This window comes from Dendrobium catenatum, unplaced genomic scaffold (assembly GCF_001605985.2).
Source record: "Dendrobium catenatum unplaced genomic scaffold, ASM160598v2 fragScaff_scaffold_574, whole genome shotgun sequence".
NCBI lineage: Eukaryota > Viridiplantae > Streptophyta > Magnoliopsida > Asparagales > Orchidaceae > Dendrobium > Dendrobium catenatum.
The window spans coordinates 736,250-808,338 of record NW_021319036.1 but is presented as its reverse complement, the minus strand read 5'-3'; the positions used below and the strand labels follow the sequence as shown (position 1 = coordinate 808,338).

General features: G+C 34.2%; 5 protein-coding genes across 8 annotated transcripts in view; 2 read left to right on the top strand and 3 right to left on the bottom strand.

Moving 5' to 3' along the window:
• Nucleotides 1–8,762: 8,762 nt before the first annotated feature.
• On the bottom strand, nt 8,763–15,010 carry LOC110097841 (non-specific phospholipase C6). The gene is made up of 4 exons (XM_020824448.2): nt 14,612–15,010; nt 11,555–12,156; nt 11,242–11,418; nt 8,763–9,111 (listed from the first exon to the last, which is right to left on the bottom strand). The coding sequence occupies exons 1-4, from the start codon at nt 14,929–14,931 to the stop codon at nt 8,882–8,884; spliced, it is 1,329 nt and encodes a 442-aa protein (XP_020680107.2). The 5' UTR covers nt 14,932–15,010; the 3' UTR covers nt 8,763–8,881.
• A 10,982-nt stretch (nt 15,011–25,992) lies between these two features.
• LOC110097840 (PHD finger-like domain-containing protein 5B) lies at nt 25,993–42,770 on the top strand. Its single transcript, XM_020824447.2, has 2 exons — nt 25,993–26,150; nt 42,212–42,770. Exon 2 carries the CDS (start codon nt 42,225–42,227, stop codon nt 42,555–42,557), a length of 333 nt encoding a protein of 110 aa, XP_020680106.1. The 5' UTR covers nt 25,993–26,150; nt 42,212–42,224; the 3' UTR covers nt 42,558–42,770.
• A 1,302-nt stretch (nt 42,771–44,072) lies between these two features.
• On the bottom strand, nt 44,073–55,058 carry LOC110097839. Its single transcript, XM_020824446.2, has 5 exons — nt 54,744–55,058; nt 53,736–54,044; nt 53,598–53,647; nt 53,449–53,501; nt 44,073–45,040 (listed from the first exon to the last, which is right to left on the bottom strand). The coding sequence occupies exons 2-5, from the start codon at nt 53,984–53,986 to the stop codon at nt 44,690–44,692; spliced, it is 705 nt and encodes a 234-aa protein (XP_020680105.1). The 5' UTR covers nt 53,987–54,044; nt 54,744–55,058; the 3' UTR covers nt 44,073–44,689.
• Nucleotides 55,059–59,839: 4,781 nt separating this feature from the next.
• On the bottom strand, nt 59,840–70,823 carry LOC110097850 (anthranilate synthase alpha subunit 1, chloroplastic-like). Its single transcript, XM_020824465.2, has 11 exons — nt 70,634–70,823; nt 70,352–70,545; nt 69,585–69,774; nt 68,769–68,920; nt 63,952–64,067; nt 63,445–63,739; nt 63,318–63,374; nt 62,807–62,959; nt 62,471–62,551; nt 61,886–61,972; nt 59,840–60,169 (listed from the first exon to the last, which is right to left on the bottom strand). The coding sequence occupies exons 1-11, from the start codon at nt 70,821–70,823 to the stop codon at nt 59,840–59,842; spliced, it is 1,845 nt and encodes a 614-aa protein (XP_020680124.1).
• A 793-nt stretch (nt 70,824–71,616) lies between these two features.
• Nucleotides 71,617–72,089, top strand: part of LOC110097865 (probable 3-hydroxyisobutyrate dehydrogenase-like 1, mitochondrial) — a 2,329-nt gene continuing 1,856 nt past the window's right edge. For all 4 annotated transcript variants that reach the window (XR_003700706.1, XM_020824489.2, XM_020824488.2 and 1 more), the window contains exon 1: nt 71,617–72,089. This exon is cut by the window's right edge and continues 622 nt beyond it. Coding sequence is in view for 3 of the 4 variants with exons in the window: in XM_020824489.2 (XP_020680148.1) it covers nt 71,659–72,089 (431 nt within the window). In the remaining variant the exon portion in view is untranslated.

The window sequence follows — 72,089 nt, the reverse complement described above, 5'->3', positions numbered from 1 at the left end:
AGTAGATGGTGCTTATTTCTTAAATTTGGAACACTAACTCTAATAATTATGTTAGTGAGCTCTTTTATATATATATATATATATATGACAAATCTTCTCAAAAATTATTCCTTCAAATTTATGTATCGAAACATTAGGGCATTGTTTGGGATGGCATTCTTACTGCTTCTTAAAGCAGCTTTTTAATACATATAATAAAAAGCTATTTTAAGAAGCAACAAAAAGCTATCCCCAACGAAGCCTGAATTGCTAACACTCAAATGCTGGTTGTATCATTGCCTCTAACATGTTATATTTAGGCATTTAATATAAGAGATAAAATCAAAGATGATCATTGCGAGTTATGACCATCGACTACTTATGTATAGTAGGGTTGACTGCTTTGACTCTTAGGCTTGGTTTGAGACGGCTTTTTAACTGTTTCTTAAAGTTATTTTTTCTAATACAAAAATTAATTTTTTTTTTTACTAAAAAGTTGCTTTAAGAAATAGTAAAAAAAACTTCCCAAACAAAGCCTTATTAAATTCATTTAATTAATTTGACTATCAAAGTATACGATATCTATCATCGATCATAAATATTTTTTTTTTTGAATAAAAAATAAAATAATCTTACAAAATTCTATAAACAGCCATTCAGTACATTTGGCTCTTTTTTCAGTTGGAAAAATTCTAAGATCATTCTCTTAGATTTCGTTTGGGATGGCTTTCTTACTGTTTCTTAAAGTAGCTTTTTAGCATATTTTTTTTTTTATAAAAAATTGATTTAAAAAGCAGTAATAAAGCTATCACAAACAAAATTTTAATTTGAATAAATATCAGCTTAGATTATAGAATATAAATTTATGGATGAAATATCTTTAAGATTTGAAGAAATTAATTATATCACCATAAATTAAATGCTAATAATCTTTCTTAATTAGAATGCATGGTAACAAACAAAAAAAGGGCTTTGTAAATGACTTAAGCTTCATTTGGGACGGTTTTTTATTACTTTTAAAACAATTTTTTTAGTAATTTTTTTTTTAAATTAAAATTTTTTTAAAGAATTTATTATACTACAAATTATTTTAAAAATAATAAAAAATGGTACCAAATAAAATCTTATGAACCAAAAAGCAAGAAAGTCATCTGTACAAAAAGCACATTTAAATCCAGCCACAGTTGAAACCTGCATTTAATGCAAGAAAGTACATCGCATGCATGAAAGCACATATGGCTTACGTTATTATAAAGTAAAGACAAAATAAAATTTCATTATTGTTACTATTATTTTTATTATTCAATATTAAATATATTATTCTAAATTCGATATAGATAAAATATAATGTAAATTTAAAATGTACATAATATGATCTTTATTTAGAGATGTCAATAAATGATCCAATGGGACAAATTGATTTGAAAAATCTATGAATTGGCCCATTTAATAAATGAGAAAAGCTAGGTCCAAAGTTTTAAATAGTTTAATTGACGGGTCATATTCGAGTTGACCCACAAATATGATTTTAACCTGGTTATAACCTGTCTAACTTTGTTTCACTTAAATTAATATTTTGCTTGTTAAAATGCTCTTCATATTTTTATCAATTATATTACGTATGATCAGTAAGTTCTGATTTTTTTAATCAAAATGAGTTACTGGGTTGAGTTTGAGTCATTCAGATTGTCATTGGGACTAATGTGAATCAATCTTTTTTGACCCGTTTATTATAGAGTTCGACTAAATTAATATCGGGTCAGTTTCAGGTCAAATCCAAACCTAATGTGTAACCCATTAGCTGGCATCAATAATTTTCATTGTCTCATTATTCTCCTTCCTAATTAAAAAAATTAATTAATTATATGTTTAGAAATAATCTACTTTTATTTGCATTTTTTATAATTTTAGGAGCAAATAAATCATTTGATTTATATACAATTATAATAATTTTATCTTGAGGTTGGGATGACATATATATTCACTCACCTAAGATGTTTATAAAGAACAAAGACCTTTACAAAAAATTAAAGTAAAAAAAATCTCATCATCATTTGTGATAATGTAAGTGTCAAAAAATATGAAAAATAAAAATATATTTTTTATTGATCATTTAAAAGTACATAATATATAATAACATGATTAAGAAGTTATATAATTATATTTAAATAAGAAAATATGTGAAGCTTCATTATTCCAAATGCAAGTTATGTATTATTTTTAAATTGTTATATAACATATTAACATATAGATATTTTGAATTTAATTAAAAAAAAATCTACCATTTTAAACAAATAAATCTATTTTTTTTAAATCATATTACAAGATTATTTAATATGTTTTTCAAAATATGAAAAACAGTGAGATAATAAACTCAAAATTAGTGAGAGAGATGAGATATGGATGGGAGTGACACTTGGCAAAAAAAGAAGGAGAGAAAGTTATAGGGCACTTTAATATGTTCAAGAAATTGATATGTTAAAATATTTCCTATTATTATTTAGTTAAAATTTTAGCAAAAAGAATAGTGGTAATATTAGTGGATAATATCCATTGATAATGTCAATGATAGTAAATTATTTTCTTATAGTAATTTGCATTGCTACTTTAAGATGTGTTCTCATGATTACAAGAGAGGCAATACCCTTCATTTAGACCTTTTTTAGTTGTAAAGATCGGATGCCAAGCAAAATGCGTTCTTTCAAAATAACTTATTTAAAGCTTAATTAGGTTAGATGTGGGGGATCGAGATTTCGTGTAACAACTCAAAAGTTTAAAATAAACTTATTTGAAGAACATGAAAAGTCTATGTTGGGTGCTGCGGTGTTGTGATTACGGACTTCGCGGCTCTGGGGTGTAGCATTAGGGTGCCAGAATTCAACACGGCGGCTTCGATGCTCTATGTTCTACAATAATTATGGAATAAGCATGCGGTGCTGAAGAACCAGGTTGGAGGGTCGTGGCACTAGATAATGAAAAATGTTTTATATATATATTTTTTCTACCACTTAGCTCTATCATCCCCTCCCCATTATTTCATTTCTTGCCAGAGGAGCATATGAAGGGAAGGGAGAGAGAAGAAGAGAAAAGCACTGGGGCGCCATAATTCAATAAAGTTCTCTGTTCTACAGTAACTATGGAATGAGCATGCAGCGCTGTGACACCGGACTAGAGCATCCGACGTTAGGCACTAAAAAAAAGTTTTTAATATATATATATATTATATATATATATATATATATATTCCACTCAGCTCTCCCGTCCCTACTATTTCGTATCTTGTCGAAGAAGTCGTTGAGGACAGGAAGGGAGAGAGAAAACTCTCCAAGGCTTTTTGGCCTGTTGCTTTTGTTATAAAAAAAGTGTTATGATATTTGTAACTATATTCTTACTCCTATTTTTTATGTTTTTGATTTTCACAACTTTAACTTTCCAAAAATTGATAAAAATTGTATTTTTTTTCTAATTTATCGAGCATTCATCTATAACTTTTTGTATATGATACATATGATCTTCACAAGTATTTTGACTATGATATTATTAAATTTCATAGAATAAATTGAAAGTTATGAATTCTTAAAGTTAATGCGTAGTACTTAAATTTAATAATTTTTTCTATATTTTATGGATTAATGATATTGACTTATATTATTTCTATAATTAATATAAGATAAATATGGCATTTATATGTAAGTAAAAAAGCTTGTTGTTTACACTATACTTAATATGTGTTAGCTCTTAAAATATAATACCATACACAGGAAAGTTTGTCGATGAGTTTTTCTTAAAATAAAAAAGTCTATGGTGTGATATTGATTGTAGTCTATAACTGATTGACTAAATTATGTTGATGGGTGGAGAGTGATAACTTTTCATTGATTTATTAAAAGCTACCTATTTAAAATAAATGATTAATATAAATAATTAAAAGATATAATTAATCGATGATGACAGATTAATAAGATGGATGGATGATAGATGGAATGATGAAAACACCACATTAAAGATGGATGTCCTACCTTGTTATTCATGATTTCATTCATGATTGCATTCACATGATAACATATGATTTGATTGATAAATAGAACTCACATAACCTAAATTGATATGGCATAGCATATGACAGGGACATTGATATACATTTATAGGTTTATGGATTCAATATAATGATAAGTATATTGACTTAGCATACAGACAAAACACTTAGAACGATAATCTTTTTATTATTTTTCTTATAGTTTGACAGATCTCTTTTGACTTTACTAGTCATATTAGTTTTTTAACTAATTATTTCGAATTCTGTAGGTTGCTCATTCCTTATACTGATAGGCTATTGATTGTTGATATAAATTAGAATAGGCATATTGATTCCTTTATCTCACATTGAATGTAGTGATAAGTTTTTGTTATTTGCTAGGCTATGTGCTCATTATGTGATTTTATATGATTTATGGACACCAAATTGAAAAATTATATTGGACATGCTTTGTTAGAGTCAGTGCAAAAGCTTTTGATTTGTCAGATGATGTGATCGGTATGATTTTATTTTATATATTTATTTTTTTAAGTTAAGCTTTTCTATATAATTTTAGAATTGATTTTGACATAATTTTTTATTTATTTTTTTAATATTGATTAGTCAAATTGATTTGGTGGTTTTTATTTCAGCATATTCTTTCTCTTGGACTAATATAGAAATATCGAGGATAAAATTTTTCGAAGGTAGAGAGATTATCATGGTTGCGAAAACTGAATCAGACAAGGAATCAAAAAAAGGAGATATTCATCCTAATGGCATAATAAATAATAATATTATTAAAAATTAATAAAAGTATTATAATAATGATGACAATCTAATCTTAAAATTTTCATAATTCTAAGAATTTTGAGACTAAAAAATAAATAAAATTTATACATATATGATTTATTACATAATTTTAAAATTAAATATAAATAATTATTATATTTATATTATAAATTTAAATATAAATAATTACTATAAAACTTTCCCAACAAATTCTCATAGAAGCATCCATTATGCACACATTGTAAAAACTAAAAGTTGTTTAGTCTCAAACCACTTAAGAGCTTTATTCTGTACAAAGTTTCCCAACAAATTCTCACGGAAGCATCCATCATGCACACATTGTAAAAACTAAAAGTTGTTTAGTCTCACACCACTTAAGAGCTTTATGCATGTTGTGTTGTTTATATACTTTTTCTTGCATCCATAGGTTAACAGCCCACCTGACGTGATGGAATCATATGTGCATGATTAACTAGTGTTTAATACATAATACTAAAAAAAATTAAGAATTATATTATTAAATAAAATATATCATATTTAAATTAATTTAATATTTAATAAAATATTTTATATTATATTAAATTATTTAAATATATTATGAATAGTACCAATTGGTTCTTAAGAATCAAAACTGGTTCAACGGTTCGCACCAGTTTGATGCTAGACTGGTTTTTTAGAAGAACCAAACCAGCCATATGATCGGTTCACAGTCGAACCGGCCAGTTCGATCTGATTTTCAAAGTAATGGAGATTATAACAACCTAAAAGTTAAACATAGGCTTATTTGAAAAATATGAAAATTTCGGGTTAGACGGTACTGTAAAGTTGTGCTTGCGGGTGCAACGGCTCTAAGAGGTGTAGCATTGGGGCTCCAGAGTTCAGCTGGCAGCTCTGATGCTCTCTTAACTACAACAACTATCTTATGAGCATGAGGTGGCAGGTTGGAACACCATGATGTTAGGCACTAAAAAAATTAAGAGAGCATCCCCTCCCCTCCCCACTAATCAGTTTCTTGTTGGAGAAGGTGCAAAGGAAGAGAAGTATAAAAGGGAGTAAGAAGAAGAGAGAAAAAGCTCTCAATGGATTTTTCATCTGTCACTTCTATTATAAAAAATATTATATCTTTGTTAGTGGCTTTATTCTTACTCATTTTTTATGATTTTGATTTCTACATTTTAAATCTTCTCGAAATTGATAAAATAATATATTTTCTCCTTATTTATATGAATTTTATAGATTGCTCGTTGTTTATAATGATAGACTATTGATTATCAAAACTAGAGCACAAATATTTATTCCTTTGTATTGCATTAAATGCATGGTAAATTTTAATTACTTATTGGGCTTTATATTCGTTACAAAGTTTCATATGATTTCAGGTAAAAATAAGTAGTTTGCAGCCTAAAACTAGGTAGTGACTATAATTTAGTTCTACTTTCTATTCTTTTATGTTATATATATATTCTTTTGTAGACTAGAATGACTATTGTATATATATTATTTTGGACTTTAGACTTTGAAATAAAAATATAAATATTGATCATGAAAATGTAATTATGTTTGTCATTGTTTATATTTTTTTTTTTAGCATAATTAGTTAGCTCTGATTTTCAATGATATGATAGTTAAAGAAAAAAACTAAAATTCTTTCACTTTAAATCTTGGGCATGACATTTCGTATGAGTCTGAACCTCTATAGTTAATTATATTCTATGTGTAGTATCTGTAACACCCCTAATTAAGGATATTATAACACTCTAAATTAGTGTCCCTAGTTAAATTTAATTTTATCTTTGGATTGTAGTTGGAGAATGATGATCAAACTAATAAAAATTATATAATTATATCATCTCGGTAGATCTTTGGCCCTAGTTTTCCATTTGTCAATGAGTTACCTCCAATGAAGTATCTTGAGTATTAAATGAGTAAAGTGGGGTTGGGTGTAAAGTATGGCCACATGACTAGGGCTTTCAATCTTGACCAAAAGGCAACACATAGATGTTTTGACTTCTGCCCGAGCCCCGCGCTGCTGCCCCATGCCCACTGCCCCGCGCGCACGCTGCCCAGTGCGCGCTACCCTGCGCCCGCAGCCCCGTGTCCGTCCCCTCGCCCGCCGTTGTTCCGACGCTGGCAGAAGCCAAATACGGGTCAGGTCCGGGTCAAACTTTCGACCCGTTTACATATCCGGGTCGGGTTAGGGTTGACCCGTTTGAACCTCGGGTCAGTTCGACCCGACCCAACACCCGATTTTGACACCCTTATTTTCACCTCCATATAAAAGCAAATGTATCTACTACACCTTTAAGAAGACATTCTTAAAGTGCAACATCCAAAGACATATTGACATGCTCCCACACAATAATTATCATTCAATATCATATTCATTATTGACCCACAAATGAAAGTACCTTATACAATTCAAACATCCCACAAAGTACTAAATCTACTTTCCCAATAAAAAGTACCAAATTGACAAAAAAGAAATCAAAGAGTTATTTTTTTTTAGTTATAATTTTTTTTTAATAATTTAATATGCTAACCACTAATTGCTCTATCACCATGCAAAATAAGGTACAATCCCCTATGACCTTTTGTTGTCACATGTGGTTATAGTTTGTATAGTTTTATGTTAAATAATAGGAAGAAAAAATATTAATTTATATATAGTACTATGCATGTGTGGCCTTTAATGTCTTGCTAAAAAAAAGAATGAAAAAATATTTTGGCACTACATGAGCCTTTTGCTTTTCTAAAGCTAATCTCATTGAATGGCTCTAAAAAAAAAATTAATGGAAAAAATATTTTAAAAAATAAAATAGGTTTTACATACATTTTATAGAATTTTATGTATTTACATAACTAATACTTAAATTTTATGCAAATATATAAATTTTATGATGTGTATTTCACTTTTTATATTTATTTATATAGGTTAATATTATTGTTATTTTTTATGTGATTTAGAGATTAAGCAAAATGTAAAAAATTTAGTGTTAAATATCTAAATATATATAAAAATAAGGGTATGAATGTAAATCTTTTGAAAATAAATAAATAAGTCAATTAAATTTGAAAAAATAAAGTAACTACTAATCATATCCTAAAAAGAATTTGTTAGAAAGTATTAAAAAAATCTTTTTTTATTAGATTTAAATGAGGATTTGACACTTAATATGACACAATAGAAGAAAAAAAATTTATTCTGATCCTTAGAGGGGTGATGGAGATTTGGTAACACTAAGGCTTCGTTTGGAATATTTTACTTACAACATTACTTTTCAAATCAAAAATCATAATTTTTATTTAGCAATTACTTTTTTATTGCTTTACACAAACTTTTATTCTGAGAAACTGATTTCTACAATAGCTTTCAAAAAATTAATTTTATCCACAACAGCTTTACAATTACTTTTAAAATTTTTGGACAAAGGATAAATTTTTTTGTTGCATGCAATGATCCCATCTTGTAGCATAACACAATTCGATAATATGATGCTAATTTGATTAATTGTGTTTATTATTAGCTGTGTGGTCTGAATGCTTGTTCTTATATTTGTAGCATTTGGAGTGTAAGTGAGCTGAATCGGGTCGAGCTTGAACGAGCTCAGGAGTCGAGCAACAAATTCAAGCTAGAGCCAATACTTGAGTTGATATATTAAATGAGCTAGCTCAAGCTTAGTCTGGCTCAACTCTCAAACTCATTAAACTGTTCGGTTAATTTAAAATATAATTAAAAATTAATTTAAATTAGAATTATATAATATATTTTAACCTTTATAAATTAATTATATATTAAAAATAAAAATTCTAAAAAATTAAAAATTTTAATTTAAACCTAACAAATCAAGTCGAACTTGAGTTTTCCAATCGAGCCATATTCGAGTCTATAATTTTTTAAACGAGCTTAGTAAAGGAGTGCAAGCTTAGTAAGAAGTAAGAACTAAACAAGTTTAGCTTGATTAGACAGATACTCGAGTCGACTCGACTCCACTCGACTCATTTGCTAAAACATAAGGGATTTATGGTGTTTTCTTTGTGTTGGTAGAGAAGGAAGCAGAAACGCAGATCTATAATAGAATTTTCACCACTGTACCTTCAATGGATAGCCTCTTTACTTGCTTTCAAGTAGTTTTTTATTGCAGATTTCACATAAGCATCTGCTTCTTTTACTGTCATCTTCTTGTCTGTTTCTCTGTGCAGATTAAAAATGGAGTCACCATTGAGGACCGAAGCTAAGTCGACTAACTCGGCCTGAAACTCTGATAGAAAGCTATCTTCTTTGATTTCAGTACTGCTTCTTGTAGGAAATGGACTGGGAAGGATTTCTGTGGAGAGAATGAACTGAGTTAAACAATTGGGACTGTACAACAAAGAAGATAGTGAAAAAAACTTTTCTTTCCTGTTTCTGATAAGATTTTCTTCAATTTTTGCCTGTTTTTCTTGGAAACCATTGTAGATAATCAACAGTTTCAAATATTTTTTTTTTCTGGTAGCAGTAAAAGCTGGAAAACTCTTAAAGAAATTGAGAAGAGTGTGAGGTGGCCATTTATAAATGACAGAACAGTCTGTCTGAATTGCGAAATTATTATGTGCGGTCACCTGGACGTTATTCGGAGGCCAATCAAGACATGCCACGTTACCTGTTCCCTGTGTATTGTCACTGTGCACCGCTATGTATAGGGTGACATGGCGTGTCCTGATTGACCTCCGGACAGTCCGGTGACTGCACGTAATAATTTCTCATTTGAATTATAAAATGGTTTTCTTTATTCTATATAAACGACAAAGATAGCTCCATATAAACAGTAAATTGATTGCTGAAAACTAAAAAAAACAAGTGTTTCTGTACTACATAACAACAACGAAATTAGTATATTTGTATATAGTTTTATAAATAATTGTCTTGTACTGGTGATCTATTTTGTTAATGAAGAGCTCCTAATCAATTTTTTGCCAGTGAAATCTAGCTGTTATGGGCATATTCGTTTGCAATATTTCCCCAAATGCTGAGGCCAGATATTGCTGTAAGAATTATTCAAAGAAAACTGTGTGCTCCCATATATTAATACAATTTTGCTCTCATAAAATGGCGGTTCTCCGATGATCCCGTTAGGAGAGTAGATGTATTAGATTTAACCTATGTCAAGAAAGGTAGAGGTAGACCTAAAAAGACTTGGTTATAAAATATTATAAATAACCTTTCTTTATTATATCTAAATGAGAATTTGACTCTTAACCGAACACGATCGAGAAAAAGTATTCATGTAGCCGACTCCAAGTAACGGGATAAAGACTTGATGTTGTTGTTGTTGTTGTTGTGAATACACGAACTAAAAGTTTAGAAGTATTTAGTTCTTAAGTTCTTGTCTTTCTCTTTTATCATAGCTTTGTTCCTATAATTCTTGCAAAAGGAATTAAGTTCTTATAATTTTAGATACCTAATAAATGGACAAGGTGAAGGTTGGAGAAGTTATTAGGTGCTAATAGGTTCTTATTTAAGTTATAGGTGGACATGTAATATCACTCTTGTTATATTTTCCATCTTTAATTTGCTAGGTACCTAATAATTTCTCCAAAAGTAGAGGATAGCATGAATCACATGAATGGTACCGGTATTTTAAAGTTATTTCCATGAACTTTTTTGATGGATGTGTTTAGCAAATTGATTTGAAATAAAAAATATGTTTGATATCTTTAGTAAAATTTATTTTTATTTGATTAAATATCATTAAGTTATTTTATGCAACAATCTGATGTGGGCAGCTATGGTGGTGGTAGCGATAAGTTGTGGTGGTGACAGTGATCAACAATGATGGTGATGATAACTAGTGGTGATGGTGACAAGGACAGCGGCAAGCGGTGAGAGTCTAGTTGGAGTGGTTGTCATTTTAAAAACATGAAAACATACCAAAGTTATTTTGAAAGTCTTACTAAATTAACATGTTATGCACATAATACCTCTATTTTAGGCTTTGTTTGGGACAACTTTCTTACTATTTTTTAAAATAATATTCTAGTACAAAAACCAACATGTTCTAAAAAATTTTGTACTAAAAAAATTGTTTTACAAAGCAGTAAGAAAGTTGTCTCAAAAAAAAAATCTTAGTCAGAAATTTCGCATCTTATACATATAGCACTTGTACATAAAGGAATGGAAGAAAAATTGTATAAGCATATCCTCATTGGTTTTGCTTCGGGATGAGCTTCCAAACCTTATATTTGCTTTGAGAATAATGTTCCATATGATATCCAAGAATTACACTAATCTTAACATAAATCTAAGAATTTTGAATGAAAATATCTTTACACAATCTTTTTTCTTAAGGAATTATTAAAAAAAAAGTGAAATTTTCTTTTATATGTTGCATATCTCGGTGCAATTTGTGCAATGTGATTTTTTTTTTGCAAAGTTTATATATGGTTAGCTGAACAGTAATCAATAGAATATAGGAAACCTGGGCAATCGGTTCTTGGCGAGCTGAGCTCCTCAAAAATGTGCTCGAATGTCCCTGCCCAAGCATCTCTCTTCGTCAGGAATTCCGATTTCAAGCCGAATATCTTCTTCAATGTCGCCGGTATCGATGAGTGTTCGTATTCAGAATTCGCGGTCGGCCCATTTGGTCTGCTGACCACTGCAATTCAAATCAGCCATGATTAATCCGCAAGAAATGCGTACATTATATCTTAAACACTCAGCCCAAATCAATCCGATCAATAATCAATTCAAAACAAGCTAAAAAACAATACAAATGATCGAAATCAAATTACCTGTTCCTTTCTTGATCCACGGCGAAACCATTATGGTCGGAACCCTAACTCCCAACCGATCAAAATCAAAGAGAAACGGCGCCGGCCCTCTCATTCCATCCGGATTCGGCACCCCCACATACGGCGTCTCCACATGATCATAAAACCCCCCGTGCTCATCGTAGCTGACGATCAACAAACTCTCGTTCCACTGCGGACTCCCCCTCAACATCTCATACACTTCCTTCACCAACCTCTGCCCGTTCCCCACATCATGAGCCGGATGATCATCGTTCGCCTCCGCGCCCACCAAGTCGAAATACCGCGGCTCTATCACGCTCAGCTTAGCCAATTTCCCCGCCTTCGCGTGCGCTCCGAACGCGGAGAACCAGTGGAACTTGCTCGCGTATTCGAGCTTTCTCATTCTTGCGTAGAACAGCGTGGTCGGGAGAGTGGAGAAGTACACAGCGAAGTCATGGAGGTTTTCGTGGAGGGAATCGAAGATCGTCTTCTGGGGGTAGCCGGTGAGGAGCTCCAGCGGGTCGTGGGTGGTGGCGCCGTGGGATGTGGCGGAGTAGAGGAACAGGCGGTTGGGTTGGGTCGGGCCGGGTATGGACGAGAACCCGTTACGAATAAAACACAGAAAATTGTTAAAATCATAGAAAATAACTATAAATTATGTTACGGTACATTTAAAAATCGTTGGATTTGCTTTAAGATTAGTGATTCTCAAATCTTCGATGCAAAAAATAAATAAAAGACTAATATTAAAAAAAAAATTCATACAAATTAGTGTAACAATGAAAGCTGGTGATTTAGTTTAAAATTAGTGTAACAATATAAAAATTTTTCATAATCACTAATCTCAAAGTCCTTCATATGATTTAATCCCCTTGACCTCAATATGATTTGAATATTTTATAATGAATAAAATATATCCATAGTTTTGAAAAAAAAAAACTTTAATAAAATAAAAGATTTTTACACTTAACACTCAGTTTAGGTTTTTTACAGATATTTTATAATATTTTGAAAAATAATCTAACATTTGAAATACCAAAGGAGATAATTTAATGACTATAATTATCATTAGGTCACTTAAAGTGTAATCCTATTGGATTTGTTTTGAGATTAGTATTGATACGACAAAAAAATTATCTTGATCTGGCACAAATCTTAATGTCATATTTGAATTGAATTTTTTTTATGTTTAATACGAGACCCTCCAAACTCCAGTTTTAACAAACTTAATAGTCAAACCGAACGTCTTGATGGGATGAATCCAACAACTTCAAAATCGATCAAATTTGAGCTCAAATGAGCTCAAATCAAGGACTTTAGAGCATATTTGGAAGCTCACATTGATTGGGTGATCAAGTAATATTCAAATATGACATGCTTGTAGTCGAATCAAGTGATTATTATGGGTTATCCAAGGATAAGTCTGAATTTGCTCATAATATTCTTCATATTTATGGAGCATGTCACTCTCACTTCCCACATGAAGGGGGCTTGAACTTTTGGATGCTTAGACCTAGAGCTAGAGACTTAAGAGAGCTCTAAACTTGAAACATCCTAGAGCTTCATCTCGGCACCACTGTTAATGAATCCTCGTCATCAGACCACCGCTACATGACCTTTGCCCGAACATCCACGTTAGACCTCTGTCTGACAACCATCACTGGGCCTTCGTCCAACCTCCATCGCTCCGTGACTACAGTCCCTTCAACCACCATCGCACTCCGACAACGATCCCTACGACCACAGTCGCTCTATAATTACGGTCCCTCTAACCATAGTCGCTCATCGACTACAATCCATCCTACCACAGTCTTCGACTAACTAAAATTCCTCCAACCACCGTCACATCCCAACTACGATTGCTTCTACCTCTGTCGCTCACCTACTACCATTCTTTCGACCAACGTTGTCAATCGACTACAGTCTCTCCGACCTTTATCTCCCCATAATGATCCTCTCTACCTCAGTCGCCCTACTATAGCCCCTATGATCTCTATCACCCACTATGGTCCTACTGATCAAACAAATAAGCAAACATTCTTTTGAGAATAACTCTCATATCACTGGATTCTTCCAACTCCCACCTAGTAATGTGCTTTATATGATACACATTTTATACATTGAGCTAAGGCTTTCTTCCAATGAAATATATCATTTGTAAACAACTGCAAACACTAGTAAAATCATTTTAACTGAGCCAGAGCCCAAATTTTTTCCGTTGTCAAGCTTTTCCACATAAAAAATTATTGTCTTTCATAACTCTTGCACCATTATATCTTATATGTGCGTGTGTTGAATCTTCTTAGAAAGCTATAATGCTAAATTCTATATCTCTCTACAGCCATGAATGTTCCGGCACCCAAAAAGTATTATATATGAAAAGATTGTATTGCACTAATCTCAAAATAAATCTTAATAATTTTCAAACTCATCATAATTCAATCTTTATTTTAGAGTTGTCAAAATAATTTAATGGGTCGCGTTAGGACTCAATCTACAATTGACCCGTTCTGAATAAAGTCAATTCAAATCCAACCAAAAACAACCCAGTAATCTATCTCGATTATTATTATTATTATTATTTTGTAACTTATCAATTATCGAGTTTAATCAATCAATCAAAAATCAAATAACATACCAACAAGCAAACAAAACTTAAAAATAAATAAATAATTAAAAATCCAATCGTGTTTGCAGGTAAACCTATTAATTAAACGGGACAAAATTCTAAATTTTAATCCGACTCATACCCATATGTTAAACCAATCATCATGAACCTGAGTTTTTCAAATTGGATCTACTTCTACTGTATCTATAGTTACAGAGAAATTATTAGGTGCGGAGTACGAACGGAGAGACTATCCGTAAAAGTATTGGGTACTAGGTACTCGCACTCGATACTTCTAGGTACCGTTGGATACCGCTAGGTACCCAGTACTTGTGCGGACAATGCGCACTCCGCACCTAATAATTTTTTGTGGTTAAAGCGGTACCTAAAAGTACAATAAACCTAATAACCTGTATCAACTCAAATAGCAAATCAAACAACCCCCTTACCAACGGTCGAAGACGGCGAAATCGTCGACGAGAGTGGAGAAGACGGGGAGGGTTTGGGGATCAAAGCACTGCATGACGGTGAGAGGGAGGGAGGAGGAGACCGTTGACGCTTGTTGAGCGAAGCCTGACATGGAAGGAATGGCGGAGGAGCCGAATATCTGTTGGACGACGGCCTGGAAGGAGTGGCCGGGGTCGGATTCCACGAATCCGGCGTCGTCGGAGACGCAGATGGAGGAGGAGGAGGCGGAGAGGGGATTGCATTCGGCGCCGGTGAGGCCGTTGATGGAAGGGTTGAGGGATTGCTTGAGGTAGCCGAGCATGTGGTCGAAGGAGCGGTTTTCGAGGACGAGGATGACGACGGTTTTGATGGGGGATTGGGATTCGGTTCTGTGGAGAAGGAGAGGGAGGAGGAGGAGGAGGAGGAGAGGGGTGGAGAAATGGGGGGAAGAAGATGAGCTTTTCATTGAGAGATTCCGAGATACAGAGTACTGCAGATTGTTAGTCTATTGGCTGAACTTTTTTCATGGAGAAAGGAGCAATGCTTTTGGCATATTTAAAAATGAAAAAAAAAATAATGTGAATTTTTTATTTTTCATATGTTTAAAATGAGTGTACTTTATAAAAATTATATTATATTCATTTTAAGGTGTATTTAATAATTTCAAAGTTTATTTTGATAAAAAATATATATTGACTCTATTTTTTTCTTGAAAAATTAGAAATTTTACATAGATAATATTTACAATTATCTTTTTTCTATATTTAATACTTCAAATTTATTATTAACTCAAAAATACTTAATTCACTCAATAATATAAAAAATAAAATATTCATGACCCTCAATTAACTTCATGTCACACTTTATATATATATATAAGCTTTGAAGTTGACATGTTATTGTGAATAAGATTTGAGATATAGTATGTGATATAACTAAGATCTCACATAAAGATAAAGGAAGATCCATCGGTAATAGAGGTTGTTATATAAGGTTTGATTGAGACAAAGATGGAGGAGTATCTTTTTTAGAAAAATGAAGCTTTAAGGTTTATTAGTTTATGAGGTGACATATATTTACTTGTAAACTAATCTAATAGGATTGTGTTACTTTTTCCGTATTCTTTAAAACAAATTTGATATGTAACAAGAGGAAAATGAGGGAATAAATTGAAGCATATGCCCCCTTTAAAAATTATATTTGATTCCAAGTATTTAAAATAAAGAAAAGCTAGTCCTAATGTATATAAAATTTGGAGATTTTTTGGTGTATGATTGAAATTACTAAAAAATTGAATTTAGTGACTATGATTAGTGTTCAATGGAGATGAGAGAGGCAACCACGATGCTGAAGTTGAGTGTCAATTATGATGTTGAGGAGGCGATCACAGTGTTAGAGAGTTGTGTCAAAGTGTAGGGTCAATGGTGTGCAAAAGCATGGAAAAGTTGATGTGATGCAGGAGCAATTCAATGTACTATAATACAATGAGGGATCATGAATGTGGATACAGTGTGGAAGAAGGGTACTTGACTCAATGCAATAATAAGAGGTCAAGACAATTAGGTAAGGTGAGATGCAATGAATAGAGTTAAGCATTGAGGTTTACCATAAGGTCCACCCTAATGTTGCATGTGAAGCCTTCAAAAAAAAAAAAAGTTAAACTCTTAAACATCAATGTGTCTTTTGGTCTAATAATTGAAATTTCATCAAGAAACTTCGCAGTTAAATGTGCTCATCCTAGAGAAATTCTTTGATATTTTATATTTTATAACAAATATATTTTAATTCTAATTATTATTTTTTCATTAATTTTAAAATATTGAATAATGCTTAGAAATGACAGCTGGAATAAAATATACAAAGCTGAGCTGTCATGCTTGGAGTATAGGAAGTCACGGGTTTGTTTGACTTGTCATGTGGCTCATGATGGAGAAAATAAGAAGAAGACAAATTGACTTTCAGTAAAAAAAATTTTTTTTTGAGGTTTTGTTTGGGTCCGTTTCTTCATGCGACCATCGGATCATCTGAAGGCGAATAAGAATGTGCCAATTCACCCGGCGCACAGCGGAAAAGATAACATGGAGTATCATGATTCGTCTCTGGACGGCTTCCGGTGACAGCACAGAATAATTTCACGCTCGAAAAGACTGTAATGATAATTTTGTATCACTATTTTTAATACTTCTCAAAGATTTTTTTCTGAAAATTTGCTTTCAACAACAGTTTTAAAAAAATTACTTTCTTTGTAACAGCTTTAGAAAGCAGTAAAAAATTGTCCAAAGAAAGCCTTAGAATAATTGGCTAGTCATTCTTTCTCTCTCATCTATTAAGATTAAGATTAGAGATATAGTAGGTGATCTAGCTCAAATATCACAGAAGGAGAAAGGAAGATCCATCACTAATGGAGGTTGTTATATAAGGTTTGATTGAGACACTAATGGAGGAATGCCTTATTAAGAAAAATGAAGCTTTGAGGTTTTTGTATTCCAAGGAGACATATACTTACCAATAAACTAATTTGATATGATGGTGTTACTTTTCTATATTCTTTAAATCAAATTCAATATGAAACAAGAGGAAATAGAGGGAATAGATTGAAGGCACCCTTTTAAAATTATATTTGGTTGCAAGTATTTAAAAAAAAAAAAAAGTTAGTCATAATGCATATAAAATTAGGAGATTTTTTTGGTGTATGGTTAAAATTATCAAAAATGAATTTACTGACTATGATTAGTGATCAATAGAGGTAAGAGAGGTAATTGCGATGTTGAAGGCGAGTGACATTTGTGATGTAGGATTAGGTGGTCACAGTGTTAGAATAGTGTCCAAGTGTAGGGTCGATGAAGTGCAAGAGAAGGATAAGGTTTATGTGATGCGGGAGCAATTCAATGTAATGCAATACGGTCAGGGATCATGAGTGTGGTTGACGCAATGTGGAAGAAGGGTTTACACAATGCAATAATAAGAGGTAAACACAATTAGGCAAGGTGTGATGCAATGAATAGTGTTAATCATTGAGGTCTACCGTAAGGTCAGAACATTACGGGAGTGGATGTCGCATGACATAGTGTATTCCAATTTGTCAAATAAACTAATTTTGAATGCACATAAAATATGTAAAACCCTTTAAGTAAAAGAAAGCTAAACTCTTAAACATTTAGACACCTTTTGGTCTAATGATAAAAATTTTATTAAGAAACTTCACTGTTAAGTGTGCTCATATTGAAGAAATCCTGGGGTGGGTGACCTCCTGGGAAGTTACACCGAAAGGACAAAATAGTAGTTCATTAGGTCAAAGCGAACAATATATCAATATTTAAGAGTTTGGATTGCTACAAATGTATATATATATATGAAAAAAAGCTTTGAGGTTGAGATGTTATTATGAATAAGATTCGAGATATAGCAGGTGATATAACTAAGATCTCACATAAAGATAAAGGAAGATCCATCAGTAATAGAGGTTGTTATATAATGTTTGATTGAGACAATGATGGAGGAGTGTCTTTTTTAGAAAATGAAGCTTTAAGGTTTATTAGTTTATGAGGTGACATATATTTACTAGTAAACTAATCTAACATGATTGTGTTACTTTTTTTCTATTCTTTAAAACAAATTTGATATGTAACAAGAGGAAAAAGAGGGAATAAATTGAAGGATGTGCCCCCTTTAAAAATTATATTCAATTCCAAGTATTTAAAATAAAGAAAAGCTAGTCCTAATGCATATAAAATTTGGAGATTTTTTTGTGTATGATTGAAATTACTAAAAAAATGAATTTATTGACTATGATTAGTGATCAATGGAGGTGAGAGAGGCAACTGAGATGCTGAAGGTGAGTGTCAATTATGATGTTGAGGAGGCGATCATAGTGTTAGAGAGTTGTATCAAAGCGTAGGGTCAATGGTGTGCAAAAGCATGGAAAAGTTGATGTGAGGCGTGAGCAATTCAATGTACTGTGATACAATGAGGGATCATGAATGTGGACGCAGTGTGGAAGAAGGGTACTTGACTCAATGCAATAATAAGAGGTCAAGACAATTAGGTAAGGTGCGATGCAATGAATAGAGTTAAGCATTGAGGTTTACCGTAAGGTCCACCCTAATGTCGCATGTGAAGCCCTTAAAAAAAAAGTTAAACTCTTAAACATCGAGGTGTCTTTTGGTCTAATGATCGAAATTTCATCAAGAAACTTCGCAGTTAAGCGTGCTCATCGTAGAGAAATTCTTGGATGGGTTACCTCTTGGAAAGTTACACCAAAAGGACAAAACTGTGATGCAATTAGGCCAAAGCCGATAATATCTTGATAGTTAAAAGTTTAGGCTATTACAAATGATATTAGAGCAATATACTTACCATAAGATGGGAACTAAGTGTCATACAAGACAAAGTGTTTTGTCATGATCTTGAACCCTATAGATAAAGTGCTATATGGAATGAGTCACAACTTGAACCTATAGGGGCCACCTCTAGAATCCTATATGTCGGTTTAATGATTTTGTAATAAAGATAATAATAGAAACATCAATTACTTAAGTGAGGGAGATTGTGAAAGCCCTTTAGTAAAAATTTGAACTCTTAAATATTGAGGCGTCTTTTGGTGTAATGGTTAAAAGTTTATTATAAAACTCCGCAGTTAAGTGTGCTCATCCCAGAGAAATCTTGGGATGGTTGACCTCCTAAGAAGTTACACAATCATGAGTCCCTTAGTACAAACCGGATAATATCTCGATAATTAAGAGTTTGGGCTGTTATAAAATAATATTAACATGTATTATAAATTCCTTAAAAATTTACATTATATTTGTTTAAATCCAAGCCTATCACATAGGAACTTTAAATCCTTCCAAATTTTTTTATTTTATATCCAAAATACTTCAGAACAAACAACCCTTATTTGATTATCTTGAAAGAAAACTCAACCAAATATGTAATTTTTAGATATAAGAAGGATTTATATGGTAAAAAAATATGAAAAAGAATTTGATATATAATGCTTACAAATAACAAAATTGATGTGTACTTAGATAGTTCTTCTTTATGAATTATGATCCTGTTTCATCTTAATCAAATTTACACAAAACCCCAAAATTTTAGGATCAATTTGTAATTTTGTAAGGGACACTTGATTATTTGTAAATATAAAAAAATGTATAAAAATATGTAAGTGTTAAGTTGTTATGTTGCTAGTAAACTTTAATTGAGCACTCATATTTTTAAAGACATGTTATTCTCTCATTAATTAGTGGATTCAAAGCAAAGTGCAATAACACAAGTTGTTATTCATATGATATATATTAGATTGGGGGAATTGTTGTAAGTTATTGGTATTAGAGCAGGATCATTGATTAAGCTTTAAATTTATGCTTCATTTGGGGTTCTTTTATGCATTTCTATTTTATTGAATTTACATGAATGATTTCACATTTATACTCTTAATTAAGCTACGAGATTTTATTATATAAAAATATGATAAAATTTGAGGAAAGAGAAAGAAAGAAGCTAAAGGAATTGCAAGCTTAGAGAGAGAAGCTCTATAATTTTATTGCTAGAGTTAATGCATAAGAGAATTACTTTTTCTTTCCCACCAAAGGTTGACAAAATGGTCATTTGATCAAGTGTTTATAGGGTTTTAAAAATTACAAGCAAGGCAATACAAGAATAAATATGTATCTTGATATATAAAGCATATAGCCCAAAATGTGTAGCACAATCATATACATGCAATGAGTCCATGAAGATCATCGACATATGGCGACTCTGATAACCAGACTGAAATATGAGTTGTTGATTAATCTAGCAAGTTTACCGATTTACATCACCTTACTTAGAACAACCAAACTATTAACTTATTGAAGTTTTTAGCTTGTTTGAAGAAACAAAATAGTTAAAGCTGTTGTAGAAATCATCAACTTACTATGCCACCTTTCTCATGATTTCCATTACAATCCTATCATCATGACACCCAATTTCGCAACACTTGTGGCCAGTCTCGTCATGACCTTTCTCTAAGAGATGCCATAGCGACTTCCTCACCCTTTTCTAGCGCACTAGTTCCAATTATTTTCGACGGAATGCTGTCATAAATTTCTCACCTTTCATTAGGACACCATCGTAACCCTTTTTTGATGATATTCCATCAATGCTTCCTTGCCTTTCAACACCGCGTCCATTGCGCCCCTTCTTGTGCATGGATCCCATCCCGACTGTGTGTGTGTGTGTGTGTGTGTGTGTGTGTGTGTGTGTGTGTGTGTGTGTGTGTGTGTGTGTGTGTGTGTGTGTGTGTGTGTGTGTGTGTGTGTGTGTGTGTGTGTGTGTATTTAAATCCCATATTTTTTGGGGGGATTTACATACATACCACTTTATTACATGCATATATATTACATATTTAACACCCTAAACTTAAATATTACATTCTATCACTCAAACACTAATTTAAAAACAAATATACCACTCCATCAACATCGAAGCCTCACTCTGTCTCTACATACAGCAATCCCTTACTGTGTAAACTGCTCGCCTGCTCTTCCCGTGAAACACAACCTCCTCTCATGCTCTTCATAAGAACTCCTATGTTTGCTTGCTCTTTCTACCACCCGCTGAGATCTCAAATGATGAACTCCCACTAAGATCGTCTACTCTTGCAAGATCTGTCATTCATGCGATTTAGGTATGTTTCGTTTCATTTACTTCTTGTCAAACGCTAAGCCTTGTCATTTTCTATAAAAGATGCAGTTTGTTTTATATCTTCCATTGCAAAATATTTAGCAATATGTGTTATTGACATTTTAGAAATTGTGACAGACCGCCTATTTTTCTTCTATTTGTGTTTTTACTCTATTAGGCATGCTACAAAGCTATCACCTTTCTCTCACGCTTGCCCTCTGTTGATGAGCGTTGATCAGTTTAATGTTGATAAGCGTGGATGTTATTTTCATTTAGATATCTTGATTGTTCTATGCTTTTATCTCGTGCAGATCTCTGGAGTTTATATACAAATTGTTGATTCTAAATCAACATGATTTGAGTGTATTACTTAGCTCAGAAGCATTTTGCAGATAACTTGTTTCAGACATTTATCATATTTTTCAAAATATGTGTTGAATAAAAGGAGTTTTGGTTTACTGTTTATAAGAATTTACTTTATAGCTTAAACTGCAGCTATGCATGGTTATTGAAAGTTTGTAAAATGCTAATTATGCTCGAATTGTTCAATTTAATGCTAAACCAAAATCATTTTATGAGTATCCCTAATTTTCTCTACTTTGTTGACAGATTGTGTGTCATTTAAAATGAGTTCAACTAATTCTTCTGCTGCAAAATGCAGGCGCACATATTCTCATGTTTATTGTCATTGTCATCTGAAATGTGTGTTGTATAATTGCTACCATGGACCTAATTGTAGAAGACAATTTTATAGGTGCATTCATAATCAAACAGATGATGACTTTAGTTACTTTAAATGGACAGATAAAGTATAAGAGGCATTTTATGGCACACATAATGAATTCAAAGGTTTTGAGGCAAAAATTTGTAAGAAGCTTGACTTGAGCATCTTCTTGATGAAAGTCTTTATTGTTGTTGTTCTTGTTGATGCACCATTCGTATTTCTTTTACCTTGTAATGTGTTGTGTCGAAATGGGTTGAATGTTGAAGTAGTTGCAGAGATCAACGTGTGTTATGTTTGTAGTTTGTTTGCTTGGTCGTCAATGTTAATTGTGTAAAAATGTATTTGCTTGAAGTTCCAATTTTGCAATCTTGTACTAACATGTTGATCAAGTCTATTGTAGTTTGTTTGCTTCTCTAAATATATGGAATGAAAAAAAATTCTAGAACATGTTGTTCATGACTAGCCATATTTTTTTGTTTAATTATTTGTATTATGAAATTGATGGGATTTTACAGAGTGAATGATCTGATACAACATGGAAAAATGCACATGCATTTACATTAAAAAAAAAAGTAGAAGGATATATGAGAAGATAATCACATTCAGCAAAGTTGTTATTTAGAGAATGAAATTGCTTCAATATAGCAATCCAAGTTCCAAAATTGAAATCCAAGATCCTTGAGAATGAAAATGGTTTAATACATTGAACTTATATTGAACTTCAAATTTGGCAATCCAAGTTACAACTTATGTGTAGTTGCAGCTCTTATAAAGCTATACTAAAAAATCTTACAAAGTTATACAAAAAATTGAAACAACTATATTCAAAAAATGGTCATTAGAGAATGATCTAAATGTTATAAGCCATCCATATATGAATACTTGAACTCCTGCACCTCAAGGTCATCTGCAATACATCTACTTGGCAACTTCACTCATCTGTGTTGTCCTACTTTTGTGTTTGTTGTCTCCTCGACTTCTCGTTATTCTTATTTTGCAAAGGGTTCTTGCAAGTACTCTAATGTAGGGGTGTTAATTTTTGACACGACCCGAAACACGACCCGAATCCGACCCGAAAAAATTTGGGTTCGGGTCAACCCGAACCCGAAACGAATCGGGTTCAGGTTGAACAAATCAACCCGTTTTAAAAATCGGGTCGGGGTCGGGTTCGGGTTGACCCAGCAATCCGAAATTGACCCGAAAGTGACCCGAAAATCGAATATTGACCCAATTTTTTATCCGAAAATTAGCAATTTTAGGTCAACTTCGGGTCATTCGTGTCGGGTCAGGTTGACTCGGACCCGAATTGGGTCGGGTTCGGGTCCGGAAACCTGACCCATTTTTAAAAACGGGTCGGGTTCGGGTTGACCCGAACAGTGCCGGGTCAGTTCCGGGTTCAACCCGAACCCGACCCACTGACCCAAATTGACACCCCTACTTTAATGATGCCCCCATTGACCACACCTACCACATCTATGTGATCTCTTATCTTGGTCCAAGAAATTTAACAATCTTCTTTTCCTTGATACTTTATATTAGTATAGGCATTAGCTGACACCCAAACCAGTCCTTGCACTTTTTTCCCATCTTTAAAATATTTTTTTTATTATTCTTCCACAAATGTCGAATACAAACTCTATGCTTAGCTTCAAGATATACTTCTCTAATTGCCTCACCCAAGCCCTTTTCCATATCTGATATGAAATAAAGAGGTTCTAAAGTAGTATCAATTGTCTCTCCTAAGTTTTGAAGGAATCATGACCATGTATGTTTGGATTCAGTCTCAAAAACAACGTATGCTAATGTGAATAAGCCATTATTTTCATCAAGTGAGTTGGCCAATAAAAGCACACCTAAATATAGGGGTGTCAATTCGGGTAAACGGGTCATGTTCGGGTCGAACCCAGAACTAACCCGACACTATTCGGGTCAACCCGAATCCGACCCTTTTTTAAAAACGGGTCAGGTTTTCGGACCCGAACCTGACCCGACACGAATGACTCGGGGTTGACCCAAAATTGCTAGTTTTTGGGTCAAAAATCGATCAATCTTCAATTTTTGGGTCAAAATGGGTCTAAACGGGTCATAAACGAGTCAATCTCGGGTTTTCGGGTCAAATATGAGTTTTCGTGTCACTTTCAGGTCAATTTTGGGTTGTTGGGTCAACCCGAACCCGACCCGATTTTTAAAACGGGTTGATTTGTTGAACACGAACACGACCTGTTTTGGGTTCGGGTTGACCCGAACCCGGATTTTTCTGAGTTAGGTTCTGGTCGTGTCAAAAATTGACACCCCTGTCTAAATACTTGGATTTAAGATGACATACATCCAAACTTACAAGTGGTCTGCACCCAACAAGAAATCCATTAGCACACACCTTGAAACTTACATAAAAACTCTGGAAAGAATTATAAATACTGTTAAATGTATATGTGATGCGTTATCCCGAGTTTTTATCAAGTAGTTTTGTTTTCAATGTTGAAATCCATTTATAGTTGTCATCAACTAAGCGAAATATGGCATAACGGGCTTGTTCTCTTGCCCTCCAAAGCTTCATATAAGGTAATAATAAATCAAATTCTTTCTCTAGACCACTATTTATTTATTTTGGTGGAATATCTGGATATCTTTTGACCATCTCCTGAACCTCATTGGCAATCCATGCATATATGACTAGCTGATTCCCAGCATGATTTATCCCAAGGCATGTGTGTACTTCATCCGCTCTCCTAACTTGAAGTGATTGAGTGTCTTCATATAGGGATGCTGAAATTCTCCATTGACAATCTTAATAGGAACATGTTGCAATAACATGTTTCTTATCATAGAGTATTCTTAAAACTTGTTGTATCATTAAAAAATGCACCAATAGTGATATTTGCAACACTTGAAGTCTGAACTCTTGAAGAACCGTCATTCTAAGTAATAGAACATTCTATAATTTGTTCAATACTCTCAACCCCCATAAGATGTGAATGTGATTGATCTTCATCTACCTCATGTACTGAGATAACTATCTTGGCACATAAATTTGCATTTGATTACCAACTGGCTCACATCAACATCAGAATTGATTACTTTGTACTCCTTGGGTGTTGTTCTGTATATGTGATAATGCATGTTATATTGATATCCTTTAAATCAATGACATATTCTAAAAATCTCTGCTCTAACCTTGAAAATATTAATATGTCCTTTCTCAAGTTTGATAGTCCATTGTTTGTCGCCAGTATACCTCTTTCTAGATTGGGCTTTTATGTCAACCCAAAATCCTCCAAATTTAAATGCAATAAATATATGCTCTTTTTATCTCCATATAAATCATCTACTACTTTGTCATCATAATCCTGCATTATTGAATTATGCAACGTGCTTGTCATTTTTGCTTAACATCAAGCTGTAATAAGAAGACTGATCAAACACCAAATCGTTAGAAGAATAAAAAACATAAATATTGACACTTAAATGCCCAAAATTATATATATATATAACATAATGCACCCATTTACACATAATTAATTACAAAACACTAATTAAATATATGATTTTGCATTCTGAAGACAAAGAAAATACATGCAGAATGACGAGAGAAAGAATAGTAGAGCAAAATCAGACACTGCAAGAAATACAAAAATACATACCTATTGCGCGAGAGAAAGTATAGCATGTACGGGGAGAGCGGCTGAAGAGAAGCAAGCATGAAAAAATTTAAGGTAGAATGCACGAGAAAAAGCACACACGAAAAGAATAGCTCACGTGGGAAGGTAAAGACGGAGTGAGGCTTCCATGTTGACAAAGTGACATTTTTGTTGTTAAATTAATGTTTGAGTGATATGAATGTAATATTTAAGTTTTGAATGTTAAATATGTAATATAGATATAATAAAGTGGCATGTTTGTAAATTCTTTTTTTTCTAAGATAAATAAATAATAAATAAATATTAGATTTCTCTAGAGGGTTAAAGAATATTTATAAAAAAAATATTGGAATAACATTACCCTTTTACCATACACTATACAGCCGCGATTGCTGATTCTCGAGAGAGCGAAAAGAGAGGCGGCGAGAACGAGAAGGGCAGCGCACAAGGGGAAAGCGAGAAGAAACGGGAGCGGCAGCGTAGGAGCTACATCTCTTGTGCGGACATTAGGAGGTGAGTTAGACGAAATGGATCCTTCTCAGTTCTCTATTAGGTTTACAGGGATTTCAGATTCATCGTGATGTTCAAAACCTTTATTATTATTTTTTTAAATTAATGCGGTTCAAAACTTCGTTCTTTCTCTTTGGATCGGTTACTTGCATGATTTTCTTGGCTTCCTTATTTTCGTAATCCTTTTCTTGTAAGATAGTTGCTGTAAGAGGGAAGAGAGGGCCAATGCTTAAATTAGTTGTTGTAGGAAGGAGAAAGGGAGAGAGGGTGGGACTTAATGTGGGCTTGTGTAGCTTCCGCAGGGAAAGTAGCAAAATTGCAAATTTTTGTAGTTGACTCTCTTGTACTAGTTAGTAGATCCTTGGTATAATTTCAATGACTGAAAAGAGCCTGTAGGATCTTAGAGAAGGAGAGAAGCTCTACTTCTTGAAGAGAGGGATAAATAGATGGAAGAAAGTGAACAGAAAAATGGCATGAAACTATTACAACCTACTACAATTATTTATAGACACAATATGCTATATCAAAGGCAACACAAACTAAAGAAACTAAAAGAAAGTACAAAGAAACAACCTAAAATCTGGACCAATATCCAACAATCACCCCCCTTAGTCTAGATTTTACAAAACATCTGAATCATTCCAACCGTCTCCCAAGTCTGCAACTATTGCTAAGCTGGCGTCTTAATTGAGTCCAACTCCTTGTAGTTTCGACAAATTAGGACAATATTTCTTAAAGTGCCCTTCCTTGTGACGAAGAAAGCCCTTCTTGTTGGACTTTTTTTCTCTGGAATTCTGATATTCCTCCTGCGATCAGAATGTTGCGATATTACCTTCTTTATGTTCAGATTTTCTCTGAACGTCCTTTGACATTAAGACGTATTTTACCTCTGTCAATGTCAATATTTGCTTCTCATACAACATAGTGCCAATTATGTTCTCGTATGTCTTCGGCAGAGAGCTGAGGAGTATGATACCTCGATCTTCATTGTCTATTGTTACGTCGACATTTTTTAAAATCATCCAAATGCTTTCTAAGTTCCTTGGTTTCTTCCATTTGGAGCGTGTATAATTGCTTCTTCAAAAGTAGTCGATTAGTAAGCGATATTTTCATATAAATTGATTCAAGCTTCCTCCATACCTCTAATGTCGAGCCTTCTTCAGCAACCTCCCTCAACACTTCGTCATCAAGAGAGAGAAGGATGATATTGTGCGCCTTCAGTTTGTTTCCCTAGCCCTGGTGGTGAGGGCAACAAATATAGGGATTCCTATACCCCTCGCCCTCACGGGAGATAATCACCGAATCGACGACCCACTAAACCACGAAACGACGAAGAAGAAGAAGGGGAAGAACAAACTCTTACAATAAAACTATAAAGAAGAAATTACAAAACACAAAATTTCAAGGACTTATAAACCTTGACTCATAAACCTAGGACATCCTAAAGTTGCTGCACTTGGAAGAAAGATACAGGTGGAGTGACACTTGCGGAGAGACGAAGAGATTAGAAGCAAAGAAGAAGGGTGGAAAGAGCCCGTAGGATTTTCGGAGGGGATGAGAAAGAAGACGGACAAAGCTCGCAAGCTTATCCAAGCAAACCCGCATGTTATAGCTTTTCCAAAAATAACATATCATTCAACTTTTTAAAACAATACAATACCCCCCATATATATAGGTATGAAAGGGAAATACAAAGAGACTCCTAATAAATTCCCATAGGAATTCTAAAAGACTTAGCATTAATTCCAAATGCTTTTTATAAAAAAAAAACAGCCCAAGCCAAGGAACCGAAGATCCCCCCCCTTTGTCTACATCAAATTCTCCTCTTCTTGAAGAACTCATCTCCCGATGAGTTCGCTTTGGGTTTTCTTGAGGAGGTGCAGTGCATACTGATCATCCAGCTCTTTGAGTTTCTCACCAAACTTCTTCAAAATTTCTTCCTGTTCCTTCTCGAATTGTTGTTGCAGAAATCTCTTCCACTTCTCGAATTGCTGTTGCAGAAATCTCTTCCACTTCTCGAATTTTTGATCACATAGGAACATGTGATACTGAAGCTTGTACAGACGATCTTGAAGCGGATCCGTTGAATCACATTCTGTAGGAATCCATCTATCCAACGGGAGTGGGACATCAGGATTATTTGAATTGATTTCCTCGTTGTATGAAACCATATTTTTGTTGTTTTCCATTTTTTTAAATTGACTCAAAAAAGGCTAAAAAAACTTAACCTAAACTTAGACTCAACAAGCTAAAAACTTAAGACTCACGACAAAACTCACAATTTGACAAACAAAATCAAAACTTGACAAACTAAAACAAAACTTGATAACTCGATTTGACAACCAAACCCTAGGACTTCCTAACTTGCTCTGATACTAAATTGGTGGGGGCAAGAAATATAAGGATGCCTATACCCTTCGCCCGCATGGGAGATAATCACCGAATCGACGACCCACTAAACCACGAAACAACGAAGAAGAAGAAGGGGAAGAACAAACTCTTACAATAAAACTAAAAAGAAGAAATTACAAAACACAAAATTTCAAGGACTTACAAACCTTGACTCATAAATCTAGGACACTCTAAAGTTGCTGCACTTGGAAGAAAGATACAGGTGGAGTGGCACTTGCGGAGAGACAAAGAGATTAGAAGCCAAGAAGAATGGTGGAAAGAGCTCGTAGGATTTCCGGAGGGGATGAGAAAGAAGACATACAAAGCTCGCAAGCTTATCCAAGCAAACCCGCAGGTTATAGCTTTTCCAAAAATAATATATCATTCAGCTTTTTAAAACTATACAATACCCCTCATATATATAGGTATGAAAGGGGAATACAAAGAGACTCCTAATAAATTCCCATAAGAATTAAAAGACTTAACATTAAACCCAATTGCTTTTTATAAAAAACAAACAGCCCAAGCCAAGGAACCGAAGAGGCAATCACGAGAGCCAAGGAGACCGCCCGGAACCAAGGCGCCGCCACAGCCACGGGAAAGAGCCCAGGCGCGGAAAACCAACGGTCGGCCATAAATACAAGAGGCAAGGCACGGAAAATAGCAGCCCAAGGGAGGAAGCCAAGGAGCTACCGCATGGGAAAAGACATTTCTTGGAATTCCAAAAGACGGTTTGGAATTCCAAGAGACCTACATAATTAAAAACATAAAAAGCATAAGAAATACATTTAATATATGATAAATATGAACTAAAATCATAGCTAATAATGAGCTAACCCTTAGTTCAATAAATGAACTAAAGACCAGCTCATAAATGAGCTAAAATTTCAGCTCAAAATGATTGAGCTTGTAAACTCGAGAGAGGCCAAAATTGATTTATTTTGGACCTGAGTTGACCCCCCATTTGTCTACATCACCTGGCCCTGTCATTGATTGCAGCAAGATCTCTTCAAAAATTGTATTGGCAAGGCCTTGATGAACCAATAGAGCTTTTATCTTAATCCGCCAAAGGCTGAAATTATTCTCTCCCTAACGTATATATTTCAAATATTTGCATTGACATAATCAAGACACCAAAACTTGATTTGTGCCCCAATGCCACCAATCTGCTCCTATTCACAAGATTTCATCGAAAATAATCAAAATATTCTGCTTATTGCTTTGTGTCTGACTAGAGCAACCCGAGCATATACGCAGAACTGCGCCCTTCTCTTTGTGTGATATGCTTCAATTTCTTGATCAAGAATGTACTTCTTCGTGATTTCGGCAACAACAGATCTTCGGCACCAAACATCCCACACAAGCTCTGACTCCGAGCTTCCTTGCGCGAGCACCCGCACATCGGACTAGGCCTGCTCGTCCTACAAAGCTTTCATGCCTTCCAACCCTAATATGCAAGCCGATCTTGCCTTGGCTTCCACTCCTTTCCGCGACTAGGGTACACCCGCCTCCGTTGAGTCCGACGAACCCCGCCAAGATCGCGTGTTCCACTTGGCTTTCTTCCTGCTCACCTTCGCGTCAAGCTCTGCAAGCCCTGCGCCCGACTTCCTCCCTGCGCAGTCACACCTTGCTCGCTTAGCCCACGCTCGACATGCAACCCTCACACTCGCGGACGACCTTCTCGGCTGTCGCTTGCGAAACCTGCGCACTATTGTGCGCCTTCACCTGTGCGACCACCCAGCACATGCCATGCCAGCAGGCCTTCGCCCGACTAGCCTGCGTCTCGCCACGCGAGTCTATTGAGCGTCTGCCTTCCGTGCGGTTCACCTCCGTGTACAAGCTACGCCCACGGTGTAAAACGATTCGGTCTCCTTCCTACACAAATCCTGCCGAGCTTCCCTCCTTTTTCTTGAATGCAAGAATTTCCTCCACCTCCCTAGCTCTGATACCAAATTGTAGGATCTTAGAGAGGGAGAGCTCTGCTTCATGAAGAGAGGGAGAAATAGATGGAAGAAAGTGAACAAAAATTCTCTTGAAAATGGCATGAAACTATTACAACCTACTACAATTATTTATAGACATAATAGTCTATATCAAAGGCAACACAAACTAAAGAAACTAAAAGAAAGTACAAATAAACAACCTAAAATCTGGACCAATATCCAACAAAGCCGTTGAATTACTGCAATGGCTTTAGAAGCACCGGATTTTCTTCTCTCGATTGTTTAATGCTTGCTTCCATGATGCCTGGACGATCGTCTATGTGAGTGTCTTTACTTAAGCTTCAAAGTTCCTGGTGGGATATGGATAGGCTTCCTTATTAAGCTTTCCAGAAGGCAGGTTTCAACGCTTCTTTTGAGTGCTATGGTTTTTGTTGGTATCATGCGGGTGCTAAAGTTTTGTGTATATAGTAAATTATTAGGCATATTATAAGATTGAAACATTTGTTATTTCATTTCATTTGTCTGGTTGCCAAATATCTTATGCTTAGGTTTTCATCATGCTATTGGATTATCCCATAATGAAGTCACTGAATTTAAATGGATGGTTACTTCAAGATTCCTCATGCTTTGCCCTCCCTTCAATTTATTCCCTTGCTTCAGATAAGAAAATTTAGGTTTTGCAAGTTTTGGACATCTTTATTAAGCCCTCCGTGTGTTAATAGAATTGTTAAAACCGAATTAAGTATGGTCTCTCTCTCTCTCTCTGTGTTTCTCCCATCCTTTCTTCCCCTTCATCTTCTTGCACTCCCTTGTCTACCAATGAACAACCAATCCCAATCTATTCAACCCCTTTTTCCATCTTTTCGCTTTTGCCCTTCCTCTAACCTAACTAGCTGGACCCGCCCTCTCCCTTTTTCTTATTTTTTCATGCCCTCTCCTCAATCCCCAAACTTGTAGAGGTCAAAAGAGAACAGATTTTGAAGGAGGAAAAACAGACTTTGGAAAAACTAATGTTTACTAAGTTTACTTAATTTAGAGTTTTTTATATCGACAAATGGATCCTATAATTGATGTTTGAGCCTCTTTGGAAAGGTATAGAAATATACTTAAAGTAAATTATTGTACTTCCTAAATAAGAATTATAAAAATTTCTGATGACAAAATTATTAAGGTGCATAAATATCACAAACTTTTGGTGCTTACACTGTTTATATGTGGGTGATACAGTTCTAGCTATGGTGTCTTACAGAGTAAATGGCCCTATTGATAAACAAATGACCTATATTGGCTCTACCCTACCACTACATCGGAGGCCACCATCACTGTCGCCTTCCTTTTTTTTATTCTTGAAGTTACCTCCTGTAACCCCTTCTCTCCACCTTGTTTAAAGGAATTTGTGCAATCAACCTGTAATCTGTGGTAGCCATTAATATTCTCTTAGATATTATGAATTTCATCTATATTTTATAAGATCATACATGTTTTACTTATATTTGACAGCCTTTGCTATAATTTTATAAGATTTTTTTTTCCTCAGAAATTTGGGACATTTACATAATTTTATTGTAAAATCAGATTTAGTACAAACTCATTCTCGGACCCAGTAACACATAGATCACTAAGCAATAATACAAATAAACAACAAACAAACAAACAAACATGGAAAGCAAGCAACCTACTGGTCATGTGAATTGTAGGTCTTGCCATCCTTTAAATATGCGTAGATTGCGTGCCAGGATCACCAAAATTAATGGGCATTTTTTATCAGACCCTCTCTACAAATAGCTCTAGTGGTAGGTGGAATCGCCTTACTTTTGTACTTGAAAATTCTTGCACTCTTTCTCCTTGCAAATATAAAAACTGCAACGGCTAAAAAAAATTTTAACTGATGTGCAATATGCTTATAAATTTGCATAACCTTCTCAAAAGGGCCAGCCATTTGTACGTTTGCAATCACTAATTTCCCACCTACAACTATGTTAGGAATTATTTGATATAAACATAGTGCATGCAAGCATACCATTCCTTATAAAATACACTTTCGGATTTGAACCTATCACATTGTGCATGCAATCCTACCATTCCTTATAAAATACACTCTTGGATTTGAACTTATGACCTTGGATTTTGGAGATCTTCATTCTACCATGCTGAACTAGGAGAGCTTTCTTATATCTACATTTCACCTATCATGTGAAGGGATGTAAGCCCCATGAGTTTAATATTATATAAATAAAAATATGTTTAAAAAATCGAATATAAGAAAGAAGCTTAATATGCATTTTAAAATCAAAAGCCCATAGCCATATGATTCATATTCTAACTCTAAAGTATAATGGACACAAACATATAAAATTAAATAAAAAAGAGATGTCACAATAAATTAAGATGAGTGACGAGGTGGCACAATGTTTTGACAAAGACGAACAATTCAATGAGGGAAATCAAGCATGGAGATGGAGTCTTTGACGAAGCGAGTGAAGGTTCAACGATCAATGTGATGTGAGAGACATGAAAGTCGATTGATCCGGGGCTTCGACGTTTTTGCATGCTTGTATGAGAGGAGTTGCTTGATGGGATTTAACTATTAAGAGATTTAAAAGGAAAACTATATTTTCATTTATTTGTTTTATTTAAGCGCTAGAAAGTTTTAGTAGAATATATTTAAGTTTAGTGATTTAATGATTTAATTTATATAATGGGATTATCACCTCGTTAATGGGGAGCAAAAGGCTAGTTTGAGGTGATGCCTTGGCCTGTGTGGCATCCATCCCTCACACCCAGCATGCATGGCAAATTTTTCATCTCTCTCTTCGAGGTGGGTTCCAAACTAACTTTTAAAACATTATTGTTTGTAAGTTTGTTAAAAGTGTGCTACTAAAGGGATTGGGTGCAATGCGAGGGATGTTTTCTTGTGTCCTCATGGGTGGTGAGCTGCAATAGTTCTTGCTTCGCTGGTCCAATGCTAAAGCACTCACATGTTCCGGCTTTTCTCGCTTCAATCCTATTCAACTTAAAATGGTGTTATTAATTCATTAAGTAATATGTTGTCCAATTGTACTCTCCCTCGACCACATTCTAACCTTCGTCCGAAACCAAATTACAATAATCGCTCTCTTGACCTCCTCTTGACAATCACGACCATCGTAGTTTCCCCATTGCTCATGGATGTGAGCCATTTGATTCCAACCTCCGGCTGCCCTAATGCAGTACTTCGATGCTCTTCCTAGGACCCATGTTCGTGGAACACATAAATTACTCAATTCTACCTGAACGATTGACCTAGCCCTAATGAGTGAGTATAGTTTTTTTAAGTCTTGAGAATCTTTTAATTTTTTGAATAACATTTATATTTACGAAGAAGATTTAAAATTTCAAAAAATATAATATTCATTGAATGTCTTTTGTGATTTGTTTTAGGAACAACTTGTAATATTCATTGAATGTCATTTGTGGTTTTTGATGTTTTAAAAAAAAATTAAAATTTGTGATTTTAAATACTAAGAATAGTTTATAGAGTAAGATGATATATGAGTTACTTTATGAGATGATTACATATAAAGTAATTTATTTAGTCCCATACACAGAAATTTAATGGTCGATCTCAATGCATGGAGGAAAGATCGAATTTGGGAGTGTACAAAATTAAAATTTAAATACTATTTGCCATATATGGATTTATTGTGGATAGGAGACAAATAGATGGGTATCTCGACCCAAAGAACAACTTAATATATATATATATATATATATGAAACATAATGAGATAGTAATGGGGATTATTGAATCAGATATTCATGCATTGTGGTAAGAGATCAATAAATCAAGTTCTGAAATGAAAAGCGTTAATAAATCTAAATAAAGTCTTATGGATTATTTGTTCTGTCAAGATCCTAAAAAATTTGTTGCAAGAAGAAACATATGAGATAATTGAGCATAAAAGAAAATTTAGATAAAAGAATAAGTGATAGAATTGTCCAATACATGGCTATATGTTTCTATCAAGAAATATATTTTTTAATAAGAGTTTGATCATATCGGAGAGGCTATAAACCAGGTCTTAGGCCATCGTGTTATCATGAGTTGAGAGTCACTCTATTTAAAAGATGCATGCAGGCAGCTAAAAATCTGAAATGTGGAGGATTACAAAAAGAAAAAAAAAATGCAAGAGAAGGGATGCACTCTTATGTCAAATGAATGGGCAGATTGTATAGAGTGATCTAAAATAAATTGTTTATTAATTCATTCATCATTAGATACAATATTCTTTGAGACCATAAATGCATCTAAATATTCAAACGCTGCATTGAAGTTCTTGATGCATAAATAGAAAACAATATAGGAGAAAGAATGTGCTCATAAGCAGTTATAGATAACTACTCTATGATTTTGTAGGTTGACGATTTTTAGCATTTAATGTATAAGCATTTAATTTATTTTTTTATATCATGGAGTGCGAACATATTTGAAGTTCTTATAAATCAAATGCTTATTAAAAAAAAAAAGGATGCACTTATACTACACTATGTGCAACCTATTGCATCGATATGATGTTAAAGGATATTGAAGATACAACTCGAGTAAAAAATACTATTAAGAAAGCTTTAGAGTTAAGCAGATATATTTATTTATAAAATTATTCTTAATATGATGGCAAAATATACAAGTGGTTTGGAAATAGTGAGATTGGACATCACGTGTTTTACTATTTATTTTCTCTTGCAAGCATGCATAAGCAAAAAAAAAAAAAGGGTGTATGTTTGTCTTTGAAGTATTAAATAAGTTTCGATTTATTGTTGTCTATAAGAAAGGGAAGATTATTCTTAAGACTATATATTGGAATAGTGTGACTTACACTTTCAAGGTTGAAAGCCTATTAGTGAAAATGTTGAGTTTAATCGAGGGTAATAACAGGTTGACTATGGGCTACATGTATAATGCAATGAATATAGTGAATGATGCAATTAGTGGTGTATTTGGAGTAGATGAGCAAATCTATCATATTATTGATATAGATAAAGTGGTTAACGTCGACAATTTGATGAACCAGCTGAGCCTGTGGGCCACACTAGGGTGGGCTGCGGGCAAGAAGAGCAAAGGGTATTTTACCATAGAAAACTAAAATTGTGAGAGAATTAGGAAAGTTTATTTAGGGAAAGAGGTCTGATTTGAATTCAAATTTGTGAGGGAATTAGAAAATGTTTATTTAGGAAAAGACTGTTGATTTGAATTCAGATTTGTGAGGTAATTATGAAAGGTTTATTTAGGGAAAGAAGGCTAATTTGAATTTAGATTTGGGAGAAAATTATGAATGATTTATTTAGGAAAAGATGACTTATTTGAATTCAGATTGGGATGGAAGTAGGAAGGTTTGTATTAGGTAAGTTGTTTTATTTTTCATTATGTGAATTGTGTTTTGTTATAGTTTTCTTTGGAGTTGTTCCTAACGGCGCCTAGGGTTTGTGGAGAATCAATCTTTCTCTCAAATAGTAGATCAACTTATATCTTGGTTTGTTGTGATGATATAATAATCTTTCTTGCTAATTCCTGCTACGTTCTCTCTTTTTTATTGTTGTTTTTGTTGCGTGGAGATCGGATTTCTATCAAATTTGTATCAGATCACCTTTTTTGGCACCTATGGCGGCTAAGAAGGTTGATGTGTTGGAGGAGAGGCTTGATGGGGAAATTAGAAATTAGAAATTTAAATTTGGAGAGCAACATTCAACAATTGAGGACAGACTTTCAAATCTATAAGAGATGATGAAAGGATGCTATAGTTTCAAGTCAAGACTACATCATCGGAGGCAAGAGCATCATTGACCTGACAAGAAAGTGGGGGAAACTCTAATATAGGGATGATGTGGGAGGATTGAGAGGTGGAAATTTTTGGGGAAGAAGAGGAGATGCCATCTTTGGAGCCACTTCTAAGCGGAGATGCCATCTTTGGAGCCACTTCTAAGCGGAGATGCCATCTTTGGTGAAGGAGTGAGATTTTTGGTGGAGCTGCAGAGTTTGGAAGTAGAAGAAGATGAGAAGATAGAAGGACTAGACACAGTTCAGTCACTCCTACAGTAGTATCAAGAGGTGTTCCAACCAGTTTAGGGGTTCCCTCCTCTGTGGGAATACGAGCATGCTATCATCTTGAAGGAAAGATTCTCACGTATTAGTGTTTGTCCATATTGTTATCCCCAAATCTAGAAGGATGAGAATATGAAATCGAGGATTGATCAGAGAGATGCTGGAGGTAAGGATCATTCGACCTAGTGTTAGTCCATTTTTCAATCCAGTACTATTTGTCATTTGCTTTAGCAGCAATTTATTTCGTTCCATCTTGAGGACAAGGTGACTCTTTGGGATGTGAGTATTAATGTATCAGCTAAGCCTATGGGCCCCACTAGGGTGGGCGGCAAGCAAGAAGAGCAAAGTGGATTAATTCCACTTTAATTACTCATCATAGAAAATTAAAATTTGGAGGGAATTAGGAAAGTTTATTTAGGAAAAGATAGCTGAGTTGATTTCAGATTTGGGAGTGAATTAGAACATATTTATTTAGGGAAAGATGGTTGATTTGAATTTAGATTTGAGAGGGAATTAATAAATGTTTATTTAGGAAAAATGGGTTGATTTGAATTTAGATTTGGGAGGGAATCAAGAAAGTTTTATTTAGGAAAAGAGGGTTGATTTGAATTCAAATTTTGGAGGGAAGTAGGAAGGTTTATATTTAGAGTTACTTGTGTTGTTTTATTTTTCATTATGTGAATTGTGTTTGCTGTAGTTTTCTTTGGAGTTGTTCCTAGCGGCGCCTAGGATCTGTGGAGAGCTGATCTACCTCTCGAATAGTAGACCAACTTGTATCTTGGTTTTTTGTGTCGATATAAAATATTTCTTGTTAATTTATGTTGTGTTCTCTCTTCGTTATTACTTTCTTGCTGTGTAGAGATTAGATTCCTATCACAACCTTTGTATCAAGCTGATTATTATCTTATTTTAGAGTTTTTTAATAAAAAATATTTTTTTCAATATAATTAGATGACTAATTAATGAGATTCTTATATGTAATTAATGATGTGTTAGTGCACCATCCATAATAAAGATAAAAAATCATTAGATATAATTAATTGAAGCTTCTATATAATTTAAAGATTTTTTTATTGATTAAAGTATTCTTTTGAATGAGATATTATAATCTTAAAACAACAAAGTCGTGGGAAATATATGGAATATCAGTCTCAACTTTATAAAAATAAATTATTAAGATTTCAGGACTGACTTCCAATATTGCTAGGTGTGAGAGCAATTAGAGTGCCTTGGAGCAGATAAATGATTTATTAATCCTAAATATGCTAAATAATTAAAATATTTTATGTATTTCATATTTTCATTATAGATTTTTTTCTATAGATTTATTAGAGAAAGAATTTGATTTTGTTCAAAAGCATTTTGATGATTTAGACTTTGTTTGGGACAGCTTTTTTACTGTTTCTTAAAGCAGTTTTTTAGTACAAGAATTTCTAGTTCTCTATGCAGAGCCGGTTCTGAAGCTGGGTCGGACCGGCCACCAGACCGGTTCACGGTCGAACCGGTTGAACCGGCCGGTCCGGTCCGGTTTTCAAAACCTTGGTTAGTGAGCAACATTTTGGTTATGAAGATTTAACTTTAGGCATCGGGATAAATAAATCAAAGGCGGTCTTTAACACTTAGTCGGTAAAAAGCAAGAGTGGATTTATCCTCATCTTGACTAGCATCCACTTTTATTATTCTAGTAAGAAAATATAAGATTGACTCACAAGAAAAAAAAAAAGAAAATTTTGAAGAATAAGAAATTTTCTTTGAAATTGAAAAAGATTTTTTGACTGAAAAAGAAGATGAATGATGATTTCTTTGTTTGCTTTATGAAACTTGAGATTTTATGCATTTAAATTTAGCTACTGCTATAAATTAAATATGTTCTTACGCAATCTTAAAGTTTCTAATTTTTATATCAAACTAATCCAGTAGTTTTAAATTTGTAATCATTTGTTAGCTTATACTAAAAATGCTAGAAATTTTAACTTGTAGGTTAACTTTCGAAGTTTGTTTTCAAATTAAGTATGTTCATCACATTTCTTTTCAATTTTATGTGCAATTTTAACCATTTATTAAATACTCTATATTTATAATTTATTAGTAAACTTGTTATTATATTTTTTATAAATTATGAGCGTTCTGGTTAATAAAATTGCCACTTTGTTTTTATTCTTCCCTCGTTGAAGCAAAAAGAAACTCTTGCGCATCACATTATCATTTAGTATATTTAGTACAAATGTACAATGCATAACGCTTGATGATGTTAAATGATATATGTTGAATCCTCTGGTGCTGACATCTCAAATATTGGCACAACACCTGGTTCTATACACAACTCTTGACAAGTAAGTATAGGCTTTTTTAAGCTCAAGTGATTGAAAAAGGTTAGTGGAATGCCTTGATTTATCTTTGTTGTAAGTTTTCACCTGCTGGGATGAGATATCCTCACATCAAAACTCTCTTGCGCATCACATAGCACATTAATGCTATATACATTGGTTCTTTTTTTACTTTAATGCACAGTGAAGCGACACTTTTATTAACTAGTGTTCTTATAACTTATAGAAATATGATGCTGCATTCATTAGTAATTGTAAGATCTGGAATATTTAATAAATGACTTAAATATTGATATGATATTGAAAAAATGATGCAAATACCTAATTTGAAAATAAATTTTAAAGTAAACTTGCTTATTGAAATTTTTAATAATTTGTATTATACATAAGAATTAATAAACGTTTATAAGTTTAAATTTAGTGTAAGTAGTTTGATGTAAAAATTAATAGCTTCAAAATTTCTTAAAAATACATTTGGTTCCTAGCAAAAGCTTAAATTAAATGCATAAAGTCTCAACTTTCATAAAATAATCTAAAAGTAATTTATTAGTTATCATTCTCTTTCATTCACATTTCTTTCTTTTTTATGGTAACTTTTTCTCCTTTAGGTAGAATTTCTTCATCATTATTTTTTTCTTCTTCTTCATCGCATATTTCTTCTACAAATAATACAGGTTGAGATAAACTAGCCCTTGATGTCCATAAACGTCCTCTTATTCTTGACCTACTAGATCTAACAAACTACTTTCAATCAACTTCTCCTATTGTCTCTTTAATGTCTCCAAATTAGATCTTCAACGCTAAAATATTACTTACCAGCATCCTTCATTTCTCTAATTAATTACTTACAACTTATATCAATACAATCCAAACTAATTGGATCAATAACATCCCCCCCCAAATTTCATTATCTTTTCAAATTTTATTGTACTTGAAAAATAAATCATTTAGACACCTTTGATTCAATCTTTTTTCTTTTTTTTGTGTGTGAATTTGTAAAAAAAATTCATAATGAAATGTATAAAACATTTGAATAATTTAGTACATTCAAAGTTAATAAATTATCCATCTACTCAATGACACGACAGTTCCTCTCATGCCCAGCAGCACTACAAATCAATCATAAAATCTTAATAGCCAATTTTTATACAATTAGGGTTGATGCATCATGCATTTTCTACCACGCAGTTGTATTAAAATTATAATATTATATTTAAGAAAAAACTTTAGTAAATTAAACAATTTTATAACTATAGAAGCTTCAATTAATTATACATGGAAATTTCTTATCTTTGACTTTTAACAGGACACAATGGAGAAAAAAGATTCATGTAGCCGACCCCATGTGGGACAAAGGCTCGATGTTGTTGTTGTTGTTGTAGATTTTTTATCTTTGACTTTTAACATGACACAATAGAGAAAAAAGATTCATGTAGCCGACCCCATGTGGGACAAAGGCTTGATGTTGTTGTTGTTGTTGTTGGAGATTTCTTATCTTTATGGTACATGACAGACTCAATTTTAGGCATCACTATAATAGAGATTTCTTAAATTTAGGGCTATTCTCTCATTTGAGTCTTCCACTAACTTATCAATAATTACATATGAGCCTTTCATTATTTGTTTACATTATTATAGGGTAAACCTATTCCTATAAAAAATTCTAATGTAATGGTTGTTGGAGTTGGCACATCCATTTCTTGTTAATGATACAAAAGATTTCACCGTACTTTTTCATCTCTTCTAAACGCACTATTAATTGCATCATTGATTGTATATATTACATCATCTATAAGTCGTGGCAGATCTTTTTTCACCATCTACTAATCTCAACATATTCACTAATGAGCAATTTAACCTTCGAAACACAGGTCATACTATTTCAAAATATAGTATTAGAATAATCTCTTTAAATTTTTTTCCTTAGTCAATATTAAATCTAGACTTATTCCAATCATTAGAGACAAATATATACCTTAATGTTTTTTAATTTTATGTACAACTACAACAATAACAACAACATCAAGCCTTTATCCGACTATATGGGGTTGGCTACATGAATCCTTTTTCTCCATTGTGCCTTGTTAAAAGTTAAATTCTCATTTAAATCTAATAAAGAAATATTATTTTTAATATTTTATAACCAAGTCTTTTTAGGTCTACTTCTACATTCCTACATATTTTGTACTTTAAGTTTAGTTCACACTTCATAATGTGAGAAAAAATTATATATATAGACTGTTTTGTTGTCCATATTGTAATGATTTTCCTTATGAACCTGAAGTTCTTGGTAGGCTGAACTAATCTGTGATCATGGTAAGTACAAAATATGTACGTTAATTTGCAAAAAAAAAAAAAAAAAAAACAAATTTTTCCAAAAAAAAAAAAAAAAAAAAAAAAATAGCATTTCATTAAAATTGATCAAGAAAATGCCATTGCAGGATTTTTAAACAAGGGTTTTGGCATTGCAAATTATTACTGTATTTCAACTTGAACAATGCTCCATAAGATTAGTTATCCTTTCATTTTTATTTCTTTGCCACGGTAAGATTTGTCAGAAATTTCAGGTACAGATTAAGGAAAGAAAAACTTATTCAGTTCAAACATGGAATGACATGTGTTATGATTGATATAGAATGGCCTACAACTATTGATTCCTGTGAATTTATAGCTATTGAAGTTATAGCTCTTGTTATGAAAACTTACGCTTCGTTTGGGACGGCTTTTTTATTATTTCTTAAAGTAGCTTTTTAGTACAAAAATTTTAATTTATGTACTAGAAAGCTATTTTTAGAAGCAGGAAAAAAATTGTCCTAAACGAAGCCTAAACGAAGCCTTAGTCTATTTATATTGTTTAAGATCCATCTTTATTTATTCAAAGTGTAAATTATGAACATCCTCAAGTATCACTGTGCAGCATGTGAGTTCCTAATTCAAGAGTAGCTTCATATACCCCACCCACAATCAGATTCAGCAATTTATATGCTCATTGTGTGAAAAAAACACTTTCGATTTGGGGAGCATATCTAAATTTGATGCTCCAAATTTTGTTTCTATTCTGGACTCTCAGTTGCTTTGTTATAAATTTGATACAATGTTAATTTGTCTATTGATATTTGTTCTGCTTATTGTAATAAATATATTAATATTTTATTATTTTGTCATTTATTTTACAACAAATTTCTTCATTATTTTCAATTTTATGTACAAATCAAAATCATGAATTTCATGTTGTTTAAATATAATACAATTTTTTCTGACCAATATGATCAAAATTTTATGTTAGGATATCCTAACCCTTTGTGTTTTTTCTTACCCCATTTAGGAATTAGCTGGTCATGGCAAAGCATCATCCTGATTTGATTATGTGCCGAAAGCAGCCCGGAATCGCAATTGGTCGGCTATGTGAGAAGGACGATGGCAAGTGTGTCGTCTGCGACTCCTATGTTCGTCCTTGTACGCTTGTACGAATCTGCGACGAGTGCAACTACGGTTCTTTCCAAGGCCGTTGTGTCATCTGCGGCGGCGTCGGCATCTCGGATGCATATTACTGTAAGGAATGCACGCAACAGGAGAAAGATCGCGACGGCTGCCCGAAGATTGTCAACCTTGGCAGTGCCAAGACTGATCTCTTCTATGAGAGGAAGAAATATGGATTCAAGAAAAGGTGATCTATGATGTGTTCTTTTGCTTTAGGTGTGTGTGTTTTTATGTGCTTGGTATGGTACTTGAACATTTATAGAATGATGAGAGTCAAGTGTAGTTTTAAGCAGTTTGAAGGAAAATGATATTGTTTAGTTTCATTATGTTTTTTTTGATAGTTTATGAAGCTTGGAATTACTGGTTTTAATATTTTTGGATTGGTAAAAATAATTATTAGTTGATGAATTTAGGTGATAGTGATATGGCTTGAAATTGAAATTTTCAGGCTTGGTTGAACTCTTGAATGAGGCTTTTACTCTACTAGGTCTTCATCAACCATTATAGGCTATAACATTCAATGCCCTAAGAATAGGAACTTTTATGTTTGAAAGAGTAGGTTGGTAAGGAAATGAGGAGAAATTATTCTGTGCGGACATCGGATCGTTCGGAGGTGAATCAGACTGTGCCACGTCACTTGGTATACAGCAAACGAATGATGTGGCACGTTCTTATTTGCCTCCGGACAGTGTTTGTATCCGCACATAATAATTTCATGGAAATGAGAGATCATAAAGCTCTTTCATGATACAATAGGCTACTTATTTGGGTTGACTATTTTTAGGAACATTTTTTTGGCATCATATCACTATTTATGTTACATAATATAATCAATATTGCATATTTATGTTTATAATAAGAATAATAATAATATGTCCATTCATGAGTGTTAGATGATATATGAAATTTAAATCTCTAAATAGGTCTATTCAAACAAGTATTGTGAACTCTGATTGAGATTTGGTTTAGGTGGTTTGGGAGAGAATAATATGAGAGAGAATTTATATTTGTTTTGCAAGACATTTGAGATAATTTTTATTTATTAGGATAATTTTTATAATTATGTATTCTTTTATTTATAAATATTGCTCCTTGAGATTTTTAAGTGTTATTTATGCTAGAGCAACTTCAAGAGAGGGAATTTGAGCGTAGTAGATGAAGAGAGGATGTGTTAGGTTGTAAGGGCATCTCCAACCAAAAAATTCATCTTTTATTTCAAAATACAATAACTCATCTACAACCAAACTCCATTTCATAACATCGAAAAAAATATGCTGTGTATATTCTTTTTTCAACTGAAAAAAAATATAAAGTTTGTGAACAGTGAAGCCAATATTGAGTCAATGTTCACATCATAAGAATAGAGCAAGTTTTCGTGTTTGGGTGAAGCAGTTTGCCGACGACAAATGCTAGTTTAGCATTTGATTGGAGATGGCCTAAGAAAAAACATTTGACATTGCCCATTTTGAGAAGTTTTTGAGCTACTCTGGTATGCATCAAGATTTTACTTATATTATAAATCATAGAGGTAGATCTAAAAAAACTTGGAAAATATTAGAAATAATTTTTATTTATTAAATTTAGATAAGAATTTGACTTTTAACATGACAATGAAGCAAAATGATTCATATAACTGACCGCACAAAGTGAGAGAAAAACTTATTGTTGTAGTATGCATCAAGATAAGAAAACTAGAGGTAGTGACATGATCCAAATCATTCATTCAACATATAACAGATGAGAAGAAATAAAATCTGCAACAAAATCATAGTGAGCTTTATCATTCAAATTCTCATTTTGTTCATCCTACAATCATGAAACAAGTAAAAAATGGCCTACATGAACCAGCTAAATACTTAACAGGCAAATTTGTGGCATTAAGCATTTAGTATATGCTTAAACAAAAGCCATAATGGAAAGAAATGAAGGACTTTCAGGGCTGGCTATACCTTTAGATGACCATTTGCTTAAGGTGATTATCAAGTCAATGCATGAACGCATAGATGGAGATGAACCCCTCTGCAATTTCATTTATTAGTACCTGTAGTCAGGTCACCAAAACCTTCTGCAATTTATTTCATGCTATTTACGTATCTAATACTCAAAATATTAATATTACAAGACTACCATCCATAGAACAAATTTGAGTGCATGGAATAAAATATTAAAGTTTATAGCATGGTGTGAATGATAAAAATGAATTGTATGAGTAATATATTTTATATTAAAGTTGTATATGGATGATAGTCATGTAATATTAATGTTTTGAGTTTTAAATATATAAATAGCATGAAATAAAGTGGTATGTGTGTAAATGTTCCTTTCATTTATTAGCTCCTGTAGTCGAGGTCCAACTAATCTCTGCATCTTTATGTTGAAATTTGCCATTTTGAATGTTCGAACTCGAGCCGCCGACACCTTCGGCTTCATTTTGATTTTCAGAGTTCTTGACAGCGGATTCAAGCTTTACATTTCTAGCATTTTTAGTACTGTTTGGCTCAGTATCAATGATTTTTCTTTTCTCATCAACTATCTCTTTCACAGCTTCCTCCAATGCATCAAGCCTAGTCTTCACCTCTGATAGCTCTTTGTTTGGTTCTTCTTTTGTAGGGGTCACTTCAGCATCTTTCACTCTTTCTTTCTCCTCCGTTTCCTTCTTTTTCTTTTCTACTTCCTGAAACAGCATGTTTGAAATATTAGGCTTTGTTTGGGATGACTTTCTTGCTACTTCTTTAAGCAGCTTTTCAGTATAAAAATTAAAATTTTACTAAAAACTACTTTAAAAAGCAATAAAAAAACCGTCCCAAATGAAGCCTTACTCTCCGCAACTTAGAAGGGCAAAATGACCATGTCATGCATACAGCGAGTAAAGAATCTCACGACAGATCAGATAGATCAGATAAGAAGAATAATCTAAGATAATATCCATTCTTAAACCAGTAAGTAGAACATTATTTAATTATCAAATCTGAGAAGTGAAGAAGGATGAACCTGAAAATAGAACTACACTGCAGGAAGAGCAGATTAGCTTTTTTTTATTTGAAGACAAAATATAAATGTTACCAAAATACAATGAATAAAAAGTATAATATGATTTCAGCTAAGAAAGGCTTTCAGATAAAGATTGCATAGTGAATGGGAACGTTTTTAGCAAGCACTTTGGCTGATATAATGAACGAGTACAGTATCTCAAGAAACCTGCTACAGTTGATCAGACTATCAAGGTTGATTAGATTTAGGTTTCGTTTAGGACAGCTTTCTTCCTGCTTCGTAAAGCAGTTTTTTATTACAAAAAATAATTTTTTTATACAAGAAAATCATTTCAAGAAGTAATTAGAAAGTCACTTCAAGAAGCAATAAGAAATCTGTATGGGACAAAGACTTAGTCATTCACTGAGATCTTATTAGCCCTGCTTAACCAACAAAACCAATTTTCTAAGGTATGGTACCGCAAATTCCAATTCAAAGTCAGATTTGTTTGATAGAAATATGCCACTTACGTTGATGCTAATAAATATTGAACAATGATGCATTTTCTTTCTAGCTAACATAAAAAACTCGATGAAAGCTAACTGAAACAATCACTGAATGGGCTTTCCTTTCTTGAGGAGACCAAAAAGACAATAATGATTAAAGGTCATCAAGACATATAATTGTTACACTCACCATTTCATGCAAGTTAACACGTAGAGCCAGACCTTGCTTTAAATGTGACAATTTTGGACTTCAGGGATTCATACAATGTAAAAAAGAATGTACAATAGCTCACGCAGCTCATCTTGATATGTTGGTTAGGAGTTTAGGCTATTAAACAAGAGTTCTTGTGTTTGATGCTAATGTATGTGTTAGACCGGTCCGATCGGACCAGCTTACGCGATAAGAGGCGGAAATGTCCGCCTCCTGTACGCGCCGAACGCACACCCGAGCGCGCGTGAGCTATTTAGGAAGGATTTTTGAGGGGAGTTAGGAGGGAAATTTGAATGTAGGGACTGTTTAGGGATTTCCTTTTGATTTCTATGTATTAAATAATTTGTTTTCCTATGGTTAGGGCATCTTGAATTTGGCTGAAATTTGAGATCTCTTAGTTTATTTGGGCTCTAGCGGCGTCTAGAGATTTGGGAGAGCAAGATCCTCATCTTGAAAAGAGGATCAATTGTATCTTGGTATTTTCCATTTCCCTTTCATCAAATAATACAAATTATCTACTGTTTCGTGGTTTTGTGTGGATTTTTGTGGAGAATTCTCATTGTTTTCCGATGATTGATGGGAAATACTTGAGATCTACAAGTGTTTCCAATCAGTATGTAATATCTATGTGATTTTGCCTTTAATTGACCCAAAAATCCAAAAAAAATACAATGGCTCCATCAATAGTTTGACCATTCTGGAGAATGATACTAGAGCTACAACTACACTGCCATTTGCCAAATGCTCCAATTTACTTGAAAACTTTACAGGTTGAATGAGTTTATTAGAAGTTTATCCAGGATCAGGCTTGGTGTGGAATTGAGCATTGTGAATGGGGAGTATAGGATGAGATGTTAGGAAAAGAAGACTTGATTCGCATTCTGGGGCCAAATTCCTTGGAAATAATACCCAAGACAGTGAACTCTTAATCAAGCGAGCATGTGAAAACTCTAATTAATCCAATGAACCAGCATTGTTACTCGGAATATATAATCCTTTCCATGCTATAAAAAATTCAAGCTACGATTGTATTTCTAAGCCAAGACTTCTGGATTTAAAGATACTAAAAATTGTGTAACAAAACCATTTCTTGCATTCTTTTCCATGCCACTTCAATTCCTGGACAACCACACAGTTCATTACTGCTCCCGCAAACTTTCACAAAGCTCCTGTTGTAAGGCATGTTAATTATTCAACATCTCCTTCAATTTTACTGGATCAAGAGGCACAAAATTGGGAAAATATTGCATAAACATCATACAATAAACTTTTCGATGTGCAATTAATTTTTTGTGGAAAACTTGAAATTAAGTATTCACAAGTTATAGCTTGTCACTTTAGATAAAAATTTTGGGTAGTTTCCTTAGAATCTTATTTTATGACACAATTTTAAGCAGAACCATAATAGATTCAAAGAAAAATTTGAATACAGACACTTGTTTAAAAATTTCTACCAAAATCGTTTTCTAATAAACCCTTCAATTGAATTTGAGCTGCTAACCTTTGAGTGTACCGTCACCTGTACCTAGAGATGCAAGTGTGCCTAGTCAAAACTTGGTTTGGCAACTTGCTCACAAGCAAGTGGTATTAAGATGGTAATCAAAGCTTGAGTTTCAGTAGGCCATCACTCAACTCAGCAAGCCAGCTTAATCAGAAACAATGTTTAAAATTGTGCAATTGGGTATATTGAGGCCTCAATATGTTTTGAGGCATAAGTCTCAAACCCAAAATAAAGGTTACAACTGATTTTTTATATAATACCCAAATAATATATTAAAAATAACAAATTAACTTTCTATTGAATTATAAAGTAACAAATTGGCATACATATGAAACCAAAAACTGCACAAGACATAAAGTGACAAGCATGTTTTAAAAAAATTGTTCGAGACTCATGCCTTGAGGCTTAAGTCAAACTGAGGCGCACAACGAGCGCCTCAAGGCTTAAGCCGCATTGGTGCCATTGCGGCTTACATTTTTTTTGAATGAGGCACACGCCTTGAAGCTTAACTCCTCAAGATGTTTCGAGGCAACGCCTCATTATAGTTATGTTTTATAATTTATTATTATATATTATTATTAATAATATATATACTTTATTCTATTATGCAAAGAAAATAAACAAATTAGCTATAGACGAATGAACAAGGTTGAATGTTTGTGTTATATTTAATAAAAAATTAAAAGAGAAACACTTCAAATTATAGAGACGAATAACTAATGATGAAATAAATCATTTGGTTTTTAATAATATATTTTCTAATGATGAATGGATAATAACAAAAAATAGTAAAATATTTAAAATTGAAAATAAAGGCATGCATTTGATGATGAAATGAATGAAAATTTATATTACATTGAATCTAATGTTAATTTATATGGGAGTTAAAATAAACGTTATAATTGAAGAATATTTAGAAGATGATAAAGAGTTGGAATTTGACGATAATATAATTATTACATACGAGGCTATTATGAAAAAAAAATACTTCTCCATCAATAATTTTCCCACAATAATATTACAAACCAATCAACAAAAATAACTAAACCATGTATAACAACAACAACAACAAGCCTTTATCGCACTAAACCATTTGAAATAAATATATAAAGGGTAACCATAATAACTACAATGCAGTGTGACCATGTAGTGAGCCACTTAACTGCTACAATATTGCCTACGGTATTACCAGTAACAACTTGAACAATGCAATGTGATTCAATCTCTTCAATATACTTACTCAACAATTCAAACATTTATATGGCATTGTTTGAATTCAAGCTAGCATCAACCACCTTTATAAATGTTGTTAGACAATTACTCAAAAAGTTCACTAATGTTTTTTCATTATGAGGTGTCCAACCATCAACCAAAAGAGAACAATCATATTTAAAATAACATTATTTGTGAAGTTGCAATAATTGTTAAATGTGTTGTAGCTCATTGTTCAAGTACGGAACCCACACCTCATGATAGCTTAGGGTTTTCATTCTATGACCAATTTGTCCAAATGCCTCCACCAATATCAAAGAGTTATCATATTTAAATGTATTGATGGGAATACCAATACCCATATTATGCGACTATTAGCAAAACACTTAAACTAATCATTCCCTCATCTCCTTCCCGATAGTATTCATTTCTTTTCTTTTGCATTTTACCATTTCGTTACTTCACCGCTTCATGGATTTAAGTTAAAATATATCCAACAGTCCGTCAGCCTTCAATTCTTTAACCATGGAAAACATGTTAAATTTTGACCAGGACTACTTGGTTTTGATTTATGGTACAACTTTAATGGCCTAAAACCTGTAATGTCCTCACCCATCATGTCAAAATCACTTCCTTCATCCATATCATATGGCATTTCATTGATTTGATCTTTCAACTCTTTGTTCATACACTTAACGAATTTCATATTTTACATATGGAGGGTAGTTATCACTATCTCTAGCATTTTTATAACCCCCAATCAAATGTTATTTATGACGAGTAATTTCTTCATTTATAATTATACCACAACAAATATTCCACAGACCTTACATGTTGTTTTCTTACCAAAAGAGTATAGGAACTTTTCCAAAAGTTTGGCCTAATTTGAATATTTTCTTTTTTATGTAACTAATGAATGAAATTGTGAAATAATGTGACTAAAATCTTCATAAAATAATTATATTATAGTTTTGCAAACCAAAAAAAGATAAAACTAGGCTGAAGTTTTAAATCAAATTAGATCAAACCAAAAAATATATACACATAATAAAAATGAGTCAAGCAGAAAGAAAGACATAGTAAACACACATGCAAAGTGATGGGGACATCAGCAGAAGGTTCTGACGCATTTATCAGAGGAGGCATCATAGATCGACAGCTACGATTATGAGCCTTTATTTTTTATGCATTCTATGTATTGTTTTATTTTATATTTCAGTATTTCCTATTTTACCCCTATGAGTAGTTAGCTCAATGTTGTAGCTCGGAGGGCACCTTAGTCCTTTCTTTTGTTATGTTAAGGCCTATATATAAGGGCACTCTCTATTGTATTAGATGATGATTAATTAAAAAATTTATATTTCTGTCTTTTGTTTTCTTGAGAGCTTTCGAGAGAAGAAAGAACTCTAAGAGAGGGCCAAGCATTACCCAACAGCCGCCAGAGGAGTCCAGGCTCTCGATTTTCTTCCATTTTCTTATTCCCTCCTAATTCTCCTCACCAAGCCGCATGTTTCATCATCTTCCCCACTTCATACCCGCCAGATTCCGCCCTCATCCCATCAAGCCGCCGGTCCATCATCCAAACCCAACCGCCGACTTCCCTTCCCTCCACCTCCACCACACACTGTCGACCTCCCTCACCCTATCCCAACCACCACCTCAATCCCACCGGCCAACCATCCCTTCCACCTTAAACCGTCGGCCCTCCACCCAGCATAGCCGCCGACCTTGCCACCCAACCCAAGACCCCTCCTTCAATTGGCAATGAATGCTTTCCTAATTTAGGTAATTCTAATTTGCGAAGATCTTTCCTTTTTTTTAATTCAAATTCAAGAAGATTTGAATTTTAAATTATTTCCAACTCAACAATCCCTAAATTAGGAAACTCCCCTAAATCAGTACAAATATGAAATTAATTTCAGATTTAAATCTCCAATCTAATTTATTGCTTGGGTCCACATACAATCCACTTGGACCCCTCTTTGTCTCTCTCTTGGTCGGCCCCTCCCTTGCCTTTTCCTCTCCCCAATTAATTCCCCCACCTCAATAAATTCACCCATTAAAACTTCTAAACTGCCGGCCCCCTCCCCCTAAACTACTAGCCCTAGCCGAAATTCCCGAACCCCTATTCCCCCATTGCCTCCCTCCTCTCTTGCTTCACATACTAACCAAGGAAGAAGATTCATCACCATTTGGTTCATTTCTTACCATGCACGGCTGATCTGGATGTAGATCACGGATTCGTATTCGACTCTCAAGAATGAATTGATGTATTGAACTCGCCTTTCTTTGACATCAATTTGGGCATTGATTCTACCATGGAAGAATACATCGATAGAATACTTTTCTCCTTGACGGACGCCATCGACGACAACAATCTTCAATTCCAGTGGCAACTTCTACATCGTCCACCTACTCCTCCAACTCCGGCTAGATTTCCTCTGGATGGTATCGTAAGCTCCCTCTTTCTTTTTGTGGCATCGTCAATAGTGCTAAGCTTCTTCTTCCGCTAAGCCATAAAGAAAATGAGTGAAGGAAACTCAAAGTGCATGTTCTAGATATTAATTTGTGAATTCTTGTTACGGCATAGCTAGTTTTACTTTACTCTTGATTACTATTTTAATTGTATTGTTACCCTAGCTTGTAATCGCATGTCAAAGCAAATTACAATTGAGAATTCCAAAAATAAAATCTTTTGATACATTAACCTTAAAGTGGCAAGCTCTACAACAATTTTCCTAATTCCTTGCAATTTTCCTAATTCCTTGCAATTCATGTTTGTATCACATCACAAAGAAGGACAAATCATGAATGTTAAGCAAAGGAGAGACTATTACGTGCAGAGTCCGGACATAGAGAACTGTTCGATTTTATGACTGTGAACAGTAAAAGCACTGTGGTGAATAGTAAAAGCACTGTGGTGAATAGTAGCTGCAATTTTACTGTTCACAATCACAAAATTGAACGATTCTCTATGTCCGGACTCCACACGTAATAATCTCTCTAAGCAAAGAGGAAAGTTAGTGCCAAGCAAAGAGGAAGACGAGTAGTTTATGCTAGACTTAATTAAGAACGTATGATAGTTTTGAAATTCGCAAAGAGAAAGAATTCACATCATTCTTCAATTGTTGTCCTGAGAGTTTAAGAGCAAGGAAGAATCCTCGCCCTTATAAGAAGTTGTCTCTACTCCAAATGGCAGAGAGTGCGAGCGAAGAGAAGTCACCATTCCGAGAGTAAACGAGTGAATATGAGGTGAATCCATCCCACGAGACTACAAAGTGGAGGTAAAGACAATGTTTGCAAAGAGGGTGAAAAGAGGAGTTGTCATCTTCAGCGTGCGTGAGGGTTATCATAAGCAAGAGATTAAAATTCCAATAAAAAACTAATATTAATTAAGAATAGAAATTAAATAATATTAGCAATAAAATAGAGAAATAAAGTAGCACACATCACAAGATCAATGTGCATTATGCTATAGCTCATCAATAGTGCAAATAACATGCATTTTTTAACACTCCACAGTCCACACCTTGCAACAAGAATAACGCTAAGGTGCATCTCGCCAGTCGCCACATTATGGGCAATATCGTGAGCTATTGATATGTATGTTTGAGACATAAATATATTCATCATTTAATGAACAAAATGTACAAATATTTATCTCTTACTCTCCCAACGCCACTCACAAGTCAACAACAACAAACGCCCCTCTTCTCTCCTACTTTTCCCCATACTCTTTTCCAACATCATTCTTCTACACTTCCTCTCACCCATAATGTTCTCATATTTCCCATCACCCTCTGGCTTTTTTTTTTTCTTCCTAATCTATTCTATGATCTTGCACTCCTCTATCCTCTACCACTACTCTTGCAAGAGGTTTTCACCTCTCCTCCTAATCCCCTCATGAATTGTTGCGGTTGCAACCAATGCATCCCAACACTATTAATCTTCCCATTCAAGATTCGTTCTCTTTTACTTATTTTTACAACATTCATGTGTTGAGTCTAGTAAATAGGTTGTTAAACCTAAGTTAGTGTCCCAAGGCTACCAAGAGGGGGAGGGGGGGTGAATTGGTAGTTTAAAATTTATTTCACAAAGTATCTCATGCTGAATTTTATTTGAAGTCTTCGTAGTCTGGAGTTTGATTTTCCTGAAATATTAGTACACACAAGAGCAAATATAAATTTTCTAAAATTGTTAGGAGATAACTACACATTTGAACAATAATATTTGGAATCATCAAAACTATACAAGTTGCAAAAATATAAAGCATGCAAATAGCAATTATCTTAACATCATGCTCTCACAATGAGCTCATCTGCTAGTTGAGCTTACCATAGGCCCATGGAAATTATTCTTGGTAACTGAGAAGCATTTTCTGCTTCATCTAGCCACAAAGTGATTCGTATGCCCGCTAACATATTTGAGATATAGATTGCTAACAGAATAAAGCGCACAAACTTTAAAAACTGATTGGAAAAATTAGGAAAAACTGGCTCTTGACCATGAATATGATCAATAATGAATTGGATGCAAATAGGGCTTTAAGAAAATAATTCCTTCTTGTTTTTTACCTAGATATATATAATTAGAAGCATGTTAAAGAATTTGAAGAAGCACCAAACAATTTGCCATGACTTAGATAAGACAAGAACAAAACATAGATTGAAACGCAGCTTTACCGCCTCCATTCTTCTAATTTCAGAGCGTGCATATTGAGCCACCAAATAAACCGCTGTTAAAAAAAGGAAAAAAAAAACATGTCAATTTTAAGTTGACATTTTGTAATTCCAACTTTATGAAAAGAAGTTGATATAAGCCAAATGAATACCTAAAGAAGGCAAGCAAGCAAAGAAAAGCTGCACAAGGTGGAAGTCGAGCCTGCATTCATGGTGAATCCAATCAAGTATTCCAAAATATTAACCATTGTATTCGCTTAAAGCAATTGAAGCAAAAGTGAGAGACTTGCCCAAACTTCTTCCCCTTGGGAGGTTTTGTGAAGAGAATCTTGGCAGCAGATTTAAAATTAAGGTTCTGAAGTTCTCGATAAGCGTCCAACCTTGTTGCAGCCTCTTCTGTCAATAATAGTTCCTTCTTGGAGCTATTGCTATCCCTGCTACTACTAGTGTGAGAGGAGGCAGCTGAGAAGGCCTGGAATCGAAGCACAATGCAGCGGTGCCTAAGGCACAATGATAGTACCCCAAAACTTCCTGAGAACATCTCCTCCTCATCAACTTGCAGAGCTTTCACTGCTTATGCAGTTGGCGTCTTGGCGAGACTGAATACATAAGAGATTAGATACTAAAATAGTTCCAAAACTCTAAAATTCTATCTTTATGGTAGCAACATTGTTAGCACAGCATAAAAGATTGTTGAACTATACAATAATGAGTAGTGGTGATGGTTATCGTTGAACATGCCAAAGCATCCAAAAAAGCTTTTATGCGCGGCAAAGCTAGAAGAATATAACCAGCATCCACACTATGGTCAACTATAGCTAAATCTTATGGTAAACAACGAAAACAACAGCAGCACATTCATAAAGGAAAACAACAGCAAAAAAATGTCAGAGAAAGAAGCTATCATTACGGCGAGGCTACAACAAAGATAAACTTTTTGATTGCAGTAACCATAGCAATGGTAGCTCAGAGAAGGCAATCAGTGAAGTAAATCACGCTCCCAATCGGGTTTCCCAAAAAAGAAAAATTATCAGTCACCATTTCACCGAGAAACAAGAGAGAAAAGCGAAGTAACAATGCCACAAACAAGCTCGTGAGAAAGAACGCTCAAATGCATGTCTAAAAGAGGTACAAATGCATCTCGTCGTGAAAAAAAACCATAAATCAATGGCAGATCGAAAGAAAAAAAAAACAGCAGAAAACTAATTACAGAAAATGCAAAAAAAGAAGTCACAGAATAAACAAACTGTGAGATGCCAAAACAGAAACAATAAAAGAAAAACATTTCAAAAGCATACATGATCCTTTTATCTCGAGCGATCGCAAGGAGGTAGCACCGGAAGGGCGAAGGAAAGCGCAGCAGAGAGATGCAATGTCATCGAGGGAAGAAGGAAGTAGCAGCTAATTTCTCAGTCGAACAGAAGATTAGTGAACCTAAACTGGTTCGGAGATGATGGGGTGACCTGTGCTTTTGAACGCAAGCGAAAAGCCACCGGAGCAAAAATTTGTAAAAAGAACAAATATAAAAACCCTCGCCGGAGATCGCTGAGGAATCGAGAGAGAGAGAGAGAGAGAGAGAGGCAGCGAGCCGGTATCTGGGCCGGGTTAAGTTGTTCTTGTTTATTTTGGGGCTGTTAGTGGGCTCAAAATTTAATCTGGTCATCATCTAAAAAATTTAGGATTCGGGCCAATTTGTTCGAAAAATGAGTGGTTTGTGTTCAATGACCTAACCAACTTTTAGATCAGGTCGGATTCGAGTTGATCTGAAAACCTGAATGTGACCCGAATCCCACAACCCCAACCCAACACACACTACGTTCCTCCCATGTCCTGCATTCCTGCCGCACCGTGTCACGCACGTGTCAAACCTATGTCCCGCATCCGTGCACCTGCGAGTTGCCTCATGGGCCTTGCATGTGACCGGCCTCACCCCCTGCCCCCGCATTTGACCCCATCGCCATCCTTGCGCACTCACGCGCGTTGCCCACCTCGCCCTTGCTCTGAACCCCATAGCCAACCCTCGCTCACCTACTTTGCATCCGAGACCAGGTCCAGTCCGAGTTTAGATTTCTGACTCATTTCTAGATGCGGGATGGGTTCATTTCTTGTAAAATAATTGCGGGTCATTTTCGAGTTGGATCCAAACCCGACCCGAAAATTCATTTTGACACCATAAATAAAAAGAAGACAGGGGATTTCAAAAAGTGATTGATTTGATGAAAACATAAAATAAAATATTTTTTTCTAACTCGCACATCTTTTATGTATTTTAAATTCCTACAATTTTAGTTGAATTTTGTTTTCATTTTTTCATCGCAAGCTGGTGTGTTGTTATCGGTCACCGTTGATTGTCGTTGTTAGAGGTGTAACTGAGCTAAGCTGAATCGTGAGACCTAGCTCGAGTTCAACTCCTTAACAGCCTCAAAGTCGAGCGTATCGAGCTATATAAAGTTTTCGTGAAGCTGCCCTAATTCTATTGCATAAGTTCATGACTACTCAGAGGATTGGAGACGGCTGGGACTGGGAGAACTCTCTCCTTTGCGTGCCCTATGAGTGACGAGCCGACGACGAGAGGCTAAACTTTAGGATTGCGCCGATGGGCCAACAATTAGAGGCTAAAGGCTTTTTGAGTGAGATTCAACTACTTCGGTCTCCATAGGTAATTTTAAACTTTCTAGGTCTTATGAATCACACTACGCTAAGATCGCAAGGGCTTTATAGAAGAAACACTAGGATTTTGGTTATTGTTGCGTCCTAGAATATTTGTGGCGGTAGAGAAATATGAAGTTTAACATCCAGCACACAAGCTGATAAGAGAGAGGGAGTAGCGTTCATAAGAGACACCAGAGTTTTTATGTGGAAACCCCTAAAAAGGGGGAAAAATCATCGGGCTTGGCCCAGTTTGAATGAATCAACTAGTATTTTTAGTCGATTACAAATGAGTCTCTTACTTGGGAGAAGGCCTTGGCTTGATGTCACAAATGTACATCATATAGAGTTTATTATATGGTGGGAGTTACAATAATCAATATAGACATGTTTGTTTGGTCTACAGGATTATACTCGATAGATTAGAGGTAAAAAAAAAAACATAGTCAGCGACAGAGGTCAAAAGGATCGTAGTCGGCAGGAGATAGGGGTCAAAAAGACCGTTGTTTGGCGATGGAGGTCGGAAGGACCGCAGTAGGTGACGAAGGTCAGAAGGATCGTAGTCGGTAAGAGATTGGGGTCAGAAACCATAGTAGTAGGGTGGTACTATGGTAGAACTCTTGGCATCAGGTGGTGGCCTGGCAGAAATCAAGGCCTCAGGTGGTGATCCGGCAAAACTACGGGTGTTAGGTGGTGGTTCGGCAGAAGTCTAGGTCTCAAGTGATGGTCCGATAGAATTCGGGGCATTAGGTGGTGGTCCGATAGAAATCTAGGCCTCAGCTGGTCGTCCAAAAAACTTCGGGTGTCATGTGGTGGTTCGATAGAAGTCCAAGCCTCATATGGTGGTCTGGCAGAACTCCGGGCGTTAAGTGGTGGTCCAGTAGAAGTCTAGGCATCATGTGGTAGTCCGACAAAACTCCAGGCATCAGGTAGTGATCTGGCAGAAGTCAGAGCCTCAAGTAGTGGTCCGACAGAACTTTGGGCGTCAGGTGGTGGTTCGACAGAACTCCGGGCCTCAAGTGGTGGTCCGATAGAACTCCGGGCGTCAGGTGGTGGTACAGCAGAAGTCCGGGCCTCATGTGGTGGTACGACAAATTTTCGGGCATCAGGTAGTGGTCCGATAGAAGTTTGAGACTGAGGTGGTGGTCCGATAGAACCAGGGCATCATGTGGTGGTCCGATAGAAGTTCGGGCCTCAGTTGGTGGTCCAACAAAAGTCAGGGCCTCAGGTGGTGGTCTGACAGAAGTCCGGGCCTCAGGTAGTGGTCCGACATAACTCTAGGCGTCAGGTGGTGGTCCGACAAAAGTCCGGGCCACCGCAGAAGTCCAGGCCTCAGGTGGTAGTCCGGCAGAACTCCGGGCATCAGGTGGTGGTTCGGCAGAACTCTGGGCCTCAAGTGGTGTCTGGCAGAACTCAGGGCTCCAATGATGGTCCGACGAAACTCCAGGGCCACAAGTGGTGGTCTTGCGGAACTCCGAGTGTCAAGTGGTGGTCCGAAAAAACTCAGGGCCTCTAGTGATGGTACGGCGGAACTCTAAGGCTTTAAATGTTGGTCCGGCGGAACTCAGGGCCTCAAGAGGTGATATGGCGGAACTCAGGGCCTCAAGTGGTGGTTCGGTGGAGCTCATAGCCTAAATTAATGGTCCGGCGGAACTTAGGCTGTGGCCGAGGAGGAGCGAGAAGGCAAGAGCGATCTCTGATCTCTCTCTTGCTCTCTTGCTTGAAGCCCCCTTTCAAGTGGGATGTTATTTATAGATTTCCTAGAGTGACATGACCCGTAAAAATATGGAAGATCAAGGACATATGGGGAATGACTTGGATAGACGGCCGATGTTGAATCCCTTGATCATGAACAGTTTGATGGACATTTGAATGTCTCAGTGATGTCAGTTTTTTTTAGAGTTTTTTTTTAATGTGTCGTATATGATCTTTCATGACAGTCTTCTGATTCTGCTTAGATAACGCAGGAGATTGGTTGCAGCAAACTTCTTGGTGATATTCGTGACAAAGAGCTCAACATTTATGGTGTTTATTTTATTTTAGCATTTTGCTTGTTGATTCTTTTTTTCTTGATAAGTTGTATTGAACAGAACTTCTATGTATTCCATATTTTTTGCAACGGTCGTTTTAATTCTTCCTAGCACCATTTTACTTGTTTCATCACCACTTTTTGTTAGATAATTATAATCAGCTTAATTTCATTTTGTATTAGAATGATTTAAATGTCAAATTAGACTTAAAATATTTTAAATTTGTAGATGTAAGGAAATAGGCCATTTGATATAGCATGATAAGTTTCAATTTGATATTTAATTACTTAATGTAAAGTGAAAATTAGTGCACAAGTTGAAAATATATTTTATTTATACATTATAATAAATAAAAAAAATGAAATTTGTAATTTAAAATTAATTAAATGAGTCAAGCTTAAGCTTTCTAGACAAGTTCGAGCTCAATAAATAAGTCAAGCTCGAACTTCTTAAATGAGCACAACCAATCGAGCCGAGCTTGAGCTTGAATTTTTTTCAACGAGTTGAATTCGATCTCACTGACTGAGCTCGAGCTCTGTGGAAATTAAAAAAAGATCAGCTCGATAAGCCAATTACTCGACTTCACTTAATTCGATTCTTTTACACCCATGGTTGTTGCCATTAGCCATCGTTCACTGCCCCCCTGGCGATTGTCATTTTCATTGTCGCCACTGACTTCCGTAGTTCACTATCGTCAATTATGTTATTGCCAGTGACGGCCACCACTCATAATCAATTTATATTACATTACATTCATTTTTCTTCAAGTAAATAAAAAAATAATTTCAATTTTGTTTTCACATATTTAAACAATTTCAAATATAATGCATATTTTTAATCAAATCAAATAGAGGTTGTTTTAGTAAACCTACTAAAGACAATTTATTAAATCCAGAGGTATTAAGTAAAGAAAATTATTTGGCATATTGCAGATAAAATTCTATCAATTTTTAAAAATTATTTAATAACTTTTTTCAGAGTTAAAATTTTTAAATAATATGATATTTATCACATTCAATATTAATTAAGTTAATTAACTTTTAATTACTATAATTAATATCTTAATGAATCATTATTAAAATTAAGTATAAAAAAAATTCTTTGTAATCAAATTAACAGAAGATCTACCAAAAACGCTTGAAGGCAAGGTCACTCGTCTTTCATTATTTATTCATCCTTATTATGTAGTAGATTAAATATGTATTATAATTTATTAAATGATAAAATTGAGCAATAGAATCAATATAATCTCATATTCACTAGTAGTACCTAAAATATCATTCATATTTAACTATGGAGTTAACTTTAACTCTTATTTTAAGCTTTGAAATAAAATCGAATCAACTTTTGATAGTTGAGAGTCTAAGGCTTCATTTGGGACGGATTTCTTCTTGCTTCTTAAAGCGGTTTTTTATTGCAAAAATTAAAATTTTTATACTAAAAAGCTGCTTTAAGAAGCAGAAAGAAAACCGTCCCAAACGGAACCTAAATTAGATCAATGTAACACTCTGAGACTAAATTGAACATTTGTCAACATTCAATGAACTATTTTGAGCTTTTACTCATTTTATTAATCTCAAGATAAATTTTTCTCTTTCCCTGATATGATAAGATGACAGAGATCGATTGTAATGGAGAAGCAAGACTTCATTATTGGCAAACAGCTTGATGAATCCTAGTAATGACTCACAGTGATGGTTCAAGGAGTTCTGAAACTAATCGTCCTTGTTCACAAAAGCTGACTCTGCAAGATCAATGGCGCGAGCAAGACCTGCGGCCTTGTTCTCGCACTCGCGCTGCTCGTCATCTGGAACACTATCGGCCACTATGCCGGCGCCCGCCTGGAGATGCGCCACCCATTCTTGCCGCCGGTGAATGTGATTGTAGGAGTACATAGTGTTGTAACGGTCGCAAGTGGGAAAGACGATGGTCCTGAGAGCAAGTGCGATGTCCATCTCACCGGACAAAGATATTCCTCCAAACCCGCCGCTGTACGGCCCTCTTCTTGTCACCTCTAGCTCGTCAATCAATTCCATGGCTCTTACCTGTTTAAAAATGGACATTAAGGGGCTGTTTGGCAACTAGTGGGATTTAACTTTAGTGGGATTTAGTAAATCCTGTAAATCCGGATTTAGTAAATCTGAATTGGGTTAAATCCTGAAAACTGTTTGGTATGCAATATGTTAAATCCTGTTAAATCCTGAGAAACTGTTTGGTAACATATTTCCGGATTTATGGCAGTTAGGAATTTAAAATTTAAACATATATTTATGAGATAAATATCATTGCATAAAACATCATTAAACAAACTTGAGTTCTCACAAAATGATCGAAAATTCAATAAAGAGCAAAGTACAAAGCAATATTGCACCAAAATGACAAATCCGGTGTAAAAGGAATGCTTCATTCTGATTTTAATTTGCTTAACAACCGTACTACCAATCAATTATTTGTAGCGTTAAAAAAATTGGACATACAAATATATGAACTACGGCAACTTCATTTAACTGAAAGGAAATTTTCTTAACAAATTAATCTAGTATGAAAATAGTACAATACAAAAAGTTATGTAGATTTTTATACATCAGTGAGAAAATTTTAAAGAAAAAACACATGAAATTTTTTTTTCTATCTACACATTGCAGGAAAAAAAAATTAAGCTCTCACCTAAATAAAAATCAGAGAAAGAAAAAATCGGAGAAAGGAAAAATCAGGGAAAATAAATAAACACCTAGTCAAGAAGCTCTCACCTACCAAAAATCAGAGAAAGGAAAAATCTGTTTAGCACGTGTCTGAGGAAGGCAACAGTTCGGGGAAGAAGAAAATAAATGGGAGAGGTTTCAGTCGGAGCAACAGCCTGGGGAAGAAGAAGAAATATGGGAGAGGATGAGTCGGAGCAACGCTCTGGGGTAGAAGAAGAAAAATCGGAGAGGTCGAGGCGACGGGGTAGAGCGATGGCTTCGTTCCTTTCGGCAAATAAGGGCAACGGTTTTGCTTGACGACACGGGCGCCGCGGGTAAGTTTTCCGCCTAACTTTAAATCCCGCTAAATCCACCGAACTGAGGGATTTAGTAAATCCCGGATTTAAGCCGTAAATCCGTAAATCCGGGATTTAACGAATCCCGGGATTTAACGCGCGCACAAAAACTGTTTGGCTGGATTTAACTTAAATCCGACTTAAATCCCGCTGTAAATCCGATACCAAACAGCCCCTAAGGATTCGTTTGGAACAGCTTTCTTATTGCTTCTTAAAGAAGCTTTCTACATAGCTCACTTTGTCCTATTGGTTTGAGAGCTTAGGCTTTAAACTAAGAAGTCTTGGGTTCGAGTCTTTGTGTATGCGTTGTGCGTGTGAATTTGCCTTAAAGGATGCTTTAAGAAGTAATAATAAAGCTGTTTCAAATGAAGCCTTAGATTTTAAAATGAAGGTCAATCATATGGAAACCAAAGATTTGAATAATCAGCGTGAAGTTCTCTATGTTGGATGGTCATATTGGAGATTAAATTCTATCAAATTTTATAAATTTATTAAGGATTCGTTTGTGACAGCTTTCTTATCGCTTCTTCAAGCGGCTTTCTATTACAAAATTTTTAATTTTTGTAGGAAAAAGTTGTTTAAGAAGCAGTAAGAAAGCCGTCCCTAACGAAGCCTAAGATTTGAAAATGAAGGACAGTCATATGGAAACCAAAGGTTTGAATAATCAACGCGAAGTTCTCTATTTTGGATGGTCAGTTATAAGAATCATAAAAGAGGGTAAAACCTTAGGAGCTCCACTGACTGTTCCTACTGGCAATGCAGCACGTAGAGCATCCCAGCATGTGAGATGGTCAAGCAGCTCCCCAGTAACCTGCAGAGCTCAAGAAGAAAATTGAATATTTAGTGCTTAATGAAGTTAAACCTCAGTCCAATGAATCAAGTGAATATAAATGTATGAAGTTGTACAACAAATGGTTGAGCATAAAATGCAAATCTGAGGTTTCATTTGAGACAGCTTCAGCTTTTTAGTAGAAACTTTTAATTTTTTTACTAAAAAATTACTTTAAGAAGCAATAAGAAAGCTGTTCCAAATGAAGCACGAGTCCCCATTCCCCTACATTGAGTCAGCAAAGAAAGTAATTTATAACTGCAGCATTTACTGATTCTAAATATGTGAAAAGAGGACAAATGGATCATAAACAAACAATGTGTACTCTATAAACATCTTCTTATAGTAAATGTAAACTGCACTCTCTTTAAAAATTTTGTTCTATCTTTACAATAAATCTGCTGTCATTCACCCTTTGACGAGCTAAAACGGTGGAAACATTAATGAAATGTTGCTTTCTTAGAACAGGGAGAGTCTAACCGTGGAGCTAATGTGCATCACATGGGAGTATCTTTCGACATTCATAAGCTTCTCAACTGTGACACAACCTGGCTTTGAGACCTGCAGCAAAAACTGTATTAAAAATTCTGACGCTTAAAGTATAGGTGAGAATTTATCAGAAGTTTCATTGTATTAGAGGAACACATTCGATAAAGATAAATTAATCAAAAAAGAAATTGGATTTTAACAGCAATCAGCGGTAGCATAAATTTGACAAGGTAAAGATGACAAAGGGCATCTTATAAGGCAGCCTAACAGTGGACAAATGATGAATGAAATCGACATAAAATTCCAGTATAATTGCAATAAATGAACCTTTCCGACATCGTTACGCCCTAAATCGACAAGCATAATGTGTTCGGCACATTGCTTCTCATCACTTAGTAGTATCTTTTCAAGTTTCTTGTCTTCTTCGATTGTCTTGCCTCTTTTAATAGTCCCGGCAAGTGGTCGGCTCACGATCTTCTTCTGCACATAAAATGTATACTGAGGTTATAACATAGTATTTATCAATATTCAAATAAAATCTTTAGACTCTAAAGTTGACCTCCATAATTCAAGTTTTTCATCAACTCCCTATCTAGTCATATCGGTAAGAACAATATCATCAACAAAAAGTATACACCAATGTACATCCTTTGCAAATGTCTAGTAAGGAAGTGCGTGACTAAAGCAAAAAGATATGAGCTTAAAGCTTTAAATTTTCTTCTTTAATTTTATTAAAAAAAAAATCATACTTTTTGTTTTTATCATCTTTCTAGTTTTTTCTATGGGTGCCCTGCACAAATAACATACAACTAACAGATTATATAAGGATAAGCTTTACCTTCTTCATTCGAGTAAGAATTTCAGGGCTTGATGCTACTAAGATGGCACCCCTTGCCTAGATGATCAATAAACAAAAAGTTTGAAATTAGAATCAAAATCAAAGGAAAGCTATATATATTGTAAACGGAAATAAGATCGATAAAAATGGAAATTTTGAAAGAGGGAATACACACTTGCAAATAAGTCATATAGGGACTTGGATTCACAATTCTTAATGCACGATACACTTCAAATGGATCAGCAAATGTAGACCTTTGGAACCGCTGGCTCAGGACCACTTGGAAGATATCTCCTGCAAGAATGTGTTCTTTTGCCCTCGTAACAGCTTCCTTGTATGCTTCATTGGTCATGGATGACATCTTCAAGGAACTGCCAAATTGGCGAGTTTGCAATTTAACCGAACCAGAACTGAGCCTTGGTCTGAAAAAGAAAAGCAGAAGAAATCTTTGTAAGGCTTCGTTTGAGACAATTTTTTTTCTGCTTTTTAAAGCTGCTTTTTAGTATAAAAAAATTAATTTTTAAACTAAAAAGCTGTTTTAAGAAACAGTAAAAAAGTCATCTCAAATAAAATCTAAGTGAAAAACACGAGTCCTGGCAAAAGAACGAGAAGGATACTGGTATAAGTTACTCACACAACTCTATTGTGTACCCGTGCTAGCAAATTCTCCAACTTGTTCTTCCCATCTTTATAAGCATCCTCAACGGAGGAATATTGATCAATGTGAACCCAATGAATGACAAATGCTTTCTAAGGCAAGAAAACAATTATTATAGCCTTAAGAATCACAACCCAGAAGTGCATCATTATTTGTTTTTAGCAGTTATCATCGTCGCAAAAACTCCTACATTAGCCGTTATAAAAAATTCTTACCCAAATAAGGAAAAAAAAACTAATGCTTATCTCTAAAACAATTAGGAATAACACTTTTATCATTTTAAATATCCCTAAAAATATCATACTTTTATTTCATTTACTAAACTTCTATGTAAATTACTTCCAAAGAACTCAACTCTACGCAAATTAATTATTAGTACTTGCTGTTATAAGGTTGCAACACTAAGTGACTCAATAAGAGTCAACTAAATCTAAGATTGGCACAGCCAAATCATATATAAACTTCGTGTTATTTAAAAGAAAAGAAAAAAATTCCAAAGATTGTGTGTTGATTCTATGATTAACGTTGATAACATAACATAGAGCAGTAGTTATTGATGCATGCTTTTGTAGAATAAGAAAAACAATTAAAATGAATAATTATCTTATAATTATCTTAGGATAATGTGATGGAATTTAAAATATAAGAAATTATCAAAGTTTCAAGAAAGGTTATTAAAAAAGGTAGATTGAAATTCTTTAATTTAGAAAAACTTGATGCTGGTCGACATAAAAAAGAAAATATTGACGACATAGAGGCTTTAGGGAAATTTAAAAACAAATCAAACACAAAAGGCTTGTAAGAAAAAAAAAACATGTCTTAAAGGGTGAGAAAAGCTGAAAAGGCAAATGCTATTGAGATTTAAATGATGATAACAAAACTTAAGGTCTTGCAAAATGTAGAAAGCAAAATAAAAGCTATAAATTGTTATGATTTATATAATAGACTTCAATCATTTCTTAACAAATAATATATTTTAAATGATGATAAAATATATAGAATAATTAAGATAAAAGATAGCAGATTTAAAAACTTCAATCAAGTTTGAAGCATTAAAAGTATATTAAATAAAAACTAATTTATTCTCTCTTTTATTTTAAAAATATATTATTTAAATAACTTTTGTTGTCAAATCATTTATTCTCTTTTATTTTAAAATATAATATTTAAATAACTTAAGCTATAAATTGTTATGATTTATATAATAGACTTCAATCATTTCTTAACAAATAATATATTTTAAATGATGATAAAATATATAGCATAGTTAAGATAAAAGATAGCAGATCTAAAAACTTCAATCAAGTTTGAAGCATTAAAAGTATATTAAATAAAAACTAATTTATTCTCTCTTTTATTTTATTTTAAAAATATATTATTTAAATAACTTTTGTTGTCAAATCATTTATTCTCTTTATTTTAAAATATATTATTTAAATAACTTAATAACTACTTAAAACTTGTTTTAATTTTCGTATTCTTCTCTATTTTATATGATTTTTTTAATATTTATTTTTCCTTAACAAAAAGTAATTTTTCAACTTCAAGAATATTTAGAGATTTTTTTTTTTTTGCCTTAAAGTTGGCTCGACCCCTATTTGTTCATATCTTTGATCATTGTACGCTTCACAGATATGTCGTGGTCCAGCGCCCCCTTGACAGAGTTCGACTTGCCCGATCAAGCATTTTGAGAACAAATTTTGATTGTAAGGATATTTTTGAATTTTCTTTACTATTTCTCTTTGTATTTGGTTCATCGTTTCCTAACAATTGTCCTTCCTCGGTTATCTTATATTGATTATACTTGTTTTCCTCTTCGGCCTTCCTCAGATTTAGATATGTTTGCTGAGCTTCTTGGTACAGAACATTGCTATTAAAAAAAAAAATCATTGCTACAAAACTTTGCTATTTAAGAAAAAAGCATGTCTACATAAATTTGCTATTTAGAAAAAAAAAAATTGCTACAGCCTACAGAACTTTGTTATTCAGAAAAAAATCATTTTCTACACAAATTTGTCCTTCCTCAGTTGTCTTATATTGATTATACTTGTTTTCCCCTTCGGTCTTCCTCAGATTTAGATATGTTTGCTGAGCTTATTGGTACAGAACATTGCTATTAAAAAAATAATAATTGCTACAAAACTTTGCTATTCAAGAAAAAAGCATGTCTACATAAATTTGCTATTTAGAAAAAAAAAAAATTGCTACAGCCTACAAAACTTTGCTATTCAATACGGAAGGCTGCGAGGTGCGAAAGCAGATCATTAAAAAAAAAAAACTTTTTTTTTTGGGGACATTTAGGTCATTTAAGGCAAACTCACACACACAACGCATACACAACTACTCGAACCCAAGACCTCTTATATAGTTGGAAGCATAAGCTCTCAACCAACAGGCCAAGGTGAGCTGTGTAAGAAAAAAAAAACAAACAGAACGTTAAAAACAAATCATTAAAAAAAAAACTGTCCGATCTTGAGAACAGTCCTTGAGGAGAGACAAATGCCATTGCATCTGGTCATCGGACGCGGAGATAGGTGCGGATATTAATAAAATATTATTTTAAATTAAGTGTAGGTAAAACGTAATTAAAGCGTAAATAAAGCGCAGGTAAAGTGCAGGTAAAGCGCAGGTAAAGCGCATGTCAAAAGCGCAAGTAAAGCGCAAGTAAAGCGCAAGGAAAGCACAGGTAAAGCGCAAGTCAAAAGCGCAGGTGACGCGACAAATTTTATTAGATGTCCGAACTTATTTTCCCCGTCCGGTGACCGGATGCAATAATTTGCCATTGAGGAGCTTAAATATACGAAGGGAATCTGAATAGATGGATGAGAGAAAAACAAGGGAGAAAGGGAGGTAGAGGAAGACGTTAAGGAGGTAGTTTTAGGAGAAGAAATATTCTAACCATCATTTTAAATCTACCTTACTAAGTTAAGCTAATACTTAAATTTAGAAAATCATAGAAATTGTTGATTTATAGTCATTGATAAAAGTTGGTGGTTTAAATATAGATAGATAAACAAACAAAATGAACGAAAGGGAATAACAGAACATTTTGTGGTCTTTTAGAATCCAAACGAATGAATGATAGAGAAATAAGGGACGAAATGTTCTAATAATCATTTTAAGTTTTGCTTTTCTAATTTAGTCTAATACTTAAATTTAGAAAATCAAAGAAAAGGTAGAATTAAAAACATAATAATAAAGATCTCTTATTATTAATTAGAAAATGTAGATTCCAATAGATAAATTAATCCTTCAATTAATATATAAAAATTTCTAAATTTAATTTGACCTAATTTGGACGTGAATCTTGACACTTTTAATAATATTCTTGATACGCCACTAAAAATCTCTTTGATCATGCACGAATCTTGATGCAAATTTGAATTGGAAACCTTAAAAATTAAATTTGGGATCATCTGAAGTTTAACTTTAGCAAACTCATAATCTAATTGAACTTCTAAGTGAGATGAACTCAAAGACATCAAAATCGGTCTAATCCGAGCCCAAATGAGTCCAAATAAAGGGAACAAACATATTTGAAAGATTCAAAGTATTTATTGAATGACCTAGTGATATCCAAGCATGACATTCTTACAGTCAAAAAAATGAAAATTATTTTCAAGTATTATAAAGAAAGGCTTATAAGAATGTCATATTTAGAGGATATCACTAGGTCATTCAATAAATACTTTGAATCTTCCAAATATGTTTTGGTCCCTTTTGGGCTTGAATTAGACCGATTTTGGTGTCGTTGAGTTCATCTCACTTAGAAGTTCAATTAGATTATGAGTTTGCTAAAGTTAAACTTCATATGGTCCCAAATTTAATTTTAAGGTTTCCAATTCAAATTTGCATCAAAATTCGTGCATGATCAAAGAGAATTTTTAGTGGTTTTTCAAGAATATTATTAAATTTGTCAAGATTCATGTCCAAATTAGCTCAAATTAAATTTATAAATTTTTATATATTAATTAAAGGATTAATTTATCTATTGGAATCTACATTTTCTAATTAATAATAAGAGATCTTTATTATTATGTTTTTAAATCTACCTTTTCTTTGATTTTTAAATTTATATATTAGACTAAATTAGAAAGGCAGAACTTAAAATGATTATTAGAACATTTCATCCCTTATTTCTCTATCATTCATTCGTTTGGATTCTAAAAGACCACAAGATGTTCTGTTATTCCCTTTCGTTCATTTTGTTTGTTTATCTATGTTTAAACCACCAACTTTTATCGACTATAAATCAATAATTTCTATGATTTTCTAAATTTAAGTATTAGCTTAACTTAGGAAGGTAGAATTTAAAATTATGGTTATAATATTTCTTCTCCTAAAACTACCTCCTTAACATCTTCCTCTACCTCCCTTTCTCGATCCCTGGTTTTTCTCTCATCTATCTATTTAGATTCCCTTCGTATATTTAAGCTCTTTTCATTGGTGGCATTTGTCTCTCGTCAAGGACTATTCTTGCATGTCATACCAATAAAATCATTCTGAAGTTGGGATATACATGAGAGGCTCAAATAATCTCTCACATCAACAATGAACAAGTGGTTAGGGATCTAATATACTTATGGTGGTCCATATCTATTGCTTTTTAGAATTAATGATTTGTCTAATCACTAATATGGTTGTGTCTAGCTGGAGCCCTAGTAATCCATAACTCCTTCCAACATTTAGTGATGTCATTTATACCATACCAAGAGCATCCCTCTATAACACATCAGCAATAAGATTCATAAAATAATGAAACTAAAATCTCTCTGTGGTTAGAGAAAGTGTACCTTTTCAACATGATCGAACACAATCACCTCATTGTAGAGGCCTAAATGTACATCTGGGAGATTTCTATCATCCTTTGGCGAACGAGAGAAAGGAAGTTTCTTCTTCTCCACATATCGCACTGTGTCATAAGAAAAATATCCTACCCATCCACCTGCAAAGCAATCGTATATAAGCTTGTTGGATTCAAGTAAAAGGCTTCTTCATTTTTCTGGTGTTTTGAATGGTATGTCCTTGCAAATTAAAGTTTGTTGCTAAAAACCTTTGAAGGAATTAAGCACAGAAAATGAAAAAAAATCACCAAGAAATAACTCAAATTGCCTGGAAAATTAGAAACTTTCTCACTGAAGCATCTAAATTCCTGATGGTCTGCTGCTTTGGTGACTTCCTATTTAATATGTCTAGTTTTGAAAGGGCTGATGCTTTTTTCCATTCCTGAAGAAATGATCTAGGCTCCAAATTATAAGGGAACGAAAGAAAAAGAAAAGAAGATAATAATTACAATAATAATGTTTTGACGATAGATCATAGATCTAAGAAATCAAGCTATATAAATTAAGTTTAATGCTACTTTAATTATAAAAATTTAAGCTAATCAATTTTATAGGAGTAAATTTTACTTTTAATATTTAAAAACAGCATAATCACGTAAATGAATTCAATAAGAGTACCAAATGCGGTCAAACCCAACCCCATTCTAGCTACCACTAAAAGACAAGTGGAGCTTTGACAGGCCAAAGTGCAAAAACTTGAAACATAAACACTCGTTAATTTCCAAAGAAGTGTAAGAAAACATTTTCTAATGAATAGTTTCATACCACAAAATGTGTGAGGGAGATCATCAATGAGCAGTGGACTCCAACCCGCCATGATTGTTCGAGGAACTTCCATTGGGTCCTCCATTGTTTTCTCAGTCTTATAGCCTGCTCCATGATCCAATATAGACACCCTATTCTCCTTTGCCACAATCTCCATCGCTGGTTGAGCTCCCACTACACTGTAGCGACCCTAAATATCACAAAATAATAAAAAAAGGCTAAGTAATTCTTTTTTTTTCTTATTTCAAATTAACACAAAAAAAAAATCAATAAATTTGATTACATCTGTTTGAAATTAAAACATAGCAAAAAATCAAGATATCTGATCAGTAATTCTTTTTTTATATGAAATTAAATGATACTATGCTATGATGCTGTCATCAAGAAAAATAATACCCGCACGGGGATTAAAAAAATAATCAAGAAATTTGATTACATCTATTTGAAATTAAAACATAACAAAATAATCAAGAAATCTGAGTAATTCTTTTTTATATGAAATTAAATGTATATGCTATGATGCTTTCATATCGAATTAATAGATTACTTTTTCAAAACTGGTAAGGGAGAGGTATTTTTTCAATCCCTTGCAGGATCCTCATTCGCTAAAGCGAAAAGACTACAAATGTAAATAAAACCTTTCAATTACAACCCATGAACAAAATTTATCTAACTCCAATTAATTTCTCGCAAATAATGAACGGATATCAGTAATCCCAAGAACCAAAAAAATGCAAAGAAAGTGCAAAAAGGAATCGAAAGAATACCACATTGGTTCCTAAAGAACCTTGCTCCACTGACTCGAACAAGAAGCTGGGAGCATCCCTCTCGTCCTCCCTTACTAGGCAGCGGTAGGCGAGCACGGGCGTCAAGTGATCGGAGAAAATGCATCGGTACAGCGGCACCATATTGCAGCCATTCTTCGACGCTTCCTTAAATCTCCCTGCCTCCTCCTTGTCATCTGGAAATACAATCAAGAATCTAAGCCTGTTTCCTATATGATTTCAGGGAACCATTGGACATTCATTCCTAGCGTCGGATTGCTTCACCTAAGAGAGCGGAGGGAGGAGGAGAAAGCGCGCGTCTAAGGGAGGGTAGAAGCGGGCGATGGTGATGCCGGAGGGAAATCGGCGAAGCCGTAAAGGGGTTCTTTACAGCGGAAGCACCGGCGGCGGGGGATCGGAACTGGAGATGGAGAGTCGGCGATGGCAATCGGGTAGAGATAGCTAGGGTTTCCATTGGAACTTTTCCGTCACCTTCAACCTGGAGGGTTAGTTAGCCTCTGTAGAAGACGGCGATGAGCATCGAGAGTTCTTGCCAGTTGCTCGCTTTATATAGTGGACTCACTGACGCATTTGCATGAGGAAACTCGCTCTTCTTGCAACGAACCCGTACGGCTATCCATTTAAAAATGGTAAAAAAAAATGATTAGGATAAATGTTAACTTTAATAATATTTATTTTTACATAAATATAATATAAATTTTAATTAATTGTTTATATATTATATTCAATTTAAATATATATTTAGTGTTTTTAAATTTTATTTTAGTCCTCCTTTTTTTAGAACGAGGTATCCACCATTTATCACCCTCGAAAGGGTATTTGACGACGTGACTGAAGAAAAATAATAAATAATCATTTATTATAAGAAAGTGTAATATAATTTTTAAATATTTTTAAAATATATTTTAAGTATGTTTTATAATAATATTTTTTTAAAAAAAGTTAATTCATGAGCTAATGAGTCGAGTTAGGCTTTGTTTGAGACGACTTTCTTTTTGCTTCTTAAATCAGTTTTATAGTACAAAATTAAAAATTTTCGTACTAAAAAGCTGTTTTAAGAAGTATAAAAAAGCTGTTCCAAACAAATCATTAAGGCAAAATATTACCTTCTCCAATTTGACTCACAAGCCGGAATTGATTTGACTCATTCAAAACCCTAAATTTAATACATAATTACGAATCCTGCCAAAGAGACGGCAACCCAGCCTCAGCCTTATCCTTTAAGGGGTATATTCGGAAATCAAACAGACCCCGCTTCCACTCCAAACTCCCACTCGTTTTTTTCCTCCATGCTCCCGGTCCTTCGAGCTCTCCGTAGCCGGCCCGACTCGCTTCTCTTCGATCGCATCCGCCTCCACCATCTCCTCCTCTCATCTCCAGCCTCCATGTCGTCGATCACTTCATCGAATGGAACGATAAACCCTTCCACCACTCGGATCGGGTGGATCGGCACCGGCGTCATGGGCCGCTCAATGGCCTCACACCTTCTTGCCGCTGGTTATTCCCTCACCGTCTTCAACCGAACCCCGGAAAAAGCCCAATCCCTCGTTGATCAAGGTGCTCGCCTCGCTGATTCCCCTTTCGCCGTCGCCCGCTCCTCGGACGTTGTCTTCCTAATTGTCGGTTACCCTTCTGACGTCCGCCGGGCCACCCTCGATCCCGAATCAGGTGTGATTTCTGGACTTTCTTCCGGCTCCTTTCTCGTCGATATGACCACCTC

Coding starts and splice junctions, on each gene's coding strand:
- LOC110097839 (XM_020824446.2), bottom strand. CDS start 53,986: ATGTTCTCAGGAAGTTTTGGGGTACTATCATTGTGCCTTAGGCACCGC. Junction 53,648..53,735: donor CCCAAGGGGAAGAAGTTTGG/GCAAGTCTCTCA, acceptor CCATGAATGCAG/GCTCGACTTCCACCTTGTGC. Junction 53,502..53,597: donor TGCTTGCTTGCCTTCTTTAG/GTATTCATTTGG, acceptor TTTTTTTAACAG/CGGTTTATTTGGTGGCTCAA.
- LOC110097841 (XM_020824448.2), bottom strand. CDS start 14,931: ATGCTCGGCTACCTCAAGCAATCCCTCAACCCTTCCATCAACGGCCTC. Junction 12,157..14,611: donor TTCGCCGTCTTCGACCGTTG/GTAAGGGGGTTG, acceptor TATTCGTAACGG/GTTCTCGTCCATACCCGGCC. Junction 9,112..11,241: donor GCCAAGAACCGATTGCCCAG/GTTTCCTATATT, acceptor TTCTCTCCACAG/AAATCCTTCCCAGTCCATTT.
- LOC110097850 (XM_020824465.2), bottom strand. CDS start 70,823: ATGGAAACCCTAGCTATCTCTACCCGATTGCCATCGCCGACTCTCCAT. Junction 62,960..63,317: donor TTCTTACTCGAATGAAGAAG/GTAAAGCTTATC, acceptor TTTTATGTGCAG/AAGAAGATCGTGAGCCGACC. Junction 62,552..62,806: donor GGCGTAACGATGTCGGAAAG/GTTCATTTATTG, acceptor TTTTTGCTGCAG/GTCTCAAAGCCAGGTTGTGT.
- LOC110097840 (XM_020824447.2), top strand. CDS start 42,225: ATGGCAAAGCATCATCCTGATTTGATTATGTGCCGAAAGCAGCCCGGA.